Source organism: Solanum dulcamara, chromosome 4, assembly GCF_947179165.1.
Source record: "Solanum dulcamara chromosome 4, daSolDulc1.2, whole genome shotgun sequence".
NCBI lineage: Eukaryota > Viridiplantae > Streptophyta > Magnoliopsida > Solanales > Solanaceae > Solanum > Solanum dulcamara.
The window spans coordinates 31,828,781-31,900,869 of record NC_077240.1 but is presented as its reverse complement, the minus strand read 5'-3'; the positions used below and the strand labels follow the sequence as shown (position 1 = coordinate 31,900,869).

General features: G+C 34.8%; 2 protein-coding genes across 2 annotated transcripts; one reads left to right on the top strand and one right to left on the bottom strand.

The window, feature by feature from the left end:
- The first annotated feature begins 30,468 nt into the window (after window positions 1-30,468).
- On the top strand, window positions 30,469-31,895 carry LOC129884946 (ethylene-responsive transcription factor ERF086). Its single transcript, XM_055959207.1, has one exon. It carries the CDS (start codon window positions 30,689-30,691, stop codon window positions 31,715-31,717), a length of 1,029 nt encoding a protein of 342 aa, XP_055815182.1. The 5' UTR covers window positions 30,469-30,688; the 3' UTR covers window positions 31,718-31,895.
- Window positions 31,896-36,897: 5,002 nt separating this feature from the next.
- LOC129887261 (zinc finger CCCH domain-containing protein 32) lies at window positions 36,898-44,535 on the bottom strand. The gene is made up of 7 exons (XM_055962289.1): window positions 44,077-44,535; window positions 43,807-43,952; window positions 43,346-43,411; window positions 41,309-41,428; window positions 40,823-41,152; window positions 40,412-40,729; window positions 36,898-37,979 (listed from the first exon to the last, which is right to left on the bottom strand). Exons 1-7 carry the CDS (start codon window positions 44,168-44,170, stop codon window positions 37,584-37,586), a joined length of 1,470 nt encoding a protein of 489 aa, XP_055818264.1. The 5' UTR covers window positions 44,171-44,535; the 3' UTR covers window positions 36,898-37,583.
- Between the last annotated feature and the right edge of the window lie 27,554 nt (window positions 44,536-72,089).

Sequence of the window (72,089 nt, the reverse complement as noted above, 5' to 3'; positions counted from 1 at the left end):
AACTACCTTCTCAATCCTGTCCAAATTATGGTAGGGACCAATATATCCGGGATTAAGCTTTCCCGTCTTACCAAACTGCATCACCCCCTTCATGGTTGGGACTTTCAAGATATTTTGTATTTACTCGCCTCTAAATGTATGTAATCACCCAATTTTTCAACTCGGTAATATTTAATGACTCGTAAGTTCGGTCAATGGTAAATGTGGTTTAAAATATTATGTTTTAATGAATTTAAGGGTTCAGTTAGTAAAATGGTGAGTATGAGAGTTCAACTGACAAATGGATCCAAGTATAGGGTCTCTCAAGTCATTCTGTCTTTAAGAAAGTAAAGAAAAATTTTTAATCTCGTGGTCTTAAATTAAATATATGTAGAATGTATCAATTGTTTTTTAATCTTGTGTCTTAAACATATCATATAGAAAGCTGAAATTAAGCTAGTGTTTGGCCCAAATTTCCAAATATTCTGGACAAGTTTTTTTTGGCGAAGTTTTGGTGAAGTTTCACCATGCGTTTGACCACAAATTTTTCCAAGAATATTTGACTATTTCAAAAAATATTATTTTATACCCATAAGTTCTAAAAATTATTTAAAATACTCATAAGTTTGTATTATCATTTTATAATAAACATGTTTCATTAACATGACGAGATTCCTGGGGAATTTTGGAAGAGCACGAGTTCGGTAGGTTTGGAGTGGTTGACTAGGTTATTTAATGTCATCTTTAAAACGGCAACGATGCCCGAAGAATGGAGGTCGAGCATAATGATCCCTCTATACAAAAATAAAGGGGATATCCAGAGTTGCAACAACTATAGAGGTATTAAGCTACTAAGCCATACTATGAAACTGTGGGAAAGAGTGGTAGAGATGAGGGTGAGGAGAGACGTGTCTATTTCAGAGAACCAGTTTGGATTTATGCCGGGACGCTCAACTACAGAAGCCATCCATCTTATGAGGAGACTGGTGGAGCAGCATAGGGAGAGGAAGAGGGACTTGCATATGGTATTCATCGACCTAGAAAAGGCTTATGATAAAGTCCCAAGAGAAATACTATGGACATGTTTGAAGGCTAAAGGTGTACCTATGGCATACATTAGGGTGATCAAGGACATGTACGAGGGAGCCAAAACCAGGGTAAGGACAGTAGGAGGGGACTCAGAACACTTCCCAGTGGTGATGGGGTTGCATCAAGGATCAGCTCTTAGTCCTTTTTTATTTGCCTTGGTGATAGATGGATTGACGCGACAAATTCAAGGTGCGGTGCCATGGTGTATGCTCTTCGCGGATGACATAGTCCTGATCGATGAGACTCGCCACGGAGTTAACGCTAAGCTGGAGGATTGGAGACATACCTTGGAGTCTAAAGGGTTTAAGTTGAGTAGGACAAAGACAGAGTACTTAGAGTGCAAGTTCAGTGAGACACCTCAAGAGGTTGATGTTGAAGTTAGGCTTGGTGCTCAGGTCATCCAAAAGAGAAGTAGTTGCAAGTATCTTGGGTCTATCATGCAAGGCAGCGGGGAGATTGACGATGATGTCACACATCGTATTGGGGTAGGGTGGATGAAATGGAGGCTCGCTTCCGGAGTGCTATGTGACAAGAATGTGCCACCAAAACTTAAGGGCAAGTTCTACAAAGTGGTGGTTAGACCGGCTATGCTGTATGGGGCGGAGTGTTGGCCAGTTAAGACTTCTCACATTCAAAAGATGAAAGTTGCTGAGATGAGAATGCTGAGATGGATGTGTGGGCACACCAGGAGCGACAGGATTAGAAATGAGGCTATTCGGGACAAGGTAGGAGTGGCCTCGGTGGAAGACAAGATGCGGGAAATACGACTGAGATGGTATGGACATGTGAAGAGGAGAGACACAGATGCCCCAGTGCGGAGGTGTGAGAGGCTGGCCATGGATGGTTACAGAAGAGGTAGGGGTAGGCCGAAGAAGTATTGGGGAGAGGTGATTAGACAGGACATGACGCAGTTACAGCTTACGGAGGACATGACCTTAGATAGGAGGGTGTGGAGGACCCACATTAGGATAGAAGGCTAGTTCATAGTCTCGTTATTCTTCTCTATTCATAGGTGTAGTAGTGCATTACGATCTCTTGCGCTTTGACTTCTGATTTCTGTTATTTCTGTTATTATTTATTACTTTCTATGCTTTGATTACTCAATTTTACCTGTGACGCTTTCATTATTTATTTAATCGTTATTTGTTATTAGTCTTTATTTATTTGTATTTATTTGTCATCTATTCGTTATTTGTTTGTTGTTTTTCTCATAAAGCTTTTAATTTTCTATTCTTATCTAACATTTTTTTATGCATTTATGCTTTTACTGAGCCGAGGGTCTCCAGGAAACAGCCGTCCTACCTTGGTAGGAGTAAGGTCTGCGTACATTCTACCCTCCCCAGACCCCATGTTGTGGGATTTCACTGGGTTGTTGTTGTTGTTGTATGTTTCATTAAAAAAAAACCTTATAACATAATTGATAACAATCAACAATAATAAAATAACAATATGGACATTCTTTATAGATAAGTTTTATTTAAGAGGGTTGGTGGGCATTCTTTATTGATATATTACAAAGAAATAGTCTGGTTATTTATTAATAGATAGAGATTTTATTAAACGTTACTGGAGTAAGTTGATAGATAAATATTAGTTGGAATTAATAAATGATGGTGTTTTTATAAAATATAAAGTTTGGGGTAATTTTTAAATTTTTAAAACTTCCCAAATATTAGAACTTGACCCAAGTTCTCTAGTTTTTTGTAGAACTTGGAAACTTGAGATATTTGTCCAGTAATGATAAATTAAATGGCCAAATACTAGTTTTTAATATTTTTTTTTAAAAAAATTCAAAAATTATTTGGGGTCAACTAAGACCTGAAGAATTGTCAAAAAAAAAAATTAATAAAGAGAATAAAGAAATTAAAACAGGGAGAACAATATTTTAGGACAAAAATTTGATGACAACATTAAGTTGTATATTGTACTAGTAATTGGAGCCATGTTCATGTAAAGCTCTATGGTTGGTCAAAGAAACCAAAAAAATCGTATCCCGTCAAAGTCCAAGGTCTCATGTTCTCAAGTCCTTGGCTTAGAATGTCATATCATAATAATCTTTATCCCTAAATTCCGGATGACCCTAATTTTATTAATTTTATATTACTATATTGCTACCACCAAAGTGTGTGCAATTTTTTGGAGAATGTGCAAAATTCTAATCTGACTCCTACACATGTGTAAGTTTCCCTTGTCAGTATAGAAGCTCAATTAAAATTTCAAAGGGAGGCCCCCACTTATTAATTTTTTCAAGAATATCCAAAAACACAAAGCCCTCAATTTAAGAAATTTCCTACTTATGATCGCTGTTCTATCATCTAATTAAATCCCAAGTGGTTCACATCTTTTCATATGTCCCTTGACCAACTGTTCATAAAACTCAATACTAAACATGAATCCATTCATTGAATTTTCAAAAATTAAACTTGATGTTTATATAATTCTAAAGTTAATAAGAACTAATTTTATTATCTTTAATTTCATTCAAATAGAAGAAATCAACAAAATAATGTTGTATTTTCTTACACTCTAGTCTCCCCTAACACTCACATTATTTTATATTTTTTATCTTCTTTTATAGTCTCCTTCAAATTTGTAATAAGTTAGAGTAATATTCTGTTAAATATATGAATTAATAGTCAAAAAATATTGAACAAAGTGAATTGTAAATTTATTTCCTATTTCTTCTTATATTTTCAAGTATTACAACAAGCATAATAAAGTGGATATATCAAGTTATTAACTTCTTAAATTAGATTTTATAATTTTAACACTTATCTTTATTTGAAATTTGTCAACTTCTTACTTATAAAATTATGTAATTCATATTATGATGAAAGAATGTTTTTCAACACTGAGTTGATAAATTTTTATTTAAAACAAATAATTGAAAAACAATATTTGAAGAAATCATTTATAAAAAAATATTAAGTAATAATTTTGCATTTAAAAGTGTAAGAAAAATAAATTTTAAATAAATATATATGGAGTTTATTTAGATTTTAAGCCTCTAATTGAGATTTCGTTTTAGGTCTTTAATTACATTGAGCCACCCCTAGTTCAAGAGATTCTAGTTATAGTATAATATTTTGTCAATGGATGTGGCTGTCTTTATAGGCATAATACATAAATGTGTTTTTTTTTTATCTTAATTGAAATCTACAATTTCCAACTTTGAGTATGCACAAGTATGCACTTAAACTATCATAAAGTTGAACAACTAGACACACACATACTTCATGACAAAAATCACACGATTTGTCAATTAGAATATCAATGTCTACTTATTCAACTTTATGATAGTTTAAATACTTACTTGTATACGCTCAAAATTAAAAGGCATAATTAAAATTAAATCAAAAAGCATATTTATGTATTATGCTCGCTTTTATATATAATTTTTGTGTAGTAAATACTAAATGCTCACACAGTACTACAAAATAATAATGGGTGTAGTGGTATTATATATCTACTGATTTAAGATCTAGGATCAACATTTGAGTAATTTCACAAGAATAATTAAAATTAAATTAAAAAGCATATTTATGTATTATGCTCACTTTTATATATAATTTTTGTGTAGTAAATACTAAATGCTCACACAGTACTACAAAATAATAATGGGTGTAGTGGTATTAAATATCTACTGATTTAAGATCTAGGATCAACATTTGAGTAATTTCACAAGAATAATTCTCTTGTTTTTAGTGTTTAATGTACATCAATGGAAAAAAAAATTAGTGATGGATAAATTTTATAATTAAATAATAAAATTCATCACTAATTTTATTTAGTGATGTATTAGCGATAAATTATTTGTGTATTCAAGTAATGAATTAATTAGGGATGAAAAAAATCAAACTCAACCCGTTCAATCTAGTCAACCCATTTAAATTTGGATTGGTTATTGATCCGCTCATTCACTAGCTTAATTCATTTCTATCCATTAAAAATTGGGTTGATATGTAACCCGAATTGGCTGATGAGAAATTTTTTTACAATATTTTTAAAAAACTTCTTTGATTTGTTATATATAGCCATAATAAAGAAAAAAATAATTTTATTAGGTACTAAAATAGTTTAAAAGAATAAAAAAAAATAAACTTATTAAAAATTAAATTGGGTTAGATCTTGAACTGTTATATAATTCATTATCTAACCTATTTTGACCAAACAAATTTAAATTGAATTGGATCTTAACTCAATTATTATCTTAACCCATTATGATCCGCGTAAACTCGACGCAATCCATCCGATTGCAACTCCTAGAATTAACTCAAGGGGGAAAAGAAATATTTAGTGGATGAGTCAAGGGTCATAGATTTTGTCCATGTCATGGAAAAAAAAAAAGACAGATGATTAGTATTTTAATCAAACCTCAATTATATAATTCTTTGTTTTTTTAATCATATCCCAATTCTCACATTTGTCCCACTCCTTAACTTATAATAGTAGTTCAATAATTTTATGTAATAAAGTCACTTCAGAGACCAGAAGGGTGGTGGCAGAGCATTATAGAATTAAGAAATCATAGTAACCAAAAGACATAAAAAGGGGTTGACCAATTTTTTTTGATTTTATGACTATGATTAGGGTTTTTCTTTCTTTTTGTGTTGGGGTGGGGGTTTATGTTGTTCCCAATGCCATTTAGGCATGTGAGTCAAGAAAAGTTAAAAGTGTCATGTTAGAACTGCTTAGGTAATGGACTAATTAATTAGTGCCCCCACTAATTATAGTACTAATTAATTTCTTTTTGCTTATTATGAGTAGTTTTGATACTTGTTGCTTTCCACTCCTTTTCTTTGCACTTTTGACTATAGCCTTTTATAACTCACTTTTGGACAAGACAGAGATCCATGAATTGCTTAGAGAATTTCTCTCTTTTTGAACACACAAAAAATTCAGTTTTCCTACTTTCCCCTCTATATTTGTTTTTCTCATTTGATAAGATTATTCTTTTGTGATTCTTTGAAAATTCCCTAACTTTGACCATGCCACTTTTTCTTAACTGATATTTTTCTATGAAGTTATAACTTGCAAAAATAAAATTTGAGTTTGAAATATCAGAGCAACTAAATCGATTATAACTTATTACTTTATTTTTCATATTACTATCTTAGACTTACTATGAAAAATTATTATGTTTTTTTTGTGGTGAAGATTGTCCACAAAGATGTAGGCAAATCAGGTGCTTAAATGTAAGACACGTCTATTTTACAAACTTTGAGTTTAAGTTATATATGCATGCTCTCGGTGTAAAAAGATTGTCATTCACAAAATATTTATAGGTAATGCTTTTAATTAAAATGTGAAATTTATAATCTTAAAAATAATGTAACGATCTATTCCACCGTTATTAAAAATATCTGCGGTAAAGATATATGAATCTCATTTATCATAAGATTAGGATCAATTCCTTAGTATGTGAGTGCATTAGTTGTGATTTAAGATCGTACAATGACCCTATCACAAAGTTAAGTTGAAAGTGTCTGTCCGATTTATTTAGTTTCGGACTTAAGTTTAAACTAAAATAAACTTCAAACGACCATGCCTCTCATCCTACAATGAATTAGGTGTCCCATCGCCTATCAAATTAAAGGTCTATGAGTCTTCTTTCCAATGCCGCTATGTTTGCGTCATTTGGATTTCGGAATAAAATATTATGCCCATTTTACTAAACACTATCCGAGTTGACGCCACCATGGCGGGATGGAACCCATCATAGCGGGATCGATGGGACAGAATTAAAAAGACACGAATTCTTACTTTCTCCTTCTTCCCTTGAGTGTCCAAATAGACAAGGGTCACCCTAGAAACCCTCAAAAAGCTGCTCTAGGCTTGGAGAGAAAGTAGGAAGAGAATTATAGTGCAAGGAAGGCTACAAACCGCGAATTTCAGGCCCATCTCTGTTGTTTTACCTTTCAGAAGTCAAGAATTGTGCTTTAATCCTTCTACAACTGTTTGGCGCCCAGTAGGTCAGATTTTCTTAATTGAGTAGTTGTAAACTTGTTTCCACGCATATTATAAAGTAAATTGACTGGAGATTCATGTTTTAGGCCTTCGGTCATGGAGTCTGGATGGTTGAATGATTGTCAATTATTTTTTAGAGCACGAATGTAAAATATGGGTCATGATTTATATGACTAATGGTAGTGGTCCATTCTTGAATATTAATCTTGAATATTAATCTTGATAATCTATGTTGAGAGGGATGTTGACTCTTGTAAGATTAATTGTAGGATAGTAGCTAGGTCATAGTGAGACCTTGAGACTTGTGAGTTATGATCTATTGGCGTACATAGAGGGATAGGCTTATACAAATAATTGTTTGTTCATGCTGACAAATTCTTGTGAACTTTGAGCGATGAATATCATGAAATAAAGGGTGAATGTGAACGACTTAATGTTGATAAATCTCATGCCATGAACCTATTTGATTACATGTGGTTGTAGGTTATGGTTTAGTCTATATCATAGAGAGACTTTTAATAATGATTGATAGAGATTAAGTAATGTTGTGAAGTTTTCTATGCATTTAACTGTTGTAGTTTGGTGAATGATATGTTATTGTGATAGGTCTACAATTCCGAAACCGTAAAATTCATAATCTTGAACTTGCTTTATCAAAATTAATGCCTTTAATAAAGAAGGCTTGATGAAATATTGTTAAAGAATGGAAAGATGTAATGAAAATAATAAAAGGACTATTGTGAGCAATTATCTGCAATGAACCTGTTACTTGATTGTGCAAGTGTGTGAACTATTCATAGTGATTGTGATTATTGAATCGGGTACCATGCTGGTACATATTGGATCGGGAGTCACGTTCCAACACATATTGGATTGGATGTCACATTTTGAAACATATTGGATCGAATATCACATTTTGAAACATATTAGATTGAATATTATGTTTCAACACATATTGGATCAGGTACCACGTTGGTACAAACTAACAGTTTGGGCATAGATCCCATGAGAGAATCGAATATGTGTTATGGTTCCTTGAGAGAACTAATTGATTGTTATAACTGTGATAAATTATGTCCATTATGAAAATTGTTTCAAGTCAAAGACTGGAAGTCCGAATAATGCAACGTGCATCTAATATGTTTAAATTACACCTCCCTAAAGAGGTATAAAGCGACCGTTAATAAAATATAGAACCTAATGAAGATTAGGGTCGATCCCACGAGGAATATGGTTTAGACTTTAGATCAATCGTTTATTATTTACTTTAGTAATCAAGTTATTCCCGTAAAAAGAGAATACAAAGGGGGGGGGAGGGATTTTTATAAAACTAATCAATAAATCAAATAGCAAACGTCAATGAATGAAAGTACGATTTAATGTGGTTTAAATCAATAAAAAATGAGACTAGGATTTTATGTGTTCCCCACGAATCCTTAGCTAAGTAGATCTTTTTTATTAGTAACTCTTTCCTAGTGTATTACATGTAGAATCGGTAAGTTAATTTCACCTAAGTCCTTGATCCGAAAAATAAGTGAATTTCACTATGCAACTTGATCCGTCTACAAGTGTATGTTTTACTAACTCTTACCAATGATCCCAAAGTTAGCTAATAAGATGAGGATGATTAGCCCCAAGTCTCATTGTTTAATCCCTTTTCCCATCCATTACCTCCTTGATCTGGCAAGTAAGGAAACGGCAAGTTCTAATGTTGGTCATCGTTAAAAGAAATTAAAAAATGAAGGAAAAATTTACATGCATGCACACTATTCAAGAATTATTTTTTATTAAGTTCTACGTCGTTAATCTTCATGGTTCCCAAAACCCTAGTTGTGGAATTAGCTGCTCATAACTACGTATTCACAATCAATAATATTCAGGTTAAAAGAAATCATAAACTTACAATGAGAATTATGAAAACCCAAAAATCTTTAATAAAAGTCGAACGTAAAATATCAATAACAAAAATCTGAATTCTAGAATAAAAGCTCAAAAGTAGTTTAAGCTATATTCTCAAACCCAAAAATGTGCATAAAGTAATATGAACCTAAGAAATGTATTTATAGACAAACATTCCTAAATAAATATGGATTTGAAAACCATAGGAAACTAAAAGTCAGTTTGGGTCTACGACTTTCTTCTACAAATCGTAACAACTTAGACGAGTCGTAGACCCAGCTCGTAATCCTTTGCTTCGCACTAAGGATTCTTCTTCTTCATGACCATTCTCTACGGCTCGTAACACTGAAGATAGTTCATCAAATGGGGTCGTAGATATTGCCCTCTCTTCATCACCTGTAACTTCAAGTTACGAGTGAGTTCTATGACTCGTAGGAACTTAGAAGAGCCATAGAAATTACTCGTCTTCTTCACTTTTCCCTTATTCATTCACTATTGCTTTGAAAACTACTTTTTATGAGCCGTAAACCTGAGAACGAGTCATTCACTTCACTTGTGGTCTTCAATTCAACTTTTATTTTTCTTTTATCTTTTGATGATTGATACCTATGACACGTATAACTAATGGTGAGTCATAGGATGAGCCCGTAAAATACAAAAATACCTTCCTTCAGTGCTGTGATTCCTCAACCATATCTCTGACTTAGTTTTCTGCAAAATAAGAACAACTAACATCAAATATGCAAACAAATGCTTAAAAGACATGCACATTCTTAAGTTTTAAAGAATTAAAAGTACCATAAATTCACGATACATCAACACCCTCAATTTAAAATGGTTTCTTGTCCTCAAGCGACAATACTATACTACAACGACACAATGCAAAACAAGATTAAGAATGTACAACAATCATAGGCTATTAACTCCCGACTCTTTCCAATTTCCATTCATGATACTATTGCAATCATTATTTCAAATCAAACTAATTTATGTGGATCAATGCTAGACACTTCAATACCAATAGACAAATTAACATGCCAATAACAACATTCACTATTTTCATGACTATTTAGACAATGCCACTTATGCCATCACTGAAAATAAGACCCTTTTTCACTCATAATTTGTAAATTTTTCTTTAAACTCATGGACGTGAAAAAACCTCACGCTCACAAAAGAGATTCAAACTTTCATACATAATATCATAGGTTTGCCTTTATTTTCAATACTTAGACTCTTGAACCGCTGAACTAGGATCACTATAGGACTTTTGCGGCTTGTAACGTAGGCTCAAGAGAAGGTGTGGTATAAATAGATTTTAGTGACTTTCGTCCCTCTTCAAACACTACATCAACTTTGAGTCCACCTTTTACAACCTACACTTCGTTTCACTCTTTTTCTTCGCTTGTTGCTTTTGCCTTAGGTGTGCCTTTTTTTGTTTTTTTACAACTTTTTTCTTATGCTTTGTATTTCTTGTTTGTAACTCTTTCTAACCCATTTATTTATCTTAGCCAACACCTTTTTCTTCCTTTTCACACATCACTTTTTCAAACCCTTTCTTTCTTTTATTTTTCTTTTCTCATACCCTTCTCTTCTCGCTTTCCTCTCATAGTAACCACCCTCAACTTAGACTTTTGGCCTGAGTTAAGGTGCACATTATCCTAGGAGGGACCAGGGCCAAAACAAGGGATTACAATTCGATTAGGGATATTTGAAACACGTGTTTATTTGATCAAAAAGGTATTTTAGAAGTTTATATCTTTTAGTTCAAAGGGTAAAGCAATGTTTGGTTGGTTGTTTTAAGACTAAGTGGACTGAGTCAAAAATGGCCTATAATCCTTTCCTAGTCAACAGTTCAATCATCACAGTACGACTAATGGGGCAAGTTCTAGATTGGCACAAACAGTCTGAACATACAAATACCTCACACACACTTGACAACAAGTTTCATTGTCAATCATTAATATTTGGTTCATGTTTTAGTCTAAGTCATATGTTATCATATCAGTTTACATCATGTCACATAAAGATCCTACATAGTCAGTATGTAAAAGAAACAGTCACAATAATTCAAGTAAATTTTGGAGGGGTCTATTTATTTTTGTTTAAAACCTTCTAGCCATCGATCCATAGACCCCTACTCCTATTCCACATTTACGTCCTAAATATTCCGGTTTAACATAAATTAAAAAATCCTATAAGGAAAAAGAACACAGACAAGAAAACCCCAAAGATTTAGTCGAGTGTCTAGGATACTCAGAATTTGCCTAGATACTCATGCATTCATTCATAACCACCCACTCCCTACTTAAAAAGACTTGCACTGTCCTCAATGGAATACAAAAAAAAAGTAAAAAAAATAAGGGGGAAAGGAAAAGAACCTGTAGTACATAAGAGTCGAAGTCTATATGGAGGCATCCGGGTCCATAGGTGTGGATCCTGATGAAGTAGCATATGGTACCATGGCAGTCTGTGCATCATCATGAGTGTCAACATCGGTGCTCGAAGCTCCAATTGCATGCTGCCTCTCCTCCTCTCACTGTATCTCCTCGATCACTATAGATGCTCGAGTGGCCTCATCAACATCTTAGCGCTCCCTCTTTTTTCTCTTCCTTACCTCATCCCTGTCTGAAGTGGCATCCTCAGTACGGGGCCTTTTATCTCGAACAACCTTGGACTCATCATTCAAAAATAAATCAAATAATTACAGTGGCTGAATAACACGCAAAGCAAATAATATAGAGGCTAGTGTGGCCAAGGATGTTATCTTCGCACGTAGAGCTCCAATCTTAGTTCGAATGGAAACAATGTCAGCAATGGACGAGGACTACAATCTTTTATTCACCCTCAGCTCAAAGGCATTAATACGCACTTGAATCTGTCCCTCTCGATCAACTAAGGAAGCTTCAAACTTTGCTGCCATGCGCTCCTCTAATTCAGTAATGACTTTATAGACCCATGGTTTGAGCTGCTGAATCAACTAGCCCAATTGGGCCTCGATTTGTGCCTGCCGCTGAATCATAGTATATAGATCCTCGACCGAGATGGTGACCAAGCCTATGTGTTGTGGTCACGACTTGTTAGTAGAAGGGACTGCCAAAACAGCTGAGGTAGCCTCAGATGGCACTATGGAAGGTGTCTTGAGGTTCGGAGTAGCTGCTGAATCATCTTGCACAGGCAACTAAACATGCACAAACTCTGGTAGCTACACCTCTGGAATGGGAGCATGCTGCTCTTTGACCGGGTTTGTATCATCTTTAATGAGTCCTAATTCTATAGTCATGTTCACTCTAATCAGCTAATCGACTCTTGCAATCAATGAAACTATGGCATCCTTGCACAGTGTAAACACAAGGAAAAGAAAAGGTATTAGGGTATTCTATCGAATAGCCCGCTCATGAATCTTTGAAATAATGATTTTCACCACGTCGACCTCATATCTAGCCATCAAGATCGCTACAATCACAGCTTGATCCAGGGTTAAATAGTTGTCCGCATTTATCGGGCAGAGTCAGTGTTTGACAATGGTCCACTAAAACTGAGCTGCGAAGTTCAGTGAAACTTTCTTGATCGAGGTTGGGTGTGACACCCAATCTGCTGCAACGCCATGCTCCACTATAGAACCGTCTACCCATCTAAGTAGCTCACCACATTGCACCAGATCCCGTATAGCATTTTTATCATGAATAACCTTTATTTTCTGATTAAACTTAGCTGTCAGGGCCGTTGGTGGAAAGTTAGGGTCATAGATGACATGTCGAACAGTCTCCTCGGATAGACTAATCGGGATCTCTTAAACCAGCGTGGTCAAGAGGACTGGCTGCTCTAGCTCCTTTGCTTTGGAAGGAGCCAACTGTTTGATTGTGGCCACATATGAAGCATATAACTCGCGGACCATGTTATTGCTGTAACTACAAGGGTGCTCAACCATCCACTCTAGCTTGTGGCGACGGAACAAGTCACTAATCTCAAGAACTACTTCCATCCTGGTTGTGATCAAAGTGTCTCCTCAGTAATGGGTTTCCTTAGATTTTGACGATCATTTTTCTCTTGCCCCATTCTGTATAAATCTAGAAGCCTGGGAATGCACCATCGCTTTGGTTTCTCTCCTATGTGGACTGATATAGAGGGCCGCTCAGGCATTGACTTCCTTACGGAGGATTCAGATCTTAGAGCAGATGGTAGTACTGAGTCGGCATCGCTCTTCTCTACCTCTATTGAATCCCCCTCTTCAAAATGGGAGGGTATGGGTGCTATAGATAAATGAGGTGGGGAAGAGCCTCTGCTGTGGTCTAATGCCAAGACGATTTATTTAGAGTGTTGGGCCTTGGACCTCCTCACAAATAGTGACTCTAAATCATGAGAGGACGCCTCTTTGGATGCACTGAGTTCAGCATCTGTTGGCACATCCTTGAGGCATCGTTTAAAATTTTCCATGGCTTCCTTCTTCGAAGGATTTTTCTTCCCACTACCCTTCTTCGAAGGATTTTTCATCCCACTACCCTTCTTCGATGTTTGTTTTGGAGGCATTGTACCTGTGGATAAAGATTTAAGACATAAACACAACAAGAAAAACAAGTAAAGAAAGAAGAAAATAACTAAACAGTCACAGTGTTTAGTCCTTTGAGGGTAAATTTATGGGTCATAGAAGAGTAGACAGCCCATAGACTCAACTCGTAGACTCAGACGTGTAAGTTTTGAATCTCTGAAGTTTGTCTTTGAGAGGACCCTATGACCCATAGAGTTTCTACGAATGGGTAAAGTTCAATCGTAGACTCAGACCTACAGTTTGTAGTTTCTGAAGTTTGTCAACGAGAGGACCTTACGACCCGTAAGGTTTAGTTGTAGACTCAATGCTATGCTACTAGAATTTTATCATTTTATTTAGATGAGTCCAATGAACGAGCCGTAGAATATTCTATGACCCATAATTAGACTCGTGACACTTGGTGAATGTAAAGACTTAACCACTTATCTTGAGGTGTAGTTTATAAGGGGTAACTGCAATCCATAGAATGATCTATGAATCGTATAAAACCCTCGTCTGAACCATGCAAGATTTAGTAATTATATTTAAAAATATAGTTCAACAACAAAAATTTCTTACTTGTTCCTTGTTATTGCATTATAAACACAATTTCAACAAAATCTAGTTCTCCCAATTCATATTTCAACAAATAAAAACCACAACCTAAAAACACCCAAAATCTAGAGCCTATTCTATTGACGAGTATAACAGACGAGATGTAGGAGAGTCTACGAATCGTAAGTAGGCTTGTACTGGTCATTACTTGTGAAGGTTCAACTACTGAACATGAAGGCTCCTTGACGAGGGGTAACTATGCCTCGTAGAAAATCCTCGTCTGAGAAAAATTCTTCAAGTTTAGTGGGGAACTTACACCGGCAACACATCAATCAATTTAATCACCCATTTTCAGTCAATTAAAACATAAATTCAAAAATGTAGAACCCCATTTCACACATTAGTTCAATGATCAAAATTTGAACTCTCAAAAAGCATTAATTTTGGTTGATATAGTTCTTCAGTCCTACTAAACTATTTAAGCAAGGCAAGTGAATGTAATATCATTGAAAAAATAACTTACCATAAGGAAGAATTCATGCGTTTGAGTTAGGTTGGTACTGGGATTGGGATTACTAGATGTTTTAGGAGTTAGGGTTTTTGAATTCTGGCTATTTGATGCTCAAATGGTGTGGATTGATGATGGGGTTTGCGTGGTTTTGGCAAGAGTGGGAATTGGAGAAGTTGTTTGTGTAAAAGGGAAGGTGAAAAGTGATCTATTATATGTTTTTGAGAAGAATGAGTTTTAAACTTTGGATCTTTTATTTGATGTATTCACGGGTCAGGTCGGGTGTTTAAATTACTAAGTCCGCGAAAGAGGCAATTATTATGGGTCGTTGACTTGCGTCATAGATTGTCTAAAAGGAAAGAAAACATACCTGGAGTCTACGAGTGTAGGCTACGAGTTGTACAATGTTCTACGGGTTGTAGAGTACACTCGTAGACTTAAATCTACTTCATGTTTTGCATCTGAAGTTTGAGGAGTTAGGTTTATGAGTTGTAGAAACTTCTACGGCCTATAAAAATGACTCATATGTCTTTTTGAGTCCTTTTCAATTTCTAGTATTTTCAATTCGGCATGGGCACGTACTCAACCTTTGCCCTATTTTTTATGCTTTTTATTTTGTGACTCTAATTTGACACGGACCCTAACAAAGTCTATACTATCCTAAAAACTATCAAGTGGCAATACAAAAAGATAAAAATAGACTGAATAAACACAAAGTAAATTAGGTTGCCTTCCAAGTAGCACTTGATTTAACATCGTTGCACGACGTAGATATGCTTAGTTACTCAGACTTCACTAAGCTTTCATGCTTCCATGGTTTTGATTTCATCCTCTGTGCCCATATATGCTTTGATTCATTGACCATTAACTTTGAATTTCATACCATCTTTTTTTTCTAGCTCGACTGTACCATGTGGAAAGACTTGACTCACTCTAAGGGTTCCCAACCATTTTGACACGAGTTTGCCAAGAAATAAATGCATCCTTGAGTTGAAAAGAAGGATCAAGTCTCTGGGAGCAAATTTTCGCATTTCAATCTTTTGGTCATGATATTTCTTCATTCTTTCTTTGTACAAGGATGCACTCTCATATGCATTTAGGTGAAAATCATCAAGGTCATTTATTTGATTCATTATTTGCTTTGATGCGGCATCCCAATCTATGTTTAATTTCTTCAATGCTCACATAGCTCTGTGTTCCAACTCTATGGGCAGATGAAAAGATTCTCCAAAGACAAGTTGATAAGGCGACATACCTATGGCCATCCTGAATACAATGTGGTAAGCCCATAGAACATCATCAAGCTTTCTTGACCAATCCTTTCTATTTCCGCTCACCGTCTTTGCAAGTATTTACTTGATTTCATGATTTGAGACTTCAACTTGTCCACTTATTTGTGGATGATAAGGAGTTGCTACACTATATAATCCCATACTTTTCAAGTAACGCTTTGAATAATCAATTGTAAAAGTGGGAACCTCCATCGCTGATTATTTCCCTTGGTGTACCAAATCTTGAGAAAGGCGGTGACACTCCTTGCTTCATTATTGGGAAGTGCGATAGTTTCAACCCATTTAGACACGTAGTCAACCACAACGAGGATGTATTTTATTCTACTTGAACTCATAAAAGGTCCCATGAAGTCAATCCCCATATGTCGAACAATTCAATGACTAGAATAATAGTGAGTGGTAGCTCATGTTTCCTTGAAATTCCTCCTTTCCTTTGACAATGATCACAAGACTAGGCAAAATCATGAGCGTCTTGATGAATTATTGGCCAGTAGTACCCATATTGTAGATCTTGTAGGCTATCCGGATACCATTATGATGGCCTCCAATAGGTGACGAATAGCATGCTTTCAAAATACTCATCATCTCTACTTTGGGTACACAGCGACAAATAATTCCATCTGCACAAACACAAAACAAGTATGGTTCTTCCCAAAAGAACTTATTCACATCAGACATGAACTTGTGGCATTGGTGAACATATAAATCGGATGGCACTATATCACTAACCAAATAGTTGGCAATATCGGTAAACCATGGAATTAAGTCATGTGATGTTTGCAATACTTTTTCATCTGGAAAGATGTCATTTATCTCTACTCCATCTTCCAACTTTAATATTGCCTCTTTTTCAAGCCTAGAGAGATGGTCCACAACTTGGTTTTCTATCCCTTTTCGTTCTTTCACTTTAAAGTCAAACTCTTGTAACAGCAATACCCAATGAATAAGTCTTGGCTTGGCATCCTTCTTTGTCATGAGATATATCAATGCAGCATGGTCTGTGTGTACAATGACGTAACAGTGTAGTTTCTTAGAGCAACATTAAGGGATTTTCTAACATAGTATATTGGATATAAAATCTTCTCGCGCCTTTGTCCCAGTACTATGCCAAGTGCTACTTCACTTGCATCACACATGACTTCAAAGATCTTCTCCCAATCTGGTGCAATGATGATAGGAGCCAATACTAACCTTTTCTTCAACTCTTCAAAGGTTTTTAGACAGTCTTCATAAAAAATAAACTTCGTCTCCTTCTCTAGTAGTTTGCATAAAGGATGAGCTATTTTGGAGAAGTCTTTGATGAAGCGGCGATAAAATCCGGCGTGTCCCAAAAAGCTTTGAATACATTTGACAGAGATGGGAGGAGGTAACTTTGTGATTACCTCAATCTTTGCTCAATCTACCTCAATGCCTTTGTTTGAAATCTTATAACCCAACACTATGCTCTCTTTCACTATAAAGTGACACTTCTCCCAATTTAGCATAAGGTTGCATTCTTTACACCTTTTTAGTAAATCTTGGAGATCTAAGCAATCCTCGAATGAGTCACCAACCACTAAAAAATCATCCATGAAAACCTCAATTGTATCTTTCACCATGTCTGAAAATATAGACATCATATAATATTGAAAGGTCATCGGTGCATTACACAATCCAAATGGCATCCTTTTGAAGGCAAACATCCCAAATAGGCATGAGAAAGTGGTGTTTAATGTTTGGTTTAAAATCGGGCATGAGTTGGATTTTATGAGTACATATGCTTGGTGGTATACCAATGATGTCAGTTATGGGCCACCCTATTTCTCTTTTAAAACACCTCAAAATAGATGTAAGAGCTTCTACTTTCTTTTGGTGAAGATCGACAGCTATTATGATTGGCAACGTGTTGTAAGGTCCCAAGAATACATATTGCAAGTTAGATGACAGTGCTTTGAGTTCCAAAATTGGAGGTTCCTCGATGGATGGCTTCGCGGGGGGAGTTGCTCTATTCTTCAAGTCTAAGTCGACTCTCTTGGGTGTGTGGTCGAATGTACCAAGGCCATTTAGTGCACAAACGATCTCATCATACTCTCCAATGTGATCTTTAACAAAGTTCATGATGACAGTAGATAGAGCTTCAACACCCAACCTCTCTTCAATAGGTATGTCTGGTTGCAAATCATCGACAACACCAATCACGGAAATAACTCATAGATCATTGTGATGCTTCATTGCTCGGCATACATCAAAGATCACCTCTTCATTGTTTAGTCGAAACTTTAGTTGGCTAGTTTTCATGTCTACCAAAGCACGTCCGATTGCTAAGAATGGTCTACCCAGATTAATAGAAACATCAAAGTCTACTTCGAAATCAAGAATGATGAATTCAGCAGGGAATATAAATGATTCAACCTTCACGAACAGTCAAGAAAGAATTAATTATATTTTTTTCAATTTTGTCCTTAGTATTAATTATTCTATAATTAATAGGCACGTAAATAGACATATATTCAAGAATTAATAAGAGTATATTAGTCAAATAACATTCCCACTTAATTTTTTTTTATGAATATGCAAATTATTATCATCATAAATAATGTTGATGGGCTTCTTCACAATACGATATGCCATTAAGAGCTGCATTGACTTCGATTTGGGGGCTCCCAAGCCCAATTGTCGGAACACTGTGAGCGGCATCAAGTTAATGCTAGCACCCAAGTCACACAACATTTTTGCAAAATTGAATACCCCAATGGTACATAGTATGGTGAATGCACCTGGGTCTTCTTTCTTTTGCACAAGGGAGAGAGTGGCGATTGCACTATAGTGATGTAAGTTATCAGCCGATTTAAAGCTTATCGTTCTCTTCTTTGTGATAAGATCCTTCATAAACATGGCATAAACCGACATTTTTTCTATCTCCTCTAACAAGGGAACATTCACTGAAAGTTGTTTCAACATGGAAATATACTTCAAGAACTTTCCATCTTTGGTCTTTTTCTTCAACCTTTGCAAAAAATGAGGAGGAGGTCTTGGCATTGGAATTAGAGTTGGAGCAGCGTCTTTTGCATTGTCTGCTTTCTCATCATGCTTTGCATCTTCTTTTTTAGGTTGTTTGGTGCTTGGCTCTTTGCCTACTGCTTCTTCCTCGATTTTGCTTTCTTTTTTATCCTCACTAACAACTACGTCATGTACATCATCCTCAAGTTCTGGTATAGGTGGATCAACTATTTTAATGCCACTTTGAATAGTCACCGTCATGCATTGCTCGTTATTTTTTGGATTTTAAATTATATTAATTGGGAAAGTTCCTTTTTGGCGTGGGTTCAAAGATGACAAAATTTGTCCCAATTATTGCTCAATAAGCTTTATGGATGTAGAATATGACTCAACTTTTTGATTCATTTTGGAAAGATCATTGCGTATCTCCTCAAGATTATCCTCTATTGCATCATACTTTTTCATCATCTTAGCCATCATGTCTTCGATTCTTTCAATTTTGAATCCCACATCCCAATTTCTGAGAGGGATGTATGCCCCACTATTGTTGTTATCTCTCTTTCTCCAATTACCTTTTCTATCTTGCCTGCGATTTCGATCATTGTATCCATTCTAGTTGTAATTGTTCTAGCGATTGTAGGTTCCATCACGATTATAGTTGTTGTCACGATTGTAATGGCCATCTTGATTGAAGTTTTTATATTTTTGACCTTCATATCCTTGTCCTTGGCACCAAGAATCCTGATTGGATACTTGGGCGTTAGTCCGAAAACCCCCCACTTGATCATTCACATAATAAGCATCTTCCTCATATCCATAATCATTATAACTTGGTGCCCTACCTTGATGGTCGATTACATTAATTTTCTCTTGACCCATGCTTTTTACTACCAACCTGATGTTAATTTTTAATTGAGCGGGCTCTTGAAGTATCTCTTCATTTTGTAAGTTGGGATTCTGATTTGTGCGAAACGAAAAAGAGCTTTCTGAAGTTTCTGTATCCCTAATCCTCCAAGCTCTGTTGGTATTTATAACACGATCAAGTCTCTCTGCATCTTCCTGGAAAGTGTTAGCCAAAAATGCTCCGCCAGCAATGGTGTCGGCGACAACCTTTCCATTATCATCAAGTGCGAGGTAGAATAGCTCAAGAAGTGACTTGTCTGCTATCCTATGATTTGGCAAGCTTCGTAGAAACTTTACAAATCTCTCCCAAGCTCCACAAATTGACTCTCCGGGCAACTATTGGCAATTGTTGATTATGTCTGTTAGTTTCAACTTCTTAGATAATGGAAAATACTTCTCCATGAATGCTATGCGTAATTCATCCCAACTTATGATAGAGTTATGTGGGAGTTCAGACAATTAAATTGAAGCTTCACCAGTAAGTTATAATGGAAAAATGCGCAATCCAATGATATCCATATTTAAGCCTGGGTTGCCAACACTGCTTTGGCAAACGTACGCTACATTCTGTAGATGAATGTGTGGATCTTCGGATGGCAATCCTGAAAACAGTCCTCTACTATGAAGCATTTGAATCAGCCCGCTTATGATGCTAAACTTAGTTCCTGGAGGAAATGGAGGTAACATAATAGCACTCGTAGTTCCAACGGCGTCAGGATGGACCCCATAGTTGTTCCATATGCCTAATTCAGGGCGTTGTCTAGGTGGAGGATGTTGTCTTGCTACTTGTGAATTATAAAGGACATTTTATGGTTGATGTTGCGGAGGATGTTGTGGTGCATTTTCATGTTGCTCTCCAAGATGTTCCTCGCCATCACCAAGTTCATGTCCCTCATTTTTATTGTTGTTGTTCGCCATCCTACATAATGCTCTTTCAATTTCGGGATTGAATAGAATCAAAGGAAAGCCTTGACTTTTCGTATTTGTCATGCACTAGAAATCAAAACATGTTTCAGCACAAACAAAAAGAAAAAATAACATAAAATAAGAAAATAATGACTACCAATTAAATAATAAAAATTAATCTTCATCTAAAAGCCAAATTTTACGGCAATGGCGTCAAAATTTGATACGCTCAATTTACACCTCCCTAAAGAAGTATAAAGCGATCGTTAATCAAATATAGAACCTAACGAAGGTTAGGGTCGATCCCACGAGGAATGTGGTTTATACTTTAGATCAATCGTTTATTATTTGCTTTAGTAATCAAGTTATTCTTGTAAAAAGAGAAAACAAAAGGGGGATTTTTTATAAAACTAATCAATAAATCAATTAGCAAACGTCAACGAATGAAAGTACGATTTAATGTGGTTTAAATCAATTAGAAGTGAAACTAGGGTTTTATGTGTTTTCCATGAATCCTTAACTAAGTAGATCTTTTTTTATTAGTAATTCTTTCCTAGCGTATTACATGTAGAATCGGTAAGTTAATTTCACCTAAGTCCTTGATCCAACAAATAAGTGAATTTCACTACGCAACTTGATCTGTCTACGAGTGTATGCTTTACTAACCCTTACAAATAATCCCAGATTTATCTATCTCTTGATCTGTTCAAGCTAATTATATGAGGATGATTAGCCCTAAATCTCATTGTTTAATCCTTTTTCCCATCCATTACCTCCTTGTTCCGGCAAATAAGAATAAGGTGAGTTCTAATATTGGCCACCGTTAAAAGCAATCAAAATGAAGGGAAAAACAATACATTCACGCATACTATTCAAGAATTACTTTTTATTAAGTTCTACGTCGTTAATTCTTCATGGTTCTCAAAACTCTAGTTGTGGAATTAACTATTCATAACTACATGTTCACAATCACTAATATTCAGGTTAAAAGAAATCATAAACTTACAATGAGAATTATAAAAACCCAAAAATCTTCAACAAAATCCGAACGTAAAATATCGATAACAAAAACCCGAATTCAAGAATAAAAGCTCATCTGAACCTAAAAAGTGTATTTATAAACAAACATTCCTAAATAAATATGGATTTGGAAACCATAGGAAACTAAAAGTCGGTTTTGGTCTATGGCTCACTTCTACGGATTGTAACAATTTAGATGAGTCATAGACCCAGCTCGTAATCCTTCACTTCGCAGTGAGGATTCTTCTTCTTCACGACCATTCTCTATGGCTCATAATACTAAAGACGGTTTATCAAATATGGTCGTAGATACTGCCCTCTCTTCATCACCTGTAACTTCAAGTTACGAGAGAGTTCCATGACTCATAGGAATATAGAAGAGACGTAGAACTTACTCGTCTTCTTCACTTTTGTCATGATCCAATCCCGCAAGTCGTGATGGGTGCCCGAACTGGGCACTCACATGTACCTCTGCTAACTATAAGTAAACCTGCCTCCTGCTTGAGTTATAACGTACCAACAGATAACATAAGGCAACCCAACATATAAGCCGATAAGGCTATCGTAACATGTAGGGTCGTTCTATAATGAACACATGCGCGAGCAGCCGACAAGGATGCCACGACAAAGAAAATGACCCAAAACTTAAGACATATAGGCACAATTGTACATACGTAATATACAACCCACATGCATGTTCACAGAGCTCTAAGAGTAAGAACAGTAACATAAAGCGGGACAAGACCCTTGTCGTACCCGTGAACAAATAAATATATACATCAAGAGTTAGTACCAAAATCTAGGCTCTAGCATAATGGAGTGCCTCTGAACGACTGAGTGAGACTCCTACGTTGGTGGATCCCCAAAGTGTGTATCTGTACCTGAGGGCATGAAATGCATCCCTCCAAAGAAAGGGGATCAGTACGATATGTGTACTGAGTATGTAAAGCATAAAATACCACAAGGAGTGCACAATTGACATAAGAATGCAGGGAACAAGTATAACAATTAATAAATCACTGTACCTGCATCTTGTAAAACGACGTTATGTATCTCAGTGTCATATTCCGTACCCGGCCTGTTGTGGGACTCGGTGTTACAAATGCATCATTATGTCATCATATGCGTATATATACCATACTCGGACCTTTAAGGGACTCGGTCAATAATCATGTCATCTTACCATCATATACATATATCATACCCGACCCTTTATGGAACTCGGTCATACCCGGCCCTTTATGGGACTCGATCATACCCGGCCCTTTATGGGACTTGGTGAATACTTATATCATCTTATATCGTACTCGGTCCTTTATGGGACTCAGTCGTACCTGGACGTCTTGTGAGAAACTCGGTGGAATATATGTTATAGTATACACGAGTAGAGTAGTGACTAACCATATGCAATTTAAATCATTATTAGAGAGTCGACCATGTAAGAAGATTAAGCTCTCGTCTGAGGACCAGAGTAGTGGTGTAGCCATCTCGAATGCCCTCTAAATGCCATTAGGGCCTATATTACTTAGAATCTCGGGGACCCTAGACATGCACTAAAGCAATACTGACCATTCATAGAACCAGGGATACCCATCGTCATATAGTCCTTAAAACTAGGAGCTTATGCATCTAATACTTCTCAGCATATAGAGTTCAAGGAAAGTAGTTCAATTTACTACAAGAGTTTGACATTCAGAAGTGAATAAGAGATATGAATTACCTTTAGGATTTAAGAGTGGAGTTACCCCAGAGCTCGTATCACCTTTTACTTACATCTAGGACATGCCAAAGAAAGAGGAAGAATAAGCTTTACATACTCTCTACTTTCCCTCATGGAATCATCATATGCATATATCCTACCCGGCCCGTCATGGGCTCGGTATCATAACTTTCTTATACATTACCATATCACCATATAACGTATCCAGCCCATGATGGGGCTCGGTGAATAATTATAGCATAATAGCATCATACTTATGTCGACAACATATCAAGAGGAAATAAGGATAGCTCTATTTACTCATTCCAAAGACATTCCTAGAGAAAGGAGATAGCTTTACATACTTATACCAAAAATATGCCAACAGAAGAAAAAGGCTTCACATACCTCTTTAGGGATTAATCGTAACCCAGCTTGCCTCGATATCTCCTTAACATATTTAACATGAAAGTAATACTAAGATTAATAACCTTTCATTTTTCAATTTCCAACTCTACACCCAAGTATTCATAGGAACCATTCCTTTATATCGTTTCTTTGACTAGTTTATTACTAGTTCCGAAGTTATCGAAAATCGGGCAGCATCTCCTCTATAACTTGCCCTATCCAAATGCTAATCTTAGTAGCCATATTAGCAACAAAAACCAGAATCTATATATACAATCAAATCACCTCAATATTACTCAATACAACTCCAAACAACTAGCTCAAAACTACGATACCAAAATAGAGTTCTTAGCTTTTATTTCATAAAATCTTTTACCATATGAAATGGAGGGTCGTGTGGCTGCAACCAAAAGAACCCACAACCCTTTTTGAGTACTTTCCATCCCTTCAACACTCAATCCAAACAGCTTCAACTGCAGCACCACAATCGCAACACACTATCCATCTTCGATTTAACGCTAGCGACTTCAATTTAGTTTGTTTCTGATGTCAAGCATACTTATATCATTTTTTCACTTCCAGCCTCATTTAAGATATGTAATATACCCCATAAAAACATCATAAACTTCAATTTGAAAGAGAAAGTCTTACCTTGTCCGAAACTCGCCAAAACTCGCCTCGGAAGCTCCTTTAGCGCGACTGAACTTCGTGGCTGTTTGTTGTCCATTTAGGGATGCTAAAAACTGTAAATTTACATTAATAACACCTTCATACCTTCATATTATACCCCATATAATTAATTCACGGAATGGAATCGGAGAACTTATCTTTTTCTCTTCCCAAAACCGTAGCTCTTTCTTCTCTCTAGCTTAAGTTTCTCTTCTCTTTTCTTCTAGACTTTTCTTGAATTTTTTTGGATAAAAAGAAACTTAAAAGGATAAGGATGAATTAAAAGTCATCAAACACACATATATATAGGCCACCTTAAGGGGTGACACATGTCAATCCCTAAGTGGTGACACGTGTCAAGCCCTTATTGGGCCAATGCACCACCTTCTCCACTTAGAGGCTACCATGTGGCATGTGGGGGCCCACCCCCTTTCTGCAGATGCTGCCACATGGAACTCCCTCATGCTTCCATGTGGCACTCTCTCATGGGCTGCCACGTGTCGCTTTCTTTTCCTCCTTGTAGGTTCTTAATCTCGTCTTGCTTTACGAATCTATGTAATCCTTACTACTAACCTTGGTATGTGCTCAAGTAGCTTAAGTATGTAAGATTTTCAAATTGGTAGCTTACATAAGTAAGTCGAGTCCTACGACTCATTACTTGGCCTCCAATTCCTTCCGGATTCTCATAACCACATTTCCAATCTTTCCTTCTATGGGGTGTCACATTCTCCCTTCCTTAGAGTTGTTTGATAGCGTCATAGATTATCCGGCTCATATGAAAACTTATAAGAAGCTTACGATCCTTTCAATAAACTTAAGAAGCTTAAATAAAAACTTAAGAAGCTTGAGAACCTTCTAAGGTACAAAAGTACGGGGTATAACAAATTTGCCCTTATTCATTCACTACAGCTTTGATGATTACTTTTTACGACCCGTAAACCTGAGAATGAGTCGTTCACTTCACTTGTGGTCTTCAATTCATCTTTTATTTTTCTTGTCTTTTGACGATTGATACATACGACCCGTATAACTAATGATGAGTCGTAGGATGAGCCCCTAAACCCCAAAAATACCTTCCTTCAGTTCTGTGATTCCTCAACCAAATCTCTAACTTAGTTTCCTGCAAAATAAGCACAGCCAACATCAAATATGCTAACAAATGCTTAAAATACATGCACATTCTTAAGTTTTAAAGCATTAAAAGTACCGTAAATCAACGGTACATCAGTATCCTGATTATATGTGCATAATAGTGGAACTGACATAATTATGATTGAGCATACCCATCCCGTGCAATAATTTATATGAGAGGATCGTGGTTGCTTGATCTCGTCCGTACCGTGGATATGAGGTCATGGATAAGCATGGGGAGAGAAGTTGTTGGGATTTTTAGTGAGATTAGTGACTTGGAGTCAGATATTGATGATGCCATGCGGGTACATATGTTAATAGGGGGATTTGGAAAGGATCCGAAGATTCTATCTCCAAACAAGCCACCCAGGAGGGAGGAATCCTGCTATAACAAGGCCGTCATAGCGGGTTAGGTCCCGCTATGGGGAGCCAGTGAGGATAGGATGGAGAGGAGACTTATACCACCTAAACACTGCCCCCTTGCAAGTCATATGTCAAATATTCTAAGGCCAGGTGTCAGTGTAAAATCTTGAGGGAAAGGTCGTAGACTGGTTAGACAAAGTTAGTGGTGGCCGTATTTCAAAAACTTATCTATGTGATAGAAGGGATAGGTCTTGATCTAAATTAGAGTTGGCAACGGAACAACTAGAAGGTATAAGTGTTAGGCTTGAAGAACATTGGGAGGTTAATGGGAATGGTAAAAGTTTGTGCATAAAGGTTTGGCGGCGTATTTCCTTAGGAGCATGTTTCTTCTTGTTGATTTTTTTATATTATGCGGTAGATATCGGGTTGACCGATGATGTCTATCAGTACGTCTTGTTTGTACTGATACTATTCTTTCTATGCCACTTGACATAGTCTGGTTGCAGGGCGAGTGATATTCCATAGGTGAAGACGAAGATGATTCCCCAACAACTTCTACTTTTCCTTCCTATTGGTGGGAGTTGTGTCATTACTTTATTTATACACTGTATCTTTAGAAGCTCTTGTACCTATTTAGACTAGTATCCTTGAGGGTAGTAGAGTATCTCTTGTAATCAATCATGGAGTTTAATTTGATATATAGCGACTCCATAACTCTTTTAGCCTATTATTTATATTTTGTTAAACTCCCACATGATATTTTCATTTAGGGGATTGAGGATTCTTCTACTTAGGTATTAGAGTAGGTGTTTGCACGGCCCGATTTATTAGATCGTGACAAATAAATAGATTATCTGCTAAAATAAATAAGAAAATGTGATGGTGTAAACATTAATTTCTTACCCTAACGATTTATATAACTTGAATCTCATATTGATGATTACAAAGTGAATATTATGTTGAAATGGGAGTTTTCAACGTGAAGATGCTTTAATCCTTAGGTAAATTGCAATTGCATAAAATAGTCTCTTTGATCATCTTAATTATCTCAATCATTGCCTAGAAATGTAAACCCTGACAGCAATACTCGCATAAAACTAGATAAATTGGGTAAATTGCAATTGCATAAAACAGTCTCTTTGATCATCTTAATTATCTCAATCATTGCCTAGAAATGTAAACCCTGACAAAAATACTCCCATAAAACTAGATAAATTAAGCAAATAAATCAATAACTTGTAATATTCTATTTATTTTTTTACATTTTTAGTTTTTTTTATAACCATTTACTGGTCATCAATGGGGAAGGGAAAAGGAAAGAGCTTAACGTTAGTACATTAACAATATAAGTTTTTTTATACTTTTAGATTATTAATTTAAAAGGCAATTAAAGGTAACTAATTATATTATTACATGTTAAATTGCATTGATAATGTGAAAGTAATTTTATTGTATCCATGTATACAAGCTAGATTTAATTAAAAAAATTATTAAAAAAAGGGACACTAATCCTGTCGAAACAATGATGGTTAAGTTAGTGCGTGAAGCCTATAGAAATGACAAAAATATAGAAAAGATAGAGCTTTGACTTGTGTGTTTTTTTCTCGAAATCTCCTTTAATTTGGGTGTGTAACATGCATGGCATACTTATCTTTCTATTGTTGGTATCTTATGATCTTTTAATTAAATTCCTTAATTAATTGGAGTTACAATAATAATACTCCTTCGATTCATTTTTACTTGTTCGTTATATTAAAAATAAATATTTATCTTATTTGTTCAGTTTAGAAAATTAAGAAATTATTTATTATTTTATACCATCTTATCCTTATTAGTAAGTATTATTCACTTGCTGATATTTAAATGACTTAATAATTCAGAATAATATAATAAAATTATTATTTTATTTATTAATAAATATATTAAATTAAATATAAACAAATAAATATAAACTGAGAAACTATCTTTCAACTGCCCCTATGGAAAGAAAAAAAAAACATGAGAAGACAAGTGTATAGAAGAATTTTATTTTGATATTGTTGCATATAACGCGGTGCTTTATAGTATAATCCAAAGTGAATAAGTACAACTTTTACGTCCAAAATTCAAACGTTTGAGATTATCTAGGACTGTGTGGACAAAATTTTCGTACGCGTTTCAACCTTTCTTTTACACATTTCTTTTTGAAATAAGCAAAAAATGATTAACTATAACGGAATCTTCAATTTTTATTATACAAGTTACATAATTTTATTAATATCAAAAATAGAAGTTTTCTATTGTAAATCAATATAACAGATTGCGTTAAAAAACATATTTTTTCCAACTCATTCTATTGAACCAGCTCAATGGATAAATTTCACCTTACTCTCTGGAACCAACTCGATAAATAAACGCATGGAGAAACAAATTCTCATTGAAATAATAAAAATAATCACTAAACATATTTTTTTTATTAATTTAATTAAAATATATATGAAAATAATCACTGAACATTTTTCAGTGAAAAATTTCAATGAAAAATAGTAATTTTTTAAGTAGTGTGTGAATTTAAATTTTATACAATTAATTCACTTATTAGTTAATTATTATGAATAATTTTAATGTGCAATAATTTTGAATTGAATAAAAATGATAATTAACCTGCTGTAATAAAAATTCAGTGATACAATTATGATTAACTTTGTTTTTATGCCCGCTAAAGAGTGTTCTTTATTTATTTATTCATCAGATACGATAAAGAGATGATCCCCATTAAAAGACACTCAATTAACAATCTGATTTTCAATTTATTATTCTCTTTACTGTGACATGATGAACACGTACACATCTGTATTTTAAAATTTTCATTGGGTTTTTAGATTATTATTATTATTTTGGCAGTAAAAGCTGTCATTTCATTTATATATGTGGAAGATTAATTTGAATTAGACTAGTCCATAATCCCCTTTTTAACCACAGAAAGATTAAACAATATTTAGGTAAATATTTTTCAGATGAGGCCAAAAACTTTTTCTTTTTGGATAAAAAAAGAAATGCAGTATATGCTACTAATAGGTTCCAACATTCTTCCGTGGCTTCTATAGTCTATCTATATACTGCAGTTATCAAAGCAAATTCAGAAATCGAGATATATTGAATTTGAAAGGTTATTTCTAAATAATGTGCATCAAAAAATCTTCAATATTTCCCCAATACATTTATCCCATATAGAGCTGAAAAAAGTGTAAAATTACTTCCTTTTTATTTGTCTAAATTTACTTTCGTGATCCCTTTGCAGGAGCGGAGCTAGCTCATTGATTGTGGATTCGATCGAATTCAGTAACTTTGATCCAAACGTTATATTTACATTTAAAAATATATTGAAAATTAGAACTCAAAAACTTTAAAAAAACTAAAATTTTAATTCATAAACTCCAAATCATGAATTCGACTAGTCCCTTCATAGTAGGGGCAATACTGATAAAAAATAGCGAAGAACCCAATATAATATTTAATTGAAATTTGTTCAAGCTAATGTGAAGACTATATCAATATATTAAAAGAATATAGAGACTGAAAGGAAAAGCACCTATACTACTCTACCTTTTTCATTTATGAGGATCAAGAGGTAAAAACTTACACATATTCAGTGTTAAATATTATAATTTATATAAATTTAAATGAGAATGTGTATTGTACTCCCTTTCTATTGTTCAAATTTATGTGCCATTTTAAAATTTTTTAGAGATAAACGGATTATTTTTTTACTATAATTTTTATGTCTTTTAAATATTTTAAATTATTAATTATTATGACTTATAGTATTTCCCGTATAGTCTTCATGTACGCAAATTTTATTTTTTAAAATTTAAATTCTATTTCTGAATTCACGATAAAAAATTAAGAATTTGACTCTCAAAATGTGATGTGTATATATATGTGTGTATAAAAATTAGGACATGGAGTAATTAATTACTTCACTCTGATCCATATTAAGTGATGTATTTAGCTTATAGCACACCCCTTAAAAAATATATTTACTCTTAGAAAATAAAAAGTGATTTTATTAACTTACGCCAAAGTCAAAGATTAGGAAGATTCTCCTCGTATAATATAGTAAAATAGTATAATAAGTAACACAAAAAATATTTTTAAAAAAATTTAAAACATAATTAAAGAAATCGATAGAAAACAATGTATAAGTAATAAAATGATATTATACTAAAAGTTACTATGAGATGCAAATTTCAAAATTGCCTTTTTAAAACAATGTCTTATGCTTATCTAAACAGTACTATCTATTAAATATAGTTTCTTGATTACATAAAACTTCACCTACCTAATCAGGGGTAAATATGAAAGAAAACAATTACTAATATTTTCTTGATTACGTGGAACAACACTTATTTTGAATCAAAATAGAAAAATAAAAATATCACTTAAAATATGAATCGGGTGAAGTTTTATTTAAGAATAAGAGTAGTATATGTAAAGATTTGTTCATTAAATTTGAATAAACATGTACATATAATAACTTATTATAGTTGGGGTGAAGGTGGTGTGGGTATACAGAGGGGTTGATAAACTAAAAGTACTTAACACAGTGTACATGATACTTGTTACAAGAAACAAATCTTAAAGTTGTTAGAAAGGAAAATAAAATCAAAATCTTTAAAACAGTAAATTACGTGCACATTGTCCTTTTCCCTTTCCCCATAATCATGGCCAATACTCTTTAAAAAGAGCTATAAACCACACCACACTATCCATTCATTCATCACTTGTCTCATTATTCAAAAAAAGAAAGAAAAATGTCTTCTTCTTCTTCCACACCAATATCATCAGATAATCATGAATTACCATTTGGCATGTTCGAACCAATCAGAACACCAACAGGATATTCTTGGTTACAACGCAACACAGCCATATGCCAACCAAGCGAAAAGCGAGGCCGCCGTAAGCAGACCGAGCCTGGACGGTTCCTTGGGGTGAGACGTAGGCCGTGGGGTCGTTACGCGGCTGAAATCCGTGACCCCACGACAAAAGAAAGGCATTGGCTTGGGACTTTTGATACGGCTCAAGAAGCTGCTTTGGCTTACGATAGAGCTGCGCTTTCTATGAAAGGCACTCAAGCAAGAACTAATTTTATTTACACCTCTGATAGTGCTAATACTAATTTCCCTTCTCTTATTTCACCTTTTGAACATGTCCAAAATATGTTGCAACCTAATGCACACTTCAACTTCAATACTACTACTCAAAGTAACAACAACAACAACAACAACATTATCAAAAACAACATGAATGCCACCACCACCACCACTTCTGATGAGTCATCGTCGTATGGCTCATCACCTAACGAGAACAACAGCTTTGTCTTTTTAAGTGACAATAACATAAATCATACAAATTCAGGTTACTTATTAGATTGCATCGTTCCTGATAGCTGTTTGAAACCACCACCACCTTCTTCTTCGACTCCTCAGAGTAAAATGATCAAAAATTGTCAAGAAAACCATGATGATCATCAAAACATGACGACTTTCTATGGTAGTAGTGGATTTTTGGATGAAGAAAAATACATGTCATCAACAATGTCGACATGGGAGAATTCTTGTGAGTTATCAGCCATGATGATGAACAATAGCAACATGAACCAAATGATGGATGACGTGGCAGCAGGAAACTGTTATTATCCTAACATGGAGATTAATAATGCAGCTAATTTTGATCATAATAATATTAATATTAATGATCAGCTGATGATGATGCCTACTCATGAAACTAATGCTGCTCCTACTTTTGGTGATGTTGAATTTGGATACACTACTCTATTTTGATATATTTTATTTAATTTCCAGTGTAATTCCATCTATGTACCTTTTTTGCCAACCTAATTAATTCCTCCTCTTCTTTTTTTTTTTACGAGTTTTTCAGTGTGTCAATCTTAATTAATAGGGTGTCTTAAAAGTATTTTGATTTTTTCAAGTACGTACAAGACTAGCTTCTTTGCAGCTATAGCATATTGAAGCAACGGATATATAAGTTGTAATGTAACGATATAGTACTATGATATTTATGTATGGATTTTGTCAATTTTTTCAAAGAACATGTTTGCAAAATTCGCTGGATAACAATGTTTTCATCTCCTACCACTTTATTTTATACTCAAGGATTAAAAAGCTCAAGAGATTATTTCATTATTTCCGATACGCTTGAAACAACATTAATTCCAAGAAATAAACATTATGTATGCTCATTATTAACAAGCTTAATATTTTCACAATAATTGTTGTTTTACCACACTTGACCAATTCTTTGAAAGAAGCTCAATATTGTAAAACTATGCATGCGTTATACTATATGATTCTGAAAATTTATCGATTTAAATTAAGTTAGTGTTTGGTCATAGATTTTCAAATAATTTTGTGAAATCAGATTTTGGATATGATACTGAAAATTTATCGATTTAAATTAAGCTAGCGTTTGATCATAAAATTTCAAATATTTTTGAGAAATCAGATTTTGGGTGAAGTATGTCTTGAAGTTCAAAAATATATTTGGCAACTTTTGGAATTAACATTATTCACTTCATTTTTCGAAAAAGATGAAACATGACTTACATCTACAACTTTAAAAACTATCAAAAATATCCATAATTTTGGGCATAAAATTATCATTTTTATAATGAACTAGATAATATATTATCCTAAAATCATAACACGATATTTAATAAAAATTATTAAAATACAATTACGAATTACTATAATTAGTTACGAAGATCCATCAATAAAAAAAACAACGATAGTAATACATCTATTAATTCGTTATTACAATCTTTCAATATTCTATGAAAAACAAATTCACGACGAGCATGCATTTTCAGATCAGATGACCAAAAAGGGTAGATAGGAATTAATTTGGTTAATTAATAGATGAAAAATCTTTATAATATATAAATTTGGGGTAAGTTTAAAAAAAACAATCAATAGCTATATTTTGAACCAAAAAAAGGTTTTTAGTAGATTCTAAACTATGGTTTCAAAATTTCTCAAAAACTAGACAAATCCAAAAACAGATTTTGCCAAAAAAAAATGCTTTCAAAAAAAAAAGTTTTAGGTATTGTTTGGCGCCAAATAGTTTTTGGCAAAAACTTGAAAATAACTTGGGAACTGATGTTTGGCTATAGAAAAAACTAGGATTGTCTAGTTCATTATAATAAAAACTAATAATACAATTACTAACTACTACAATTGCCAAGTTCTAATATTTGGGAAATTTTAAAAATTTAAAAATTACCTCAAACTTTTATATTTTATATTTTATAAAAATATCCATTATTTGTTAATTTCAACTAATATTTATCTATCAATTTACTTCATTAACATGGTTAACCAACACCATTAAATAATATCTTTATCTACCTCTTCTGGAAAAGAATAGTTTGGATGACAAAATTGAAAAAAAAAACAATTTGTTTAATGGAATTAATGTATTGTTCTTGTACATATTGTTATTATTTTGTTGTTGATTATTATTAATTATATTATAAAAAAAATAATAGGATATGTTCATTATAAAATGATAATGCAAATTTATGATATTTTAAATAATTTTTAGAACTTATGATACAAAATAATATTTTTAAAATAATCAAATATTCTTAAAAAAAATTATAGATAATCGCATAATAAAACTTCATAAAAAAATAACTTATTAAAAATATTTGGGAATTTAATGACAAACGCTAGTTTTGTAAGTCGTACCAAGCAAAATGACATCAGTACGACGAAGTTGTAGACTTACATGCAATCTCCAATTAGATTTGTACAGCACTTTACTAGTCTTGTCTAAGCAACAGCGACTTCTTTAGTATAACAGGAAAAGTGAAATTAAAAGGACGATTGAGAGAGAAGAAAATACAACTTACGTTTTATTCAATCCTAAAGATTGTTTGTGTAAGTAAAATCTATCTGAAATCACATAAGAAGACAACAACTCATTCTCGTAGCCAATGTGGGACGAGAGAAAATATAACGGAGTCATATGATTCGAATTTACTATCGGTCTGATTTGAATATAAGTTATAATAAAATTAGTTATGTTGAAATTAACTATGATAGAATAAATTATATTGATATTATTTTTTATTAATTGTTTAGTTTGTTGTATTCAAAATAATATCTATTGTATAATTTTAAGAACAAGTTGTTTGCTTACAAAAATATCCTTCAGTTTATTTAATTTTTTATATTTTTTTTGGGAAGCTTTAGTTATTCATTTTTAAAAATAGAGCTTTTGTCTTATTTAGTTTAAACATTTTGTGTGTGTATTCCCATCATTAGGGCTGTACAAGGCAAACCGATAAACCGCACCAAACCGACAAACCGAACCAAACCGGAAAAAAAACCCGACTAGTGGTTTGGTTTGACTTGGTTTGATGTATGAAAAAAAAAACCGACCATTATAGGGTTGGTTTGGTTTTAACTAAAAAAAGTCAAACCGAACCCAAACCGACCCGATTATAGATATACTACTTTTAAATTATGTTATACATAAAAATATTTATTAAAATATAATTTATAAATGTTTTTTAATTTTTTTTTATAATTTTTGTTTTCTTTCTTACATTTATATTTGGACTTGAGAAGCCCATCTAAATAATATACAAAAAAAAACTATCTTATAAAGTTAAAATTTCAAACAGTGTTCTGCGTCCATCTTATATGTTGATATTTTGTACTAGAACTCTTTTTAAGAAGCACTGCTCTATGCTTTTTATTAGATACTATGAAAAATCCGAAAAACCCAAAAAAACCCGAAAAACTCGAAAAAACCCGAAAAACCCGAGAAAAATTGATATTGAAAAACCCGACTTTTATTGGTTTGGTTTGGTTTATAGATTTAATAACCCGACACAAATGGTTTGGTTTGGTTTATAAAAAATCCGAACCAACCCGATCTATGTACACCCCTACCCATCATTATGGTACCACATGTATTTAAAAATTAAACTTCATCTTATTTAGCTTAAAAATAAAACTTTCATCTTAAATTTGTTAAAGTAGCAGGTGATTTATTTTTTATATCATTTCATTTAAGCCTATATCACTCTTAAATTTTAAAGATTTTATTTTTATTAATATATAAAATACAAGCTTTCAAGTGATCAAAAGAATATATAATTAAAAAGATGTAATTTAGTAGTAAATTAATAAATAAAAATTATATTTATATGTAATTTTTTAATAGAAAAATATGATAGGTAGTGAAGATTGTGAATGTTATTATACATGGTATTAAAATTAATGTGGATATACAGGAATGTGAAAAGTCATGTATAAAAAGAGTTTAAAGAGATATCTTTGTCATTTTCCCTATTTTATCTCGGAATAAGTTATTCCGAAATTATTATACCACAAAGCGGAGGAATAACTTATCCCGGTACTAATTATTATATTCGGAATAAGTTATCCCAAACTTGTCAACCAAGTAACAAATTAAGTGGCATCATAATTTAATCCCAAGACTATTTGATGTTATTCTTCACACCAAACGACCTATAAAAGTACAGTAAGTCTTGGGTGGTACTCTCTCTATCTCAACTTACGTCACTTAGGGGTCACTTGATTTGAATACAAGTTATGATGGATTAATTATGACGGGATAAGTTGTGATGGGATTAGTTATGATGGGATAAATTGTGATGAGATTATTTTTTATTGAATGTTTGGTTTGTTACATCCAAAATAATATGCATTATATAAATTTTAAGAATAAATTATTTGTTTATAAAAATACCCTTTATGAATGTGAAAAGTGATGTATAAAAAAGGTTTAAAGGGATATTTTTTTCATTTACCTACTTTATTCCGGAATTACGATACCACTTATAGGAAAGAATAACTTATTCCAGTCATAATTATTAATCATGGATAAGTTATCTCACACTTTATAACCAAACAAATAGTTGAGGGTTACTAAAAATTTATCCCAAAATTATTTTGCCTTATTCACCAGACCAAACGACCCCTTAGTACTCTCTCTATCTCAACTTAAGTCACTTATTTTTCTATTTAGCTTGTTCCAAAAAGAGTCTCTTTTTATTTAGCAAGTCACAAAGTTTAAGTACGACTTTAGTCTTTAGGTGATATCTAATGAATAATTCATCAATGACGAATAAAAAATTCCAGATTTCCAAAATAACACTTTAAGTGACAAAAGAAATAAGATTATATTCCCCAGAATAAGAGATTTGAAATGACAAAAAAAAAAAGCTCAAATGGAAAAGGGGAGATGCTTTTAAATAATTTTACTAGTGTCTTCCAAAGTAAACATGCTTAGAGCCCGTTTGGATGGGCTTAAAAAAGTAACTTTTATGTATGAAGTGCTTTTAGAACTTTAAAGTGCTGAAAGTTATTTTTATAAATAAGCAGTTGAGTGTTTGGATAAAAGTGCTTAAATGAGGAAAATTATGTGAATTTTAGGATTAAAAGAATAAAAATGGTAGTTTGGAATTTAGTTAAAATATAAGGGATATAAAAGTAATATTCATGATCAAAGAAAATGACTTTAAGCACTTAAAAAAAAAAAGTTAGAAATCTTAACTTTTCATTTTTGAGTGACTTTAAGAACTTTCTGGCTTAAAGTTAGCATTAGGCAAACACATCCAAAAGCTGAAAAGGGGCTTTAAGTTGATTTTGATCAACTTAAAGCCAATCCAAACGGACTCTTAATTAGGAGTAACTGCTACATTGGATAAAGTAGGCACATCACCCACCAAGTTCTCAAGTCTAAACACACCAACAATGAGCTGAGTTAGGAGACTTGGTAGATTTAGGAGGAAATGTTCTACCATGAGTCATTGACTTCATTTGAATGAACTAATGACTTATTATGCTTCCTACTTCAATTTTGCTCTAAATATTGTAAGACCATTTACAGCAGCTAAAAAGGGAAACCATAATCGATAATAGTAGTAACAAATAAAGACTGAAAATGAAAGAGAAAAAGGAAGCAATTCTACAAAGTCAGAGTTGTTACTTGGTATTTTCAACTGTATTTGATGATAAATTCGAGCAATTCCCCATATTACAACACAAGTATGATTAAATATCCCATAAAGAGAATAAAACATTGTCTGGTTCAGAATCTGTAAGTTCAACTGTTTCTTCACAATAAAGCCCCAAACAGAAACAGGGGGAAAAGAAGACCTTGGTATTCATTCCGATTCTGAAGAGGGGACTAATGAGGATAGGTGAAGACAGCCAAATTTTGAAGGAAAACGGTGTAGGTAGGTGAAGACAGCCAAATTTCAAAGGACAACAGTGTAGGAGGGATGCTTTCGCTCCCTAAAAAAGACTACAGCATAAATAGCCACAACAAGGTCCAAAAATTGGGGCATGGTTGCAGATTTCTAAGATGGAAGGTGACGTCTGTTTCTTGTTATTCAGAAACTAGCTACAAACCTCTACTGAGGGTAGTTGGACCTTTCAAGGATGGATTATCACTTATTTGAAATGAGGAAAAGAGGTGGCCTTATGAACAACAGGTGGACAGAACTAGAGTGTGTGCTAGATCTGAATATTTAAAGAAGCAAGATGACTAATTTGGATAAAATCCTCCTAAAAGGGACTATCACCAAAAATAAAGTGCTCGTCATGTGATCATTGAGCAACAGAAAAAATGTGATCACTCAATCTTCTCTCAATTTGATGTGCGAGCCTCACTTCCATGGCCTGCGCTGCTGCTGCCACTGGAAGGATTAGAACTCTGTACAGATTGCTGAACACTAGAATGAGAAGCAGGACCACCCTTTGAAAACATTGAACCAACTGAACCGCTTGAGGCGCTCATGGAAGATACTTGGGTAGAGAAGCCATCCCTGCCAGATCCAGATATGAGTTCAGGACGCAAGTCTGAAGATGAGGACGATGGAGCCAAAGTACCAACAGCAGATCCCACAGGGTAAGGAGCAACAGCCATATCAGCAAGAGAAGAAGAAGATGAACTATAACTCATTCCCATTGGGTGGTCAAACTTGCAAGAAGGCCCAAACTTGCAGACTCCATTTTGTGCAAAGTGAGAGCAAATTGGTGCACCCTGAAAAAACCACTCAGAGGAACACAAAAAAATGAATCCTCCAAATCACCGAAGCAGTGTATGAACTCAAAATACAGAATTCACTTGTTTCAAATACTAACAGACTTCAGCAAGAAATGGCGGTGATTAAGGGGAGAGGTAAAGAAAAGACAAGTTTGTTCCATGCAGAGTCAGTTAGCAAAGAAACTTATTGTTTTTTAAAGAACGGTAACAGTTTGTATATAAAACAGCACTAGAACCAATCACAATAGTATGGCTCTTGTACTTCATGGAAGGGCCAACTAATAGCTGATGGCTTTGTATATAAAGGCTGGGATGCACCTCATATCAAGAATACATATATTTACGGAATCACTTGTTGAGCACGAAGAATCTTGCCAAAATGTCAATTTTACTGCTTCCCACAACTAAAACCAGACTGTTATATCAATGAATCATGCAAGATTTATGGAAGCATAAATAGCAAAGATACTATGCAATGTATGGTATTAGACTACATGGTGCAAAGGGGGATGGTTTAGTACCAGGTTCCTAGTTTTCTTCATTTGAACTTTAAGGTGTATGAAGTTTCATAGTTAATTCTTTAAGCAGAAAGATAGTATAAGATCACAAAATATGGGGATATATATATATGGTTTGAAACTTGGTGGATAGTACCAGACTTTTGGTCTCCAGCAGGGTTCGACCTCGTAATATGCGCCTGCCCACACATCACATGTTGCACCCTTACCAGAATCTATGGTTTTTTTTGTCAGTGATGAGCAACAAATCTGAAGATATTCAAAATCCAAGTAAACTTGCCACTTGGAAAAGCTATTTTGACTCTTAAATAAGATTCACTCAAGTTCAGTAATTCTTTTGTTTGACTAGATGAGAAAAGTTAGGCATTTCCCAGAAGAGTAGGTAAGATTTCATCATCTGCAAGCATGGGGAACAAAAGCATGATATTTTATATTACTTGTGCATCAACAATTTGAAATTTTTAATCGATTACCGTGCTACTGAAACTTCATATGATGTCACCCATTTACATGTTTCAAGTTGATATGAAGAGAATAGCAGAGAAATGTGTAGGGAGCATGTATCTAACAGATCGTTCACATTGTAATAAAATTAAAGTTTAACCCCTTCGGTATTTAGGAACACCACTAAATTAGATCATAGCATTACAAATATAAGTATTTAGAAACAATACTTAACTGGATCAAAGGATTAGAAATATTAGAATTATGAATTTATTAAAAGCTCTCCCCAAACATCCTAGTTTTTTAGACATGCAAAGCAGATGCATTCTTACAGAAAAAAAGTTGTCAAAACAACTAATTCAAAAATCAATAATCGATAATTTCTACTTGGACATTCTAAGTCAATATCAGATATGATTTGCAGCAGCCACAGCAGTCCTTAATTGAAACATAAAAGCCATGGGCAAAATTATCAGAAAGGATGTTCGCCAAATTCTATGTGACCTAGGAGATAGCACTAAAAGGTCAGACTGCTACAACAACCACACAGATCTGGGTAAAACAGGCACAAGAAGTTAGTATGACTTAACTGCTGATTCACTAAGGTGTCATCAGTTTGAAAGTAGTATGATGGTTTTCTTCTAAACATCAATTGTTTGTCGATAGACCCAAAAACTGGCCAGTTAACTGTAAGCATGAGCTATTAAGACCAGCATTTCATCATCAGAACTAATATGTACTTTCAACAAGTATCCAGTGTCTTCAGCCCATGTATCTTTCAACACTTCGATTTACTATCTGTAGTTTCTCCTAAGAGAATATGTCAACGAATATGATATCCAAAAAAATTGTCCATTTTTTAAAGAAAGCAAACATTCTACCTAATCATTATACAAGGTAGAAACCCAAGAACCTCCCTCATAAACACTTTCCTTGTTGCTTGAAAAGTATTTTCCTCAAATATGAAAAGAAAAGTAATCATTTTTTTCAATTATTACTGCACCGCAGATGACAAGCTAATGATACCATATTTAACCATGACAATCATCTCTTTTGAAACCAAAAGGCAAATTCAACATATTCTATCACAAAGTCAAATAGCTATTTCCCAATTTAAGTAATTGTCCTTCCAAAAAGCAGCCCTGCCCACTCTTATAGCAATAATGTCAACAAATGCAGATACCTCCTTGTAAAAGTTGTCTGACGCAATAATTCAAATACTCTTCACTTCATGCAATTTACCATCACAATTAGTAGTACACTGCTTCATCTTAAATATCCTACGCCACATAATGTCATCTTTCCTATTTCATGCATTTATCAAGTAGTAATGTAATACCAGATTCAAAGGTTAGAGAAAGAAAGGTGAAATTTAACATGGAGAATGCTTTAGCAAAAATTAGAAACATTGATGTGCTGACCCATATGTAGAATTTCAATCTAAAGATTGCACACAAAGATTCTCACCGGACGAAGAGGGAGGCCCATCGCACTGAGGATAAAACTTGTTTTAGGTCCACTCCATTCAGGTGGATGATGGTATCTACAAGAAGATCCATATTTACAGTCCCCGTACTTCATGTAGTACTGGCATTCTTGAAGTCCAGGCCTTTCTGGAAATGCATGCTCTTTCTGACTGCTGCTTGAAGGACCGGCGGAAGACGGAACAGATAAATATGGTCCTGTGTACGCAGGCGCTGAAGGAGATAGTTGAGAAAGCCCATACATGGGGCCTGCTGCTGCAGCAAGTTGAGTACTTGGGGAGGGAACCGGATTCACAGGGGCCTATACCACATAATTAAAACTTAGCAGATAGTCAGTGCATCCAGAAAAATTGTATACATAAACAGATGAAAGAAGCATCTATGGTGTACCTACCGGATAAGGAGTCCAACCTGGTAGAGGAACCATCCCCGGGGGAAGAAGCACAGAACCATAAGTCCCAGGGATATATGAACCAGGAAGTATAGGCCTTGCAACTGGCCAGTTGCCAGAAACTACCCCGTATTGTTGAGCTGATTGAACAGAAGGAGACTGCACCGGTGGATAAATGTGCGGTGCAGGAACAGCTGATGGCACAGTTCGAGGTCCAGGTCCAGCTGCTGGTGCTGGCACTTGTGCTCCAGCAGGCTGTGGATGATTAAATTTACAAGTGACGCCAAATTTACACTGGCCAGTTTTCACATAATACGAACATTCCTTTTCCCCCTGTAACAGGAACTCTATGAGCCAACTCAAAAGGAAACAATCATACTGAAACTTTTTTCAAGGAGTAAAACCAAAAAGAAAGAAAAGAAAACACAAGGAACGGAACCAAACAAAATAAGCAGATGAAGACTGATTGTAAACAAAAAGAAGGCAGACCGGACGCAGCGGGTATCCGTAAACGTTAATCGTCACCGGTGCTGGAGATCCACCTCCCTGTCTTGGATGATGATATTTGCATGAAGCACCAAACTTACACATTCCTGTCCTCATATAGTACTGCAAATCAGAATCAGAAACAACTAGCATTATTGCAATGAAAAGTGCAGTTTTATATATGAACATCGAAAAAAGAAGTCACCAGAAAAACAGGACACATAACCAGTCACTTTTGGCTGAGTAACTGTTTTTGCATTCAACAGTTAATAGGTATATCATATTTTTAAGCAAGCATTTGATAGTGATTTATCATTTGAAAACATATTAAGTACAGAAGAAATCTTATAAAGATAAAGGCAAGCAGATATAACATTCAATATTTTTCTTTTGATAATTTACTAAAAAGTAAGAAAGATGAGCTCCTTTAACACTTGAGACAAATCATAGAAAGCTGAATCCATCAAAATGCAGTCGACTACACAAAATTGGGAGAAAATACTGAGCATTTGGTGTTCAATTGCAAAGCAATCTAATCAACATACAGGTAGGAGCCTTTTCCAAGATATAATTGATAAATTAGCAGATAAAATATTCAAAGAGAAACATATAAAATATTCAAAGAGAAACATCTTCAGCATGAAACTTGAATGATTATAATGATTAGTACATTCAGGAGACAACACACTCATGATAGACCACACGAGTTCCAAAGTGGATGGAAAACAAATGAGCTTCTTTTAAAAAGAAACAACAAGCATAGGCCAGAACTTTAAACGTAATCAAGAGATACAATCAATAGGTAACGCAAATGGAAAGTGTATATTACATAGACTAATAGAATCAAAGAAAGAGGATTACCTAATAAAAGTTCCAAATAAAGAAAATTTTCATGTCAAGGATAGAAAACTTTCACTCCTCAGACTAAACCAACATATCAACCATGGGGAGCTGGTATTTAGTGGAAGCAGATTTTCCAACAGAAGATTTATTAACACTCCAATGATGAGAAGTGAACTAAACCCAGTTACTCAAACTATATGTTCTGAACAGTCACTGAATTCCAAAATACAAAAGAAACGAAAAATAGAAGCATGATTTACTAGCACAAATAAGCAATGCAGAATGCAATCCCTAAAAGTAAAACTTATAGCATTAGCAGAAGTACAAAAAAAAAAAGTGCCCGCCAAGAAAAAAAATCTCCTGCTACAGAGACAACAAAACAATTAGTAATATAGATAATTCAACCACGCATGCTTTTCCAACATCAGTAAATGTTTATTAAAAATGTATTATTATCATAAACAATAAAAATACTTGCAGAACGTGGACAAAACATATTATCAATAAAATGATCGATAGAAGGAATGAAACTGTGGGTTAAAATTGAAGTTTACATGGACAATTGAGAATAGTACACAACTCCCGGGCTTGCGTGAAAAACATTTATCAGATATGGAATTTTTTTAATTTAGAGTTGAATTCACAAACATGGTAATGGAAAATTTCCAGATCAAGGAACAAAAGGACGAATTCATGTCTAACAGGAAAAGAAGTTCATGCACTTATCACTTATCAGACAGCAAGATGACGAATATTATCACAGACAAATCTATCAAATTGAATCTTTCCAGTATGCATCTGAAGGATAACATAGCAAGTCTAGGAAGAGTATAAATACTACAACAGATTGAAGAACAACAATAGCTTCCATTTAGCACATCAGAGATCCAAAAGAAGGAAAAGGACGAATTATGATCAGCAAACTGGGAGTTCAAACTGTACAGAATCAACAGCAAGCAGACGAAGTGATTGGACTAACCAGATAGGAGCTCACGTAGCACATAATCAACAGCAAGAATACGAATTGATTGCACTACCAAGATGAGAGCTTATGTAGTACATAATCAACAGCAAGCAGACGAATTGATTAAACTAACCAGAGTCAAATCCAGAAACCACATACTCTTCCAAATTTGATCATTCAATAATACACCCAACATTCTAAAACTAATAGCATAGCATGTAAGGAAAACCTACCTGACAAACAGGTTGACCCACTCTTTCTGGGTATTCTCCTCCAGTAGCTCTCATCGCTCCCAAAACCTGCCGTTCAGTTCACAAAATCCAACACAACCAATGCATGTTAAAATTCCCAGTCATGGCCACAGATTAAACTAAAAACCAACATCACCAAAGCTGAACAAAAGAAAGATCTCTTAAACTTCAATAACTAGATTTTTTAAGTACACCCACCCACTAATTAGTGTAAATATAACTCAGGGCAATGCTTATCAAGATTTTAACAACAGGATACAAAAATGTCCAACAAAAAGAAAAGGATCAAACTTTACACATCCAGAATGAAAACCCACAAGAGAAAAACCATCAAATCATAAGATCAACCCCAATTGTAGACATGAAAATCCGTGATCAAGCAAAATAAACCCTAAAAAATCAATCTTTTCTACCCCAAATTAAAAAAAAAAAAACTCATTTACCGAAGTACGGTCCCGTGGATGATTGAACCGACACCTCGCACCGTAACCACAGAAGCCCGTACGCAAGTAATAGATACAATCGGGCTCGTTTGCCCGTTCAGGGTAGGGTTCTGGTCCAGTACCAAGTGATAACTGCCACATAGGTTCTGCATTAAGGAAAATCGGATCGTTAAAAAAACCCACATTACATAAATTGAGAGTAATTGGGGGTGAAATTCAAGCGAAATTCACATGAAATTCAAATGCAGCAAACAAGTTTATACAACTCACCTTCAAGCCCCGTCTCTCCGCCGGGAACATTCCATTCAGACACCGGATCCACCGGTGCACCCTCCATTGCTTGGGTCCCACTGTACCTCTCCATTTTCCTCCTCCTTTCTCTCTGTACACAAACCTATAAATATATATATCTATCTACGACTATACGTATATATATATATATATATATAAAATAAAATATGTATGAACAGAAGTGAAGAAGAAGAGTGTCTGTTTGTGAAAGTAGTGTGTGTATGTGTGAAAGAAGCTATGGAAAATGGTTTTGATCGAGTATGAGGTAGCGTGGGAGTTGGTAGGGGGGTGGGGTTTGGTGGTTTTTAGAGAGAGAAAAGTAAAGTAAAGTAAAGGGGTGTTCTTTTTTTTTTTGTAAAGTTGTTTCTCTCTCTATATCTCACACTCGTCACTCTTGTGTCTTCACTCGGATTTTTGGTTTTCTCTCACCAAATAGCCTTTTTTCTGTATCTATTCTATTTTCTGTCTTTCTGTGTGATTTTTTTTGCAAGGGGGTGCGGGATGGCAGGGTAAGTGGGAGAAACCGGGATAGGGGGCTGTAAAAGTCTATGATCTTGGTTGAAACTTCTGGAATCAATGGCATATTTTTTTTACAATCAAAAAGAAAAGAAAAAACAAATTCTAACAAATTGTGACAAAGTAGTATTTCATTGTGAAATTTTCGGACTTCAACTCTAAAAAAAGAAGTAAATAAATTTTATGGTCAAATGTCTCCTAAAATTTCAATTTTATTGTCATTTCTTTATTATTGAATTGCTAAATTTTTACCAGTAATATTAGTGTACATCATAAAAAAAGATTCTTGTTACATTATATATTTTATATAAATATCCATCTTATTATCAAGAAAACAAATTGTAATTGTAGTGAATATAATAGTGTATTATTATAGTCATGTAAAATAACTATTTTTATGTTTTTATTTTAATTTTATGTGCTTTTCAATTTTTGAGGTTAATTTTAAATTTAGTTTTAAGTTTGTTTTTCTTAATTTTTGTTTGTTGAAGTATGCGCCAAATATATACTTAACGTGTAAGTGTGTCTTGCTTCAGTTATGGTTGTTTCTCATTTGATAAGTGGTTTAAGTTAAATGACTTTTTTGTCATTCAAACACGAGTGGAGATACAATAAAATGCGCCAAATTCAGATATTATCGTTTCACACTTAATAAGCAGTTCAAGTTAAATGACTTTTTTGTCCTTTATCTTCAAACACGTGTCATGTAAAATAACTATTTTTATATTTTTATTTTATTTTATGTGTTTTTCAATTTTTGAGGTTAATTGTAAATGTTGTTCTGCGTTAGTTTTTCTTGATTTTTGTTTGTTTAACTACCGCGTCAAATATATACTTAGAATATAATTGAGTCTCGCTTCAGTTATGGTTATTTCTCACTTGATAAGTAGTTCAAGTAAAATGATGTTTTTGTCTTTCAAACACGTGTTGGGATTCAATAAAATGCGATAAATTCAGATATTATCTTTTCACACTTAATAAGTAGTTCAAGTTAAATGACTATTTTTATATTTATTTTATTTTATGTGTTTTTCAATTTTTGAGGTTAATTTAAAATATTTTTTGGGTTTGTTTTTCTTGATTTTTGTTTGTTTAAGTACGCACCAAATATATACTTAACGTGTAAGTGTGCCTCGCTTTAGTTATGGTTGTTTCTCACTTGATAAGTAGTTCAAGTTAAATGACTTTTTTGTCCTTCAAACACGTGTAGGGATATAACAAAATGCATCAAATTCAGATATCATCGCTTCACACTTAATAAGCAGTTCAAGTTAAATGACTTATTTTCCTCCATCTTCAAACACGTGTCATGTAAAATAACCATTTTTATGTTTTATTTTATTTTATGTGTTTTTCAATTTTTGAGGTTAATTTTAAATGTTGTTTTGGGTTTGTTTTTCTTGTTTTTTTATTTGTTTAAGTACGCGCCAAATATATACGCCAAATTAGTTTAATTGATTGATTAGTTTTTATGATTTTAAGATTTTAAATAGGATGAGTTATACACTTTTTATCATTAATTTCTCCACATGTGTGTCACGTGTATTTCAATTATATAGTACATTAAGTTATAATTTCTCCACAAGATACCATAAAATACACTAAATTCAAATAAGATTGTTTCATACTTAATAAGCAGTTTAATTTAAATGCCTTCTTAGCACTTCCTCTTCAAACACATGTGAGGATATAATAGCATGCGATAAATTGGCACGACTCATAAACTGAGGTAATGATGACATACATCCCAAACCCCATTCCATTGTGTAAATCAACAAGATAAAACCATACGAGACTCCCAAGAGAAGTCAAGCCATAACTAAATGAAATATAAAGGAAAACAAATGAATTATCCCAAAACCTGACGTCATAAGTTTAAGAGCATCTAATACAAATTTAAGTCTGAATACATAATATAAGTCTCCGAATATAGTAAAGACTGAAAGTGAAAGATGGACTAGCGGCAATACGGATTCTAAGATCTCACCACTGATCCGATACTAGAATATCCGCTAGAACTAAACTGCCACGCTGGATACCCTAGTTAGAATCTGCCTCAAAAAGGACACAGAAGTAGGGGTGAATATAATCTACATGTACTTAGTAGATTTAACCGACTGAGTATGAGGAATTAATCAAACCTATAAAATAAACTTAGGAACGCTTTCACATGCATACAGAAGAGTCCTATTTCGGCTACGCTGCCGCCAATTTATATAAAACGGCGCAATTAAAGTAAATACATAAGTACAGTCCAATATCATAGTTAAACAGATAGGTCAAGTATCATAGATATCAATGCAATGCAATGATATGATGGTACGGTGGGATCGAGGCTGACGCACAACCTGTCGTATACACCTGCCGAGCTGTGCTACCAAGAAGGACCCACGAGGGTCTCGTAGACCATATACCTCATCACAATCTCAATGTATCAACTACATCACCACCCATCTCATGTCCAAGGACTCATGATACTAATGTATCATCTGCTTTCCACCTATCTTGTTGTCAAGGATATAAAAAAGTATAACATTTTCTTTCTCAAAAAGAATTTTTACAGTTCCTAATTTCCCAATGATCAATGATAATATGAATGAGGATGAATGCATTCACAACACATAAAGCATGGAGGTAATAGACAACTCAACATGTAATACAACGTTCAAAGTTCTCAAAACTTAGCCTAAACATGATATTCACCCTCGATAAACAGTAATGTGAAGGAAATACTTCAAATTAAGTGTTCACCCATTTTCGACAATATTTCAATAATCAGATATGCTCAAAACCCCAAATTCAACCCATCAGACGGGCAGTTCAAGTCAAATAGTCTCCTCACCCTCTCTCACAGACAAGTCATGAATCATAGATGCTCAAAACAGATAAGTTAGAAAATAAGGCCCTCACACGGGCTACATAGCACAAATAAACCCCCATACGAGCATCACAATATAAATAAGCCCCCACACGGGCATCTCAAAGTAAATTACCAATCCCAATTTACACTATGATCCCATTCCAAAGTCTACAACATAGAATTTGACTAATCACCCCAACTCAATTCCAACAAGAATAGCCAAATCTAGCTCAAATTGCCAAAATCGCACTTGAACTCTTCTATCGGACGATCAACCCTCGAATAAAATATCATAATTGACAACCCACCAATGAAATTACTCAAAGAACTCCCTTAAAAATTTCCCCACCGAGCTCAAAAACTTCAAAAATAATGAAAAAGGGATGTCTCCTGATATTTCACTATTCAAGTGACAATTGTTCTCCGCGAACGTGGACACTTTACTCTACGAACGCAGAGCAAATAAAGGTAGCTCTCTGCGAATGCGGTGAATAGTGTTGCGAACGTGGACCACAAGGGGCTCTATCCTATGCGAATCCGCCCCACTTCCTGCGAATGCAGAGGCTTCCCAGGCCCTTCTTCACGAACGTGCCAGAGGACTAGCGATCGCGGTCCCCAAGGCACTAGATACCAAAAACAACAAAAGAGTTGAGGTTCAAGTTTCCTATTGGACCTCCGAGATTCGTTCGAGGTCCGATAAAAATAAACCAGATATGTTACTACACTGAATTTGATATTACAAATTCAATGGGATCGTCATATTTCTGAAAAGAAGTCATTTTGATAACAACACCCTCCCGGACCCCTTATTGACCTAAAATCTCAAACGACGATTAATGTCCTGGGGCACTAAGTCAATGTTTAGCTAGACCAAACTTGACTTTCTGGATGCAATGAAAGCGACAGAATTCTTATCCGATGCTCGGATCCCAAAATGTTGACTAAAGTCAAACCGACTCATTTAAAATCACACTTTCCAACTTAAGACCTCAAATTCACGTATCGACCCCAAATTCGAAAATGAATACACTGCTAGACCAATTACCATATTTTAGAGCTGTTGGATCTGACGGAATCCCGTTCTGACACTCGTAGCTTCGGTTGGTACCAAAAATTGCTTTTTATCCACTTAACTCTTTAAAACTCAATAACTTTCTCAATTCACAAACTACTAAGATTTTAACACATTCAACTATACAAACTGATCAAATAATACTCGGGGTACTAACGAGAGGAGTAAAATGGTAATTTCTCGAGAATTTTCAAAAATGACCCTCAAAGTCATTACAATCTTTTCATATGATAAAATCATGACATTTTTTATTCTCTTTCTCCTCATTTTTTCCATCTTATTTAAATGATCAAATTTATAAAAAAAATTGTATTCAATTGTTAGTTTAATTGATTTATTTGTTTTTATGAGTTTAAGGTTTCAAATGGAATGGTTTATACATATTTTTTTATTAATTTCTCTGCATGTGTGTTGTACGTGTATGTCGAATCATATAATATATTACTTTATAAAATAAACCTTGATATTATTAAAATAAAATTTTAATAAATATTATATACATAAAAGAAATATCTATGTATAATTATTGTGAATCATCAGTGACTTTTTTTTAAAGCCAAAATGATTGAATATTGTTTTGTAACGAACCATTATGGTCGTTATGGACAGACCAATGATGAAACAATTAGGCTAGAAAAATTTGTTTTGGGTAGTAACCTGAAAATTCTAGTTTTCCGAAAAAACCTGCTAATGGAGGAAGACCTCCTAGGGATGCATCCCGAAATTTAATTGATTTATTTATTCCCTTTTATCGAATTAAGGGTTTATTCATTGTTTATTTGAGGTAAATTTGAAATTGTTCGGAGGCTACTTCAGTCTCAGACAAAATTTGAGTGAGGTGTGGTCTAGGGAAATTTGGGAATCGATTGGGGATGAATTCAAAGTATGGACTAGTTTTTCTAATAGCCAAGACAATAAGGAGTCCTTGGGACTTTCCAAAATTGAATTTGGGTGAGTGAAACTCCCGAAATCGAACTTGGCGTGAGAGTTGGTTTGGAGTGTCAATGGTTGAAGGTATGTTGTAAAATAGGGGCTTTTAGGGAAGTTTCAGAGATGCATTACAGTGCAAGCTACTATAGCTTTATCATATCGCTATAGAGGGATGCTTTATCAGGTACTACAATAGGTAATCACGCGCTATAATGGAAGTTTAGAGCGCTATAGCAAGGTTGACTACTATGGCGGGGCTGCTATAGCATGGTGGGACTACTATAGTGGGGTAAGTCGTGTTTAATGTAGAAAAGTCCCAAAAACCTCTTATTTTCTACAACTTCATTTTTAAGTTTGAGAAGGGCGACATAGGGCAATTTCTATTCAATTTTCCTCAGTGTTCATCGCTAAAGATAAGTTAATTACTCTCCAATTTTATTAATTAATTCTTAAGCCGTAGAATCTAGAATATTACTCTTGGAGGAGGGTTTTATTTTGATTTAATGGTGGGAAAAGTCCTAGTTTGGATAGGATGATCATGAGTTGGCCGGGGGTTAGGATTTGAGTATAATTCAGGTTTAATTAGGCCATTATCATTGATTGTTTGTATTTATTTATTGTTTTAAACCAAAAACAAGCTAAGGCGTTGAAAAAAGGAAAAAATTGGATACTTTAAGAGTTTTCAAGGCTTGATTCATGGTAGGTGATGATTTGTGGATTTCCAAATTGTGTATGTATGCATGTCTACTACTTTGTAGTATTCTTGTGAAATACATGTGAAGGAACTAAATGACTAATGTGAAATGACACCATGTTGATAATCTTATACAATGAACCTGTTTATTTACTTGTGATGTCAAGTGTGATTGTGATTGTGCATGTTAGTTGTGATTGATGGTTGGCTCGGGTACCACGTCTGGTATAAATAGCTATATAATTGGATCGGGTACCACGCTAGTAGAGAATATTAACATTTGGCTCGAGTACCACATTTGGTATGATCCATTTATAGTTTTGACTCAAATACTGCATCGGTACACTAATAGTTTGTGTGTGGGTTCCATAAGAGGACCAGGTATTTAAGACCCCAAAAGTTGAAAAGTCAAAAAATGGAGTTTAAAAGAATATCTCAGAAAATTGCAGCTTTTTGACCCTTCACGAAGCCCTTTATGGGCCGTATAACAAACCACTGACTGTGGCAGAGTTTTGGGTTTTGGGGAAAAAGAGAGGAAGGTTTACGGACCCTTCAACAAACGATGAAAGTAACCACAACCCGTGAAGGATTCCCGTGGAGATGACCAGGAAAAAGGAAAATAAGGCAATATCCACGATAGGGTCTATGACCCGTAGTACTCTTCACGAACCTTAGAATGGTCTGTGATAGGTCAATCCTCAGAAACCTGTAAAGGCCAACCTTCACAAAGCACTTCATGATCCGTGGAGCCTAAGGGTGGCAGCGGTACCAGAACTGGACAACCAGACCGATATCAACCAGAACCGGTAATTCATATAATTTCTATTCCGGTCCAACATATATCGGGACGAAACCGGGACGGACCGAACCGGTATTCCATTTTTTTAATTAGTTAAATTAAATTGAATAATGAATAAAAAAAAATTCTAAAATACATTATCAATTTAATATTTCTTTCAAAATACATTTTTAAAGTTTAAATTTCAAATTTTAAACTTTAAAAATGTATTTTGAAAGTTTAAATTTCGAAGTTTAAACTTTTAATGTTTAAATTTCAACTTTTAAACTTTGAAAATTTAAAAATTTTAAAGTTTAAAATTTGAAATTTAAACTTTGAAAATTTTAAAAGTTTAAAATTCAACTTTTAAACTTTGAAAATTTAAAAAATTTAAATTTTAAATTTCAAATTTTGAAAATAGAAGTTTAAACTTTTAAAATTTAAAATTTTCAAAGTTTTGAAGTTTTAAAATTTTAAATATTTGAAAATTAAAATACATGAAAAATACTTGAATTAAATTGAAGACAATAATAATAAAAAAATCAAGGCGAATAGCCTATCATTTTATTTATAAAAAAGTAATTAGTACAATTGATATTACAATTTATAAATATTAGAATAGTACCTAATCGACATAACCACCTTCTAGGAAGGGTTCTGTTTTAATTAGGCCTCGAATTATCTAATATTCGTACTCTCCAAAATAGTCTCGTCTTAATTCTTCTAACATTTCTCTAATTACTTATTTAGGAAATGGTTGTATAGCTTGTTCCTCCAATGCATCCATTTCGTCTTCACTTAAATCTACCAAAAAATTGTCAACATCATATTCAAATTGAGCAGGTAGTGGAGGACGCCCAAAATTTCTACGTTTCGCATTAATTCAATCCCTAAATAATACTGATATCTCTAAGCTGTCAAATGCTAATGAATACTTATGTTCTCCTATTTGAAATCTGGCCACACTAAAAGCTCCCTCTGAAGCTACTGAAGATGCCTGAATAACAAACAAATCTAGAACAACCCGTTTAAGCTGGAAATGGCTTGCCGTGGGTCCTCCACCAATTCAAAAGGTCGGGTTTGCCTTCTGCATCCTTAATGCTTTCCATTCCCTAATTAAGAAATTCATCAAAATTATTTTTTCGATAGAAGTAAGTCCTAGATAATTTTCTAACATATCATCAATATTATCTTTAGAATATTTACACTTAGATGTTTGGGGTTCTTCTTGACGTACTACTTCATTTAAAATAGTAGTATTATACAAGTCGTATAATTTTCTAGCTTTATTTTTAATACTATATTTAATCGTGGATAAACTAGATTCTTCATCATCTTTAATACCTAAATTTAAATAATATTTTTCAACCATTAGTGATGCATTAACTTCTTTGTATGTTGGATTTAATAAACAAGAAGTTAAATAAATTTGAGAAATAAGAAAAAATATTTTAAATTTTTTTCAATCATCTTAGCAATAGATTTTTTAAATTTTTGTTTATTTCGATAATCATAAAATTTAGTCGAAATTGCACAAATATTTGGTAAAATGGAATAAATAGTAGGGTAATAAAATCCAAAAAATTATTTTGTAGCTAAGAATTTTTTTTTTAAAAAAACTCCACAAGTTCTTTTACATCATCCTAGTCTGTTTCTGAAAGTCTATAATCCATATCTGCGTTATTAGCAATCCAAACCATTTGCAAAGGTTTTCTATATTCATAAGCTACCTTAAGCATTTCATATAAAGAATTCCATCTAGTAGTAACAGATTTTGGAATTTTTCTATAAGGGAGATTATATTTATGACACTTATTTTCAAATTCTTTACGTCTAGATTTTACTTGACATTTAAAAATAAAATGGCATGCAGCTTCACATTTAATGCAACTATTATTATACATTTTATACCATCTCTAATAATTAAATTATATATATATGCATCACATCTAATATGAAAACCCTCATCATAAATAGGGCTAAGTACACCTTTTAAATTATCACAGCAAATGTATTATTAAAAGCATTGTCTAAAGTGACACTCATTATTTTATTATTTATTCCAAAAAATTCTCTTTTACAACAACACATCAATAATTTCATAATTGCCCTGTACCACCAGCCTTTTCCACAGTTTTATGGTTATGACATGCTTACATTTATTACAAATTGCTTTTATTTTATCTTTAGTTTGAGTCATAAATTGCCAAATAATAGATTTTTTTTACGTTCAAGCTTAGACTTAGCTATACTAGGATGTACAGGGGGAGTGGGAGAGGAAGCACAAAAAGGACTAGTAGCCATAGATGGCTCAGTTTCATTATCATCAAAAGTATCAATATCATCATTATCTACATTATCATCATCATCATCATCATCATCATCTAGTAATTCATCAAAATTACCATATCTTCTATCTGAATATTCATGGTCTAATTGAGTATTACTATCAAAATCAAAACAAGTATCATTTACATGCGTATAATCATCCGTGTCAATACGTAATGATGGTTGTCTAGTTTTAGATTTAGAAGAACTACCACCAAAAGATTTTTCTGGTTAAAACATTAGCAACACTATCCAAAATTAATTTTTTACCTTTTCTTAAAATATTTTTGTCTCCGGAATCCATATTAAAATTTTACAAATATGCAAATTAAATATAATACAAAAATTAAATACAAACAAATAAATAAGTAAACTAGTGAAGACTAAATAAGTGAACTATTAAAATTTTACAAATATGCAAATTAAATATATTACGTAAATTAAACACAAACAAATAAATAAGTAAACTAATAAAGAATAAATAGATAAAAATTGTAAGTTGGAACGAATGTACCGAACGTCTGCGTAAAAACAGACGTAAAAGCCGAAAGTTGTAAGTTGGAATTAATCTTGAAGCTTGAAGATACTCCAAAATTTTAATCCACCAAAATTCTTCAACTAATAGAATTTAATAAGTAATAACACTAAAGAGAGTATTTTAGAACTTTGAAAGAGTTGAGACTTGAGAGTTGAGAGAGTAGAAATGAGTGTGTAAAAATTGAGAAGGGGTGGGTGGTTTTTATAGTTAAGAAATAGGAACTAAATGCTATTTTTATAAACTTTAGGGTATAAAAAATTAAGGAGATACGGGGTCATTTGGAGGGCTAGGGGTGTTCTAGCCTTTTTTTTAATATATGGCAGAATTTACCAGACCAGACTGGTACCGATACAAACTGGATCGGGAAGGACCGGTAATCCGACCCCCACCCATCCCGTTCCCCCTACCAGATCCCCTACCCCTAACCCCTACCTGCACTTATCAGATCGTGACAGAACTGGACCCGGACGGATTGGTACTTGTACCGGTACCGGTAAGTGCCCATGTAAGTCGACCCTTTAGGGTCAGTTTTTCTCCTCCAATCTATGACCCTCTTCACGGAATGTGGAGACTTTGACGGCCTGTGAAGATGGCCCATCCAATGACCATTTCTTAAGTGTGTTTTGATGTTTTCCGCAATCTATTAATAATGTATTTGGACGGTTTTTAGATACAAATCCTAGTCTATTAACTATTCCAAACCCTTATAAATCCCTTATTTACTCTCATTCACCCTAATCACAAATTGTAATGACCTTGAGAGTCATTTTCAAAAATTATTGAGAAATTACCATTTTACCCCTCTCATTAGTTTCCTCAGATATTTATTGATTGGTTTTTGTGGTTGGTTTTGGTAAATTCTTAAAAGGTTGTGGTTTGAGTGATTTTTTGCATTTGAAAGGATTGAGTGGCTCAAAAGTGGTTTTTGATATCAATCAAAGTTACGGGTCTGAGAACGGCATTCCGTTAGTTCCATCAACTCTGGAATAGGAAAATTGGTCTAAGTGAGTGGTCGAAATCAAATTTTGGATTGATACATGGATTTGAGGTCTTAAGTTAGAAAGTTTGGTTTTAAATGATCCAAGTTTGACTTTGGTCAACAATTTAAGTTCGGAGACTTGAATTGGATTTCTGATAATTTTATTGGCTTTAGTGGGTGATTTTAGCCGTAGGAGAGGCTTCGTTATAGTTTTTGAAAGTTCCGAGGTCATTTTGGTCTTTTTAAGGTTCAAGTTAGTTTAGTTATGACTTATCGAGTTTCATGTCAAGAAAACCTTAATTTCAAATTTTGATGGTTTCATTAAGGAATTTAGTAGTTGTGCATATATAGTTTGCGTTTACAGAATTTCAAATGAATCCCGATGGTCCGATCGGAGGTTTGGAGTTTGGGAAATTTCTGGTTTCTGGTGCAGTGTAACTTTTTCAATGCGATCACGAGGGTGGGCTCCGTGATTGTAAAGGTTCTTCACTTACAGTGTTCTTCGCGATCGAAAGGGATGCTCCGCTATCGCGATAGAGGTTTTCTCTGGTGCTTCGCGATCATGAGGTTTAGTGACTCGCGATCGCGATGCACAATTGGTGCCTGAACAGTGTTTAGTTAGAAAATTAGGTAATTTTTCATATTCCACCATTGTTTCTTGGATTGGGGCTTAAAGAGACGATTCTTGGGGATGTTTTTGGAGGGAAATCATTTGGGTGAGTCTAACTATTCCATCTTTATCGATTTTCATTAATTTTATCTTCCTAACTCTCTTAAAATTCTTGATTTCAAATGAGATTTTGGGGGTTTTGTTCGGAAGTTTCAACTTTGGTTTCTACCTTGTTTCTTGGCCTATTTCTATGGATTTTTTCACCCACAAACTCCCCTCAATGAGTCCAACATGGTTTAGAAAAAAAAAATCTAGATTCGACCTTTGTTGAAACTAATCAATTTTTGAACTATTTTACCCTCAGTTCTGAAACATATCAATATGGGTGTGAATGGACTCCTTGTGATGTGTATATTTCATTCTTGATAGTGAGTTGTCACTTTGGGCATTGGATTTGAGGGTTAATCATCCGATAGAAGTGTTCAAGTGCGGTTTTGGCCAATGAGGTATGTTTGGCTATCCTTCTTGAGACTGGGATGGGGTAATTAGTCAATGTTATGTTGTAGGCTTTGGAATGGGTTATAGTATAGATTGAGACTGATAAATTATTTGTGATGCCCGTGTGGGTTTATCTGTGATGTGTAGCCCGTGTGGGGTCTTATTTGCTATTTTATCCGTGTTGGGAATGTGTAATTCATGACTTAACTGTGTTAGTGATGTGAGAAGGTTATTTGACTTAAAATGCCCTCCTGAGGGGTTGAGTTGAGGGTTTTGAGTATAATTGAGTTTTGAGTTGTATCTAAAATAGGGGGGAACATTCATTTTAATAAAATTCTTTCCCATTGCTATTTATTGAGGGTGAATATCATGTTTAAGTTGAGTTTAGAGAACTTGAAAATTATGTATACGTGTTGCGTAGAATATTACTTCTATGCCATACATATTGTGATGCATTCATCCTTATTCATTACTGCACTGATATTGGAAAGTTGAGAACTGTGAAAGTCTTTTTGAGAAAGAAAATGTGATACTTTTTTGATCCTTAACCACGAGGTAGGTGGCAAGGTGGTGATATTTCGAGATATGATATAGTATATGGACTGCGAGTCCCCCATGGTTCCTCGTCTGGAAGCCTTAGCTCGATAGGTGTATACAACAGGTTGTGCGACATCCTTGATCCCACCATACCACCATATCATTATACCATCATATTGTATTGCATTGAATTGATATCTGAGATACTTGATCTATCTGATTAACTTTGATATTGAATTGTATTCACGTGTTTACTTTAATTACGCCGTTCTATATAAATTGACGGCAACGTAGCTAGAGTGAGACTTTTTTGTATACAAGTAGAACCGTTCCTTAGTTTATTTCTTAGGTTTGATTAATTCATTATACTCAGTCGACTTAACCTACTGAGTACATGTGAATTGTACTTACCCCTACTTCTTTGTCCTTTTTGATACAGATTCTAGCCAGGACATTCCATGGGGTAGCTGATCTTCTAGCGGATTCTATACTTCTAGATTGCTGGTGAGATCCCAGGATTTCGGATCTTCACTAGTCTATCCTTATTTTTCAGTCTTTACTCCTTTCAAGAGACTTATATGTATTTTCGAATTTAAATACTATATAGATGCTCTTATACTTATGACACTAGATTTTGGGATTATTTCCTTGTTATCTGTATTTTCGTTTCAATTGTGACCTGCCTTCCCCGTAGGAGTCTTACATGAGTTTAATTTTACTCATAGGGATTGGTATCAGGATGTGTGTCATTATGACTTCTGTTGTTGGGTCATGGTAAATTGGTATCCGAGTTCTAGGTTCACATGTTTTATAAGTTAATGAGTAGGATTTCTAGTGGAGTCTCGTGGATCTGTACATAGATATCTATACTTTTCTTCGAGAGGCTACAAGATACTTATTAGGATCAATTTCTTCTTTTGACTCATTTCAAGCAAATTATTCATATCAAATATTACATATGTCTAATCTATTCCTTCTGCGTAGAGTTACCGAGGGTGAGGCTGCACCTGCTGCCCGAGCCCCAGTTCACGGGCAAGGTAGAGGACGCGGTGGAGTTAGGGGATGAGGCCGAGCAAGGGGAGCAACACCTGCTCATGGATGAGCTAGAGACCATCACTTGAGCCTGTGTATGAGCATGGGGATGATTATGAGAAGCAGATTGAGTAGCAGAGGCCAGCCCAGCCTTCTGTTGTTCCTGATAGTGCTCAGATTCTCTAGGAGTTACTGGTTAAACTGGATGGTGCTCCTACCCCTGGTGTTCTTATAGGTACTTGAGGATCTTCTATCGCAGTTTACACTACACCACCATTTTAGGGGACTATTGTTGGATTTCAGACTCCGGGTTCTCATTCAGTGCGTTCTATCGTACCTCCAAGATTTGTAGCTCTGCTAGTTTCTTCTAGTATTGCTATGTTAGTAACTGATCAGAAGAGCTTTAAGAGGTTTGTTCGATTGACACCCCTAAATTTGATGGTGCGGTCGAAGAAAGGGCTTATGATTTTCTGACTGAGTGCCAGGATAGGTTGTTCTATCGGGTATTTTAGAGGCACATGGAGTAGTTTATACCTTTTACTAATTTACAAGAGTGGCCAAGGAGTGGTGGAGATCAGTTCTTGCTCATAGGCCTATTGTTTCCCCTTTAATGAGTTGGGAGTTGTTTAGAGATGTTTTTCTCAAGAGGTTCGTGCCTTATAGCCTCCGTGATTAGCTTTGGGATGAGTTTGACAGATTGGAGCATGGCTCTTTATCTATATCTGAGTATGAGGCTCACTTCCATGAGTTGTCTGATTATGTTATATCTAGTATTACTACTGAATTTGAGCGAATTTGCAATCTGGTGAAGGGATTCACAGGTTATCTTCAGGAGGCTACAACTTTCCTTGTGCTATCTAGTGGCACCTTTCAGAGTATTATTGACCATGCCAGGTTGGTGTGGAAGGGTAATTCAAGTTCGTATCCTAAGGGGGTGATATCTTATAATCGCGCTCGCCATTTATTGGATAAGGATTACTTATCTTATTTGGCTCATGTACGTGATATCACTAAGGAGTCCTCTCCTTTAGAGACCATGAAGGTAGTGATAGAGTTTATGAATGTATTTCCTCTAGATTTATCGGGTGTTCCTCTCGACTGTGATATCGATTTTGTGATTGGCTTGGAGCCGGGGCACTGAGCCCATCTCCATTTATTCTTATCGGATAGCTCTAGCGAAATTGAAGGAGTTGAAGGAACAATTGGATGATTTGTTGAAGAAAGGGTTAATTCGACCGAGTGTATCGCTGTGGGGTACACCAGTCTTATTTGTGAAGAGGAAGGATGGTACTATAAGGATGTGTATCAACTATCGACAGTTGAACAAAGTCACCATCAAGAACAAGTATCTTCTTCCTCGCATTGATGACTTATTTAATCAACTTCAAGATGCATCAGTATTCTCTATGATTAATTCGACTAAGTGTATTGCTGTGGGGTACACCGGTCTTATTTGTGAAGAGGAAGGATGGTACTATGAGGATGTGTATCGACAGTTGAAAAAAGTCACCATCAAGAACAAGTATCTTCTTCCTCGCATTGATGACTTATTTAATCAACTTCAAGATGCATCAGTATTCTCTATGATTGATTTAAGGTCAAGTTACTATCATTTGAGAGTTCATGAATCTGATATCCTGAAGACTGCATTCAGGACTCGTTATGGCCATTCTGAGTTTGTGGTTATATCATTTGGGTTGACTAATGTCCCAACTACTTTTATGGAGTTGATGAACCGAGCATTCCGGTCTTATATGGACTCTTTTGTGATAGTTTTTAGTGATGATATCTTGGTTTATTCCAAGAATGAGGTCGATCATCTTAGTCACTTGAGGACCGTACTTCATAGATTGAGAGAGAAGAAGTTGTATGCAAAATTCTCCAAGAGGGAGTTTTGGCTCGAGTCTATGGCATTCTTGGGTCATATAGTGACTAAGAAAGGTATTATGGTCGATTTGGCCAAGGTTGCAGTGGTTTGTGATTGGGTTAGTCCTACTTCGGTTATCGAGATTCAGAGCTTTATTGGGTTGGCAGGCTATTATTGTCGATTTGTTTCAAATTTCTCTTCTATTACAGCCCTATTGAATTGGCTAACTCAAAAGACCATGGCATTTTAGTGGACTGATGAGTGTGGGTGAGCTTTCAAAAGCTCAAGGAGCTATTGACTTCAGCCCCTATTTTAGCCTAACCCGAGACTTTATTATATTTTATGATGCCTCGGGAGTTAGTTTGGGTAGTGTATTAATGTAAAATGGCAGTGTTGTAGCTTATGCATCTCGAATTTGAAGATACATAAGAAGAACTATCCTACTCACGACTTGGAGTTAGCGGCGGTGGTGTTTATTCTAAAGTTGTGAAGGCACTATATCTATTGGGTACGTTGTGAGATTTTTACCGATCATCATAGCCTTAAGTATATCTTTTCTCAACCGAACCTAAACATAAGACAACGTAGGTGGTTGGAGTTATTGAAAGACTATGACATAACTATTCTTTACCATCTGAGCAATGCTAATGTGGTAGTGGATGCCCTGAGTCACAGAACATCTAGTATGGGTAGTTTGGCCTTTCTTAAGGTGGATGAGAGGCCTTTGGTTTTAGAGGTTCAGTCATTGGCTAGGCAATTGGTCCAATTTGATATTTATGCACATCATGGTATTTTGGCCTTTGTAGAGGCTAGGTCTACTTTGATGGATCATATTTGGGTGCATCAGTTTGATAATGAGAAGTTGAGGGCCATTCGAGATTAAGTATTTAGAGGTGAAGCTAAATAAGCCTCCCTTAACTCGAAGGGAATTTTGAAGATTAATGGCCGTATTTGTATGCCAAAGTTAGTGATTGAGTACGTATGATATTGGAGAAGGCTTATTGTTCCAAGTATTCTATTCACTTGGGAGCGGCAAAGATGTTTTATGACTTGAAGCAACACTATTGGTGGTGTGGCATAAAGAGAGACATTGTTGATTTTGTGGCTATGTGTCTAAATTGCCAACAAGTGAAGTATGAGCATCAGAAATCGGGTGGTACTATGCAAAGGATGCCCATTTTTGAGTGGAAGTGGGAGTGTATTTCCATAGATTTTGTGATTGGATTATCTGTGGCATTAGGTAAATATGACTCAGTTTGGGTGATTATGGACCGATTGACCAAATTAGCCCATTTTCTTTTGATGAAGTATAACTACAATGCAGAGCAGTTAGCTAGGTTCTACATTCGTGAGATTGGGGTTCGGTGTTCACCTTTCATTCTTCAAAGGTATTGCGGTATGGTTTGGGTACTCGATTAGAAATGAGTTCAATATTTCACCCCTAGACTAATGGAAAGTCCGAAGACTTTCAGGTGTTAGAGGATATGCTTAGGGCTTGTGTGATTTATTTTGCTGCCCGATGTTACCAAAATTTGCCCTTAGTGGAGTTTGCTTATAATAACAGTTATCACTCCAAGCATTCAGATGACACCATTTGAGGCATTGTATGGTTGTAGGTGTTGATCACCCATTGGGTGGTTTGATTCAGTGGCAGTAGATGTATTGGATACTGATTTACTTAGGGATGCTATGGAGCGGGTACTCTTAATTCAGAGTCGATTATTGACCGCCCAGAGTCGTTAGAAAAGCTATGCTAATAGGGGGTCCATCCCTTAGAGTTCATGGTGGGCAATCTAGTGTGGCTCAAGATATCGCCCATAAAGGGTGTGATGAGATTTGGGAAGAAGAGCAAGGTTAGTCCGAGGTTTGTTGGTCTGTTTGAGATTATGAGAATAGTGGGTGGGGTGGCTTATGAGTTTTCCTTGCCTCCTCGATTGTCAGTTGTCCATCCAGTGTTTCATACCTCCATACTTCGCAAGTATATCCTGGATGAGTCCCATGTAATCTCTTATGATGTGATGGATTTGGGTTCAAATTTGACCTCTCAGGAGGAGTCGGTGGCTTTTCTAAATAGGCAGCTTCATAGGCTCAAGACCAAGGAGATTGCTTTAGTTAAGGTGCAGTAGCGATATTGACCTGTTGAAGAGGTGACTTGGGAGTTAGAGTCTGACATGTAGGCCCAATACTCTCATCTTTTGAGATTCTAAGTACTTTTCTTTATCTGATGTTCGAGGAAGAACATTATAGTTAGTGGTGGATGATGTAATGACCTTGAGGGTCATTTTTGAAAATTCCTAAGAAATTATCATTTTGCCCTTTTTATTAGTTTCCTTGGGTATTAATTGATTTGTTTGTGTGGTTGGTTTTGGTAAATTCTTAAAAGCTTGTGGTTTGAGTGAGTTTTTGAGTTTTAGAGGGCTAAGTGGCTCAAAAGTGGTTTTTGGTACCAATAAGAGCTAGGGGTCTCAGAACGAAATTCGTCAGTTTCATCAGCTTTGGAATATGGAAATTAGTCTAGAAGTGTGGCCGGAATTAAATTTAGGGTTGATACGTGGATTTGGGGTCTTAAGTTGGAACGTTTGGTTTTAAAAGAGCCAAAATTGACTTTGGTCAATAATTTTAGCTTGGAGACTCGGATTGGTTTTCTGATAATTCTGTTCTTTTCAGTGTGTGATTTTAGGCCTAGGAGAGGCTTCATTATATATTACAAAAGTTCCATGGGCATTTTAGTCTTTTGAGGTTATGTTAGTTTAGTTGCGACTTATCGAGTTACGGATCAATGAGACCTTGTTTTCGAACTTCGATGGTTCTATTGAGTCCAAAACATCAAATTTAGTAGGTGCGCATATATGATTTGTGTGTACAAGATTCCGAACGAATCCTGAGGGTCCGATCAGAGGTTTGGAGTTTGGGAAATTTCTGATTTTTGGTGTAGTGTAACTTTTTCATCTTAATCGTGAGGGTGGGCTCCGCGATTGCGAAGGATATTTTTTTATAATGTTCTTGGCGATCGCGAGGGGATCTCCACGATCATGATAAAGGATTTCTCTGGTGCTTCGCGATCGTGATGTTTAATAACTCGCGATCACGATGCATAATTGGTGCCTAAACCGTGTTTAGTCGGGAAATTAGCCCATTTTCATATTCCACCATTTTTTCTCGGATTGGGGCTTGGAGAGATGATTTTAGGGAGATTTTTAGAGGGGAATCATTGAGTGAGTCTGTCTGTTCCATCTTTATCGATTTCATTAAGTTTATCTTCCTAACTCTCTTAAAATTCTTAATTTCAAATGAAGTTTTGGGAGTTTTGTTCTCAAGTTTCAACTTCAATTTTTCTTTGATTTCTACCTCTTTTCTTGGCCCATTTCTCTGGGTTTTCACCCACAAACTCCCCTCAACGAGTAGAACATATTTTTAAAAGCAATTTCTAGATTTAACTTTTTTTGAAGTTAATCAATTTTTGGACTATTTTACCCTTGGTTTCAAAATCTATCAATATAAGTGTCAATGGACTCCTTGTGATGTTTATATTTCATTCTTGATAGTGAGTTGTCTATTCTGGCATGAATTTAAGGGTTGATCATCCGGTACAAGTGTTCGAGTACGGTTTCGGCAATTGAGGTAGGTTTGACTATCCTTCTTGAGACTAGAATAGGGTGTTAGTTAATCTTATGTTGTAGACGTTGGAAAGGGGTTGTAGTATAGATTGAGACTGATAAATTATTTGTGTTACTCGTGTGGAGGCTTATTTGTGTTGTGTAGCCTGTGTTGGGGCCTTATTTGCTATCTTATATGTGTTGGAAATGTGTAATTGATGACTTAAATATGTTAGAGATGTGAGAAAGTTATTTGACTTTAAATGCCCGCCTGAAGGGTTGAGTTGAGGGTTTTGAGTATAAGTATTGAGTTGTATCTAAAAGAGGGGGGAACATTCATTTTAATAAAATTCCTTCAAATTGCTATCTATTGAGGGTGAATATCATGTTTAGGTTGAGTTTAGAGAACTTGAACCTTGTGTATACATGTTTAGTAGAATATTGCTTCCATGCCATATGTATTATGATGCATTCATGCTCATTCATTACTGCATTGATATTGGGAAGTTGAGAACCGTAAAAGTCTTTTGAGAAAGAAAATTTGGCACCTTTTTGATCATTGACTATAAGCTAGGTGGCAAGTTGATGAGATTTTGAGATGTGATATAGTATATAGACTACGACTACCCCATGGGTCCTTTTCTGGAAGCCTTAGTTCGACAGGTGTATACGATAGGTTGTGCTATAGTCTTAATCCCAAAGTACCATCATATCATTGCACCATCATATTGCATTGCATTGATATCTGAGATAATTGACATATCTGATTAAAAGTGATATTGAACTGTGATTACGTGTTTACTTTAGTTGCGCCATTCTATATAAATTGGCGGCAACGTAACATGAGTGGGACTTTTCTATATGCAGGTGAAAGCATTCCTTACTTTATTTTTTAAGTTTGATTAATTCCTTATGCTCAGCCGGCTTAACCTACTAAGTACATATGCATTGTACTCACCCCTATTTCTGTGTCCCTTTTGATGTAGATTCTAGCTAGGGCATTCCGTGCGGTAGCTAATTTTCTGGCGGATTGTATACTTTCAAATTGGTGGTGAGATCCCGTGATTTTGGATCGTTACTAGTCTATCCTTATTTTTCAGTTTTTAGCCTCTTTGAGAGATTTATGTGTATTTTTAGATTCAAATACTTTATTAGATGCTCTTATACTTATGACACCTGATTTTGAGATTATTTCCTTATTATCTTTCTTTTTGTTTCAATTGTGGCTGACTTTCCCTTAGGAGTCTTGCATGAGTTTTATTTTTAGGCTTACATATCGGGATTGGGATCGGAATATGTGCCATCATGACCTCGGTTGTTGGGTTGTGACACAAATCGTCACTCTAAAATTTCTCCCAAGTTCATGTTCTTCCTCAATCAAGGTTCAGGGATCTCTAAGTTCAAGTCTCAAAATTCAAAGAGACTTTTGGGATTTAATTAACGAAGGTATGTGGGAATTCATCCTTAGATCCTTCCATCCCTGGAGTTCCAAAGTTTTTTCTCAAATTCTTCTTTCATGAATTATCTTCTAGCCTCAATTCTTATGAAGTTGTATTGGGTCAATTTAGTTGTGATTTATTTCAATATTTATGATTCAACCATTTATGTTTCAAGTTGAATTGCATGTTTTCAATTGAGTTTTTATGGACCCATGCATTATGCTATTTTCAAGTATGAATTTAAAGAATTATGATCATGATTGATAAAGGATTTTAAGAATAATTTATGAATGGTTATCAAGGATTTATGAATGACTCATGATCAGTAATGAATGATGTTTAACGAAAGTATCTATGGCTGTGGAAGGATTTGTCGCACATTCATGTTAAAGAGGTGAAATATTTTCTCACTGACTCATGGATTCATAATGATTAAAAGGTTTTCTCATTCTTGTATGAATCATCATGTTAATGAGCTACTATTATGCTTATTTTATGATGTTGGATTGATATTTTTTATTGTCTTTTTCTAATGATGTTAATGACTATGATTTAAGACTTTCGTTGGGATATCGACTAAGCACCCAAGAGAACTCTAGTAGAAATCTCTAGTCCTTAACTATGTTGCTAGCATAGATTTTCCTTTATGGCCTAGGTAGTGAATCCCCAAATAGCTCAAGTTTAAGATGTTCTCTCGGAGTCTACCTTGGCAAGTAGCCTCTCTTTTTTTCAGTGTGGGAGTAACACTATATTCCATGTTATAACTCGCATGGTCTTATATGTCTGTTCAAGGTCCTATCCCACACAAAGATATATGTATGGTATAAGTTCTCATGATGATTTATGATACATTGACCACATGATTATGATATTCAAACGTTTTCAAGTTCATGCATCCTATGTTCATATTGACTATGTATGATTATCATTGTTCATGCATTCTTCTCACATACTTAGTGCAATTCATGTACTAACATATACTTTTTACCTATATTGATTCATAATGTAGGGTCCGACGTTCATCACGCTCATCCTCTCGTTCGTGGCTAGATTGCATTGCTTAGCTTTGTCACTTGATTGGTGAGTCCTCATGCTTCAAGGACGTAACCAATATGAGTTTATATTTCTTTCTATGACATTATCTTTTATAGTTTGGATGAGCTAAGGCTTATCTTATGCCCCTATCTAGACTAGTAAAGGCATGTTAAATGTTCATGGAGTTTATGTTGTCATGTTCTTTTGGAGTTGATTTCTCTCTCATCAAGCTATTCATGTTGAGACTTTATTTCCACATTTCTTATTTAGTCTTATTGATTTAATTACCTTATGTATGCTCATGTATTATATATTAAAAGGCTTGGTTGGAGTCTTTTAGAATTCTAACTATTGTGTCATGCCTAGGGCCTAGCTTGGGTCGTGATAGGGTATGTATTGTGAGATCATATGGGACATGTTTCATTCATCAATTGATTCAGGTTATTGTGACTGGTTATCTGTATTATGTTGTGAGTGTGATGTATATATGTGTTTACTTGTTTTAATATGTTGTAGTTGCTTGTTTACATTTAGGTTTTGAAACTGGTCGTGTGATCCTACCAGTACATTATGGGTGTGTACTGATATTGCACTTGCTCTTTTCTTTATTGAGTATAGCGCATATTCAGATGTCTATTGAGAGACCTTAGTTGAGAGACGCTTGCCTTCTGAATCCAAGGGTGAGGTAGTTTTTTCGAGCTGCCATGAATTCTTCTCTATTTCTTTGTCCATCTTTTTGGTCTCAAACATTTCATAGACTTTTGTTTATTACTTTCTTTCTTGGGATTGTAACCATTTCTTAGACTTTGTTAGAGTTTTGGTACTATGAACTTCAAGTTCTAAGAGGTTTAATTTCCGCAAATGATTTTTGATATTTGATTGAGTTTATGAGAACTCAAGTTTTTTTTGTTTAAAACTATTTTACTCGTATGACTGCATAATTTGTCTTCTCTAAAATGGGTTGATGGGTTCAATTGGGTTAGTAATTAGTTCTCCCATTGAAGGGTTAATTGGTTCTCATAGGAGCCTTCAGTATATTATGAGAAAGAGGGATCTTAATTCAAGGCAGCACCATTGGATTGAGCTCCTAAAGGACTATGAGTTCTCTATTCTCACCATCTGGGAAATACGAATGTAGTAGCAGACGCGTTGAATCCGATGGTAGTGCGTATGGGTAGTCTAGCCTTCCTTTCTACTTTGGAGTGGCCTTTGGCTTTAGACATCTAGTCCTTAGCCATCTGGATGATTCGACTTGATATTTATATCTCCAGGCATATGCTAGCTTATGTGCGAGTTCAGTCCTCTCTATTAGATCAAATCCATGGTCGATAATTCGAGGTTGACAAGTTGGTATTAGAGCCCTAGATTCAACTATCTCGCTTGTACAAAGCTAATGACTAGTAGAGTCCTGCGGATCAGTGCAAAGATGTCCGTAACTTATCTTCAGGAGGTAACAGGTTGTTGTTAGGAATTCTATCATTTTTATATTAGTATTGTGTAGTGGCTCTGTACTTGTGACTTTCAAGTTCTGAGAGAGATATTATATTTTACTATATATAGTTATTTATTGTATTTTTGCTATTACTGTTGTTCCTGTTATTATTTTTGTATTTCTTAGTTTCTTCCCTTAATTCCATTACTCGCAATTTTGGGACACGAGTTGGCTTACCTACTGAAGGGTTATGATAGGTGTCATCATGACTCGAGAGGTCGAATCATGAAAAGTTGGTATCAGAGCTAAAAAACATAGCCCAGACCTTGAACTACGGTTAGCTTCTAAGTAACCAATAGTCACAGTGGTAACAACCCAACTAAGAAGTCTAGAGCCCGGACCTCGAACTGCAGATGAGTCTCAAAGGTGAAAATTAGTTGAAATCTCCCATAGTCAACAGGGATAACCCAACTAATAAGTCTAGTGCTCGGACCTCGAACTGCGGATGTGTCTCAAAGGAGAAAGAGTCCTTGATCAGAGAAGTCTTCGCTGTAGAGGATAAGAGGGAAGCATGAACAGACCTTAAATATGCGACGATAGTGGCTACTAAATAGTATCATGTCATCTCATCATAGTGAAATTACTATAGAAATTCTTCCACACTAAGATAATCTATTTAATATTTCCAAGCTTAATCCGTACCCGATCCTGAATTATAGAATGAGGCCTCAAATCTCAAATCGCCTATGAATGAACCACAAAAAGAATAAGGGAGGAAAGAAGGTCGTCAGGCTGAGGTAGAGCCAAATCTAAGACTCAACTACCAAACACAAGTCATCTATTCCTGTCTACAGAGAGCTAAGCCATCCGAATTGACATCAGCGTAAAAGCAAGGCATAACGGCTCCAACTATGGCAAGTCTATGGCAACACTAGTCTAAGCCTAGACTAGGGCCAACATGCTCATAATCAATAGAAAATAGTCATAAACAAGGACACAAGGCATGGATGATCACAGTAAAACTAAATACATGCTCACAAGAATTAGAAATTCCTCGAAATAAACCTAAGGCATGATTTTTAAATACCTAAGCATGGTTCAATGAATATCCACCCCAATTTCTAACTAATCCATAGGTAATCACATAGTCAAGCTCAATCTAGAGAAATAGAAGCCGTAGCCTACCTCTAGGCTGATCACACATGCTCTAAATCATAGAACTGTAGCTTTCCCCTTCCTAATAACCTATGAACGCTGCCACACTATCAAATTTAGGTACATAATGTTTAAATGGTGCTTTTGACATTAAAATTACTAAAATTATGGATGGACCAATTCTGATAATTCTATAATTGACTTCGTAAAAAGGTCTCTTTTACCACCTCGAACTTTTGTTCCAAAATGGAACATAATCTGGGGCTCGGAACAGCAAGAATCAGGGCATGCAATAAAATCACCATTTAAGCTAAAGAACACAATAATTGCAGAAGAAAAAAAGATCAACTTACCTCAAACGAAGGACCTAAACCAATTTCCGAAGTCCCCAACACCTTCTCCCCGTAATTGTCTATAAATTGGCCTTTTGAATCACCCAAATTTGCCTTAAATTGAGTTAGATACGAATGTTTGAAGTTATAGAAATAATTTGAAATTTGGAGTTTAAAATAACCCCTAGGTGTCTCAAAAATGACCCTGAAGTTTACTTAAACGACCCCACTAAGAGGCGGACATTACTTTCACGACACTAGGTCGCTTAAGCAACTAATCGCTTTAGCGGTAGGCTAGTCGCTTTAGCGATAAAACTAGGTACAACTAGTGAAAAAGAGTTTTGGCATTATCCTAGTATCCGACAGGGTGCTCAAATTCAGTTAGAACCCCGTGCACACAAACGAGATATGATACCCCTCCAAATTTGACGTTTCAGAATTAATGGCGCATTCAAAATTTATTGAGATAAATGACTTTTCTATCTCATTCAGTTATTTATCTTAGATTCTATCTTTTCCTATTGCTTTTACTTTTCTAAATCAGTCGGCCTATGATACCTACTGGGTACCTGATGTTTTGGTACTCATACTACACTCAGCATCTGTTTTTGTGATGCAAGTCCAAGCACCAGTTACCAATGCTAATTTAGGCTAGTTACAGTCTGCATCAGAGACGAGGGTGAGCACTTGGCATTTTGGGATCGTCCTATCTCTATCTATATATATTTGAATGTCTTTTGCTTTTTGAAATAACTTTTGGGACTTATATCAGTATTGTGTAGTAGCTTTGTACTTGTGACTTTCAGGTTTTGGGAGAGATCTTATATTTTGTTGTATATAGTTATTCGCTGTTCTTCTGCTATTTCTGTTGTTGTTATTATTATTTTGCTATTTCTTAGTTTCTTCCCTTAATCCCATTACTCATAGTTTTGGGAACGGGCTAGCTTACCAACTCAAAAGTTATAATATGTGCCATTATGACCTGAGAGTTTGGGTCGTGATAAGTTAGTATCAGAGCCCCTGGCTCACCTGTCTCACTTGTATAGAGGTAATGTCTTATAGAGTCCTACGGATTGGTGTAGAGACGTCCGTAGCTTATCTTCAGGAGGCTACAAGATGTCGTTAGGAATTCTATCATTTTTATATCTCTTTTGTTAGTGTTTGTCTTATTGGTTTACTAAATCTCACTTATACCACTCTTTTTACAAAATGGATCATACACGCGATACTGTGGCCAGGGATGATGCACTTGGGCTCGCTGATAGAGCCCCATTTAGGTGTAGAGCCAACCCTGAGCTCATGCCAGGACTGCGACACTGGCCCAAGAGAGAGAGCAAACACTAGAGACGAGGGTGAGCACTTGGTGTTTTGGGATCTTCCTATCTACATCTGTATATATTTGTTTTTCTTTTGCTTTTGACATAACTTTTGTTTCTGTGGTCCACTTTTGAGACTTGTATTAGTATTGTACAATAGGTCTGTACTTATCACTGCCACATTCTAGGAGGGATCTTATATTTTGCTGTATATAGTTATTCGTTGTGCTTCCGCTATTTCTGTTGTTCCTGTTATTATTTTGGTATCTCTTAGCTTTTGCCCCTAATTCCATTCCTCGTAGTTCTGGGACACAGGTTGACTTACCTACTAAGGGGTTATAGTAGATGCTATCATGACTCGAGAGGTCAGGTCATGACTAGTTAACACTCGGAAAAAGATCAATCTCATGTCTTCAAAACTCTCTAAGTGCAGGAACTAAGATTCCTTCTATAGTTTTTGTTTCTGAGATGCTTCTCCTAACTTCATCCTGCTTCTATGGAGGTTTTTCTATAATCATCACCCGCATCACCTTATAGAGCCAGATTTGCTCAACTCCTAATAGTTTGACTTCTCCTCCTTAGCCCCTAATGCCGCTCTTCTAAATTCATACCTACTTTACTGAAGGACACTTGAACTATATCTAAGAGGCTCACCATAGTCTATATATAAGCTTTTTGACCAAACTCTTAAGGGTAATAACGAATACTTATATCGAACTACTCCACATTGACAACTCACATATATTATCTAGGCACTCATAGAAAATCATAGACTTAATTAGAATCCTCATCTGACTATATATGATATTCAGTATACCTCTTAATGTTCTAACTTATCTAATGATTCAACCACATTTCACTAATCTCATCTATGGGTCATAATACCACAATTGTACCACTTACATTATTGCAAGATAACACCTTAATCTCTCGCATATGATATTCAAGCCTACTAGAGAAAATCTCCAAGCTAACACTATCATGCTCATAATGCTATCCCCTCTTTCTTCGCAACACTTATCTCAAATTCAAACTTTGGGTCTAATACTAACACATATATCACACACTGCTCACATACTATACTTACTTACAACTATTAGGTGAACTTAAGCAATACTCTCCCACTAAGACCTCATGTGAAATAGTCAATCTTTATCTCCTAGTCTTGCTAATTATAATCTATCATTACCCTTACTTCCACAACATAAGTACTATCCACCCACCCATTATAGCACTCTGCCTAGTTAGGCTCATAACTCTATGAATATCTTGGGGCTCTCCCTTCAAAATTATAAGCCTAGACCATAGCTATCACTTCATGACTACTCTGTTCTTTTCATTTAACACCTATACTTGGTATTTACTAACACAATGCCATTTCAACATAAACTCCCTTCTGGTTCTAGTGTACTCTAACTCATCCTGCTAAAAACACTTCCTTTACCTCCTATCATCAAGCTAGACGATACTTACTACTTAGTCAAAATCAAAGAGACTTGACTTATTATCCCATTACTTACTTTATAGGTACATAACTCTAGTTACATGCCTCAATCAACTACCACTCTCACTATCTGGCTTCCACTCCTCTAACTCCATCTTTCTAGCTCTGGGATTATTGGCTACTATAGAGGCATATAATTTTCTGGGTGTTAAGAAAGATATTGAATCGAAAGCGGACTACTAATTAAAGCTTAAAATGCCTCAAATTACATTCTCTCGGGTGGTAACGCTAAGCATTTAGAGACATAACTTTCATATCAAGGATAGCATATTTATCAAGGTTTAGAGAAGAGAGTCTGGGAATACATCTTGTTCTAGCTCAAATGCACGATTCATGTGAATAAGAGTGCATTCTCTTGAATCAATAAACTTAAGCACACTAATCAGCTTCTCTCAAGCCTTGTGCAGTCTCTTTAACTCTGAGTACTTTATGTGAAAGTAACTCATCAATAAGGATTTAAGCTTTACTATGTCAACCAACTTGAGTATGAGGGGTAGTCTAATGGATCTGAGAAATGCACGAACCTGAATAAGTTTCTTAGGGGACAACTCTATTGCACGATCTAAAGTTTGAAAGAAAAGAAAATTTTCTTAAATGTCCTGTAACCTTCTGATTTTAAGTGTGGTGCACAACACACCCATAAGTAAGACTCTACTTGACAAAGCTTCATAGAAACACTAGGACACTTGAACTATGTGATTTGATACCAAGTTTGTCACGCTCGATCCTACACCCTAGACGTGGCCGGCACTCAAAAATTATTGCTGGTCTCAAGCGAAACCTTGGCCTGGGTAACTCACTAAGAGGGATATTTAACTCATAAATGAATTCTTAGATTGGCACAATAAGTATGCAAGCTTATAACTATTATTTTAAAACTCAATACTCAGATATATAAGATATAACACAAATGTTTTCAAAATATGTCTCGGTTGAATAAAATT

Coding starts and splice junctions, on each gene's coding strand:
- LOC129884946 (XM_055959207.1), top strand. CDS start 30,689: ATGTCTTCTTCTTCTTCCACACCAATATCATCAGATAATCATGAATTA.
- LOC129887261 (XM_055962289.1), bottom strand. CDS start 44,170: ATGGAGAGGTACAGTGGGACCCAAGCAATGGAGGGTGCACCGGTGGAT. Junction 43,412..43,806: donor ATCCACGGGACCGTACTTCG/GTAAATGAGTTT, acceptor ACTGAACGGCAG/GTTTTGGGAGCGATGAGAGC. Junction 40,730..40,822: donor CAGGTTGGACTCCTTATCCG/GTAGGTACACCA, acceptor TATGTGGTATAG/GCCCCTGTGAATCCGGTTCC.